We start from the raw sequence: 63,009 nt of genomic DNA on the forward strand, positions 1-63,009 counted from the left end.
AATTCTTAAAATATAAATATATAGTGAGAACAAATTCAAATTTTCTGTTAATACCTTCAAACCTTAGCAAATGTAATTCTGAAAAAAAAAACTGATGAGATAATGATTATGATGATACACTGCACTGGAAATTAATCTAGAGTTATGGTATTTTTCTCTCTTTTGTGAGATAGAAAGGTGATATTTCATTAAACATCACAGTATAAAATAAAATGAATATATAATTGTTAGAAAAAAAAGTTAGGTTTTTTTAACATCTATGTATCATTCAAGTTAATTAAGTTAAAAATTGTAACGTCTATTTATCATTCAACTCAATTAACTTGCATAAAATAATTGGTTGATTTTAATTATTAATTTAAGGAAATAAATCCTTGTTTAGTAAAATTGTAGGAAATGAAAGTTTTTTAGTTCACTACTTTTAGCAAATATATATTGGACATAAAAGTGGTGAATGGCGTATATTTTTAGTTTATTTTCAATTATTGTGTTTAAATATATTATTGTTTTTTTCTTCTCAAAATACAGTTTATGTTCATAAATTTTCTTTAGCTAATATAATGTTTTATTTTTTATATATAACTCATTGACTAACGAAATACAAGTTTTTGAAAGATTTCGAATTTACGATATTCATGTCATTATAGTTAAACTATAACCTAAAATGAACAATTGTTGTCATATATTCTTAGTTATTCCAAGAATTATAAATAAGTACTATTTTAGATCTTCAAGATGTAATATTTTTAATTTGAATAGCATATTTATCAATTCATTGAAATAATAAATAGAAAAATATCAACATCGTATATCAAAATATTTTCTTACACTCTTATATTGCTTAACTAATTAAAATCCATTCATAGCATTCTATTTACAGTCTATTATTACTTAATAAATTCAAGTTCATTCATATAATTATATTTATATTGTTCTGTCAGTTCAATTTATTACCTAATTTGATAAATCATTATTTCTAATTCTTATAATTTGTTCTGATTTATCTTTTTCCGAACAAAATGTTGATTGATATATTAGATCGTGTTATGTAGAGAGTAAAAAGTATTTTTATTATAGATTTATTTTTTTGTTATATAGAATATGGATTCACGAACGTGCTTTCATGCTAGTGAAGTATAAATGAGTACCGACTTTATTCTCCTACTTATGCCTTACACCAGCATTGTTAAGAATGAGCTCAAGAGAACAGCAGAGAACAATATTAATCACGACAAAGAAAGCATACTGGGTCATCCACAAAGCAGAAGTAGATTCAGAGAAAAGGGAAGAATGCAACTGAATGGTTTTGCAGACACGAGAAGAAATATAATATCATTAGCTGATATTTTTACATCAGAAATGCGGGATCTGTTGCAGACTGAAAAAAAACAGCAGATATAACCATGACCCAAAAAAACTTTTTAGTGTTAAAGAATATACATACAGGCTGCAAGTGGATTTAATCCTACTGGAGTTAACAAAATGGATGTGGATAAAACACACAGAGGACCTGCTCTTCCCCATGTTGACATATAGATAGGATAATAGTTTCGGATTTGTTCAGTGAGGTTTTTAAATTATATGGTCATTACTTCATATCCTTTTGCACTAACTGCACAAGTTGAATATGCATTGTCTATACACACCACCGAGCAAAACCAATTGCTGCAAAAGAAAGAAATGAATATTTAGCAAGCCAAACATTCAAAATAATTTGAGAATGACCCAAAGAGTAATATTCTGAGACGAAAAAAAGATATACACAGACAAAACTCACCACGACATTCAGTTCTCAGCATACTATGATTTGGTCTGACGATGGAAAGGAAAGAAGCAGGGTGACCACACACAATAGCAAATGAATACAGTTGTGTCAAATCCCCATCTGCTTCATCCACAAGGACCACTTTACAGCCTCTAACACCTTATCGTTCTTTCTTAATGCAGCAATCAAGTTGGTATAGGTTATCCTGTCAGGCTCTATGCCATTTTCTCTCATTTCCTTGACCAAGACCACAGCATCTTCAACCATTCCAGCAATACCATATGCTTTTATTAATGTGTTATAGCCGCACAAATCAGGCCCAATTCCACTCTCTTTCAGTTCCATTAGCACACCAGAAACTTCATCAATCCATCCATGCTCGCCATAAATGTTAATTAGGATGTTGTAAGTGTAACGGTCAGAAGCATGATTAGAATCCTTCATCCACTGTAACACATTTCTAAACTTTTCCATTTCACCTTCTTTACCATAGACATCCAACATGCAATTGTATGCTTCAAGAGAAACAGAAAAGCCATCAAATTGCATTTTCCTGACTGCAGCGGACATATTTTTCAAGTACTTATTTTTCCCATATGCAGCTATGATAGTATTGTAAGATACAACATCAATTAAGCCCCGTTTCTTAGCCATCCAAAATACCTTTCTAGCCTTTTCAAATAGCCTAGATTTTCCATAAGCATTGAGCATTACATTAAAGGTAACAGTGTTTGGCGCAAATCCTCGCTGAAGCATCTCATCAAAAAGCCGTGAAAGTTCATCAACTTGAAGTGCATTGGCACAGCAGTTTATAACACAATTATACATTTCCTCATCCCAAATTTTGCCATTTTTCAACCCTTTATAATACAGATCAGCTAACTTGTCATTCATTCCACAACGCTGATAAATGCGGAGCATATCTCGTAGAAGATAAACATCAGGCACGATATTATTCTGTTCCTTCATCTCATCCAAAACTGCACAGGCGTCTTTCAAAGATCCATATTTTGCATACATTCTTATTATAATGCTGAAGGCGATCATGTCCAATTGAACTCCTGAAGTCTTCAACTCAGCATACAGCTTGTCAGCTTCAGAAAACATGCTCATACTACTGTATATGTCAATCATTGTGCAGAAAATATTCAAGTTGGGCACCCCAGCTTTAGGCATGCAAGTAAAAAGTTTGATGGCATTCTCAAGATGACCTATATCTTTGCAGGAACATATTAAGAGATGGTGTAAGTGGTCCTCGAATAGTGGATCCTCCCACTGCTTCTCTCTTAGAACTTTCAGTGCATCATCTATCAAGCAATTTTTCACGAAAGCCGTCACAAGTATTGCACAAGATGTCTGATTTTTAAGAACATGGTCGTACAGGGAACCTTCCAAAATATAAGACATTTTATCCAGCCTATTAGCCTTCTCATATGCCTTCATGACAACACCAAGGATGGAGGACTTTTGACAACCAATCATCATCATATCATGAATAGTTCTGATGGAACCCTCGTCATCTTCATGTTTTGCTTGTAAATTTAACAACGTGTACAAGTTTGATGAATTAGGCTTGAAACCCAACATTGTCAATTCCACATAGTTACGTTCTGCTAGCTTATAATTGCCTGCACGACCCCAACCTTCAATTAATGATCTATATGTTGTTTCATCAGGCTCCAAACCAAGTTTTCTAAGGTTTTGGAACAAGAGTTCTGCCTCATCCATTCTTGATACTTTTCCATATCCAGTGATCATGGTGTTGTATGCAATTATATTGGGCGGAAAGCCAGCTTCTGGCATTGCGGACAAGACTTTTTCAGCATCATTCAACTTGCCCTGTTGACAGTAAGCATTGAGCAGAACCAACCAATTCTCAAAATTTAAAACCAATTCATCTTCTCTCAGAAAGCCAATAACATCTTCTGCTTTGTCATACAAGCCCATACGCGTATATATTGTAATCATAGCTGAGTAAGCAGAATGGCACAAAAGTTTCAGATTCCTCATCTGAGAAAACGTAAATTCTGCCTCTTCAAGAAACCCATGCTTCTGGTAAAGGGACATCAGCATTCCAAAAGTAGCAATATTTGGTTGAACCTCATAATCCAACATCATCCGAAACCACCTCGTACTTAAATCCACAAGCCCCATCTTACAACAAGCATAAATAAGAGTATTAAAAGTCCGATAATCAAGCTCACAGTTGTATTTACTAACCATTCCCTTGATCATCGATTCTGCTCCATCCCAGTCTTCTTTTCTGCCTAAAACACGAAGAATTATATTACAAGCAATTACATTCTGCTTCAGCTTCCCATTAACTTTCATCCACTCAAAAAACCTCAAAGCTTGGTTATTATTGCTCTTCTCGAGCTGTTTTAAAATGGCATTGCAACGCTCCAAGCTTAACTCATTCCCAATATCATCAAAATCAAAATCAAAATCAACCACTGTATCACCCAAGACAAAAGCCGAATCATTTTGTTCATCTAAAACCACAGGTTTTTCTACACGTTTATAAGCATACCTGTTTCCACGCATGCCCGGCATCCGTTTGGTAGGCTTATTGACAGTCTTAGATTCCCGCAACCTTTTCCAGATATTAAATCTTCCTTTATGAATATTTCTATAAATAACTGGGCTTCCCACCCCAATATCATCATTTTCACTACATTTCTCCACGTTATCAACACCGGGATCCACTGTAGACTCGGACGCATGCGAACACTGACTTCGTAACCCAGAAACACTACGGTGCTTTAGTTTACCAAACGGATTCGCAGTTAACGTCCCATTCATATTCACATAACCCGAAAATAAAGAAATTGAAGTAAATTTCAAGGATTTCACACTTGAAGATAACTTATTGGAGTCGTAAGAGTTGTTATCAATAGTCAACGAGAGTTTCAGAGAGGCCATGGAATACCTCTACATGAATTACCTGATTGATACTGGTTTAATCCAGCTGAAACAGGAGGTAGATTAGAGGCGGGAAGCACTCAGAGAGCGTACCTTTGATCAGAGAAGTTGAGTTTGAAGAGGATGATAACTGCAAGCGCGGACACTTCTTTGGATACATATTTTTCTTCTTTTTAATTAATAGTTTTCTAATATCAGCTGTGTTTTTGCTAATATGTTAATCTACGGCTAAGAAGAATTCCCAAAAAATAAAAATTTATGGATAAGAAAAAGGTTTTCAGTCATCATACAACACATTAAATCTTCATTTTTTTAAGTAAATATTTCCTTTGAACATAAACAAATAATCATTTTACTTCAACCAATAATTTTTCAGAAGCTATGATTGTAAATCAAGATCAAATCTACGAAAAAAAGCATTGGTTTATAATTTCTTTTAATCTCGATTCTAAGAATAAATTTTTTTACTATTTTTTTTCGAGAACCATCTAAAGTTCCAACTAAAAAGTGAAACTATTTTTCAATAGGAGTTCCTTGAATGGATCTCTTAGTTGTTGAGAAGTTGCTTAAATACATATAGATATATGTATGCACATGTATATTTTCCCTATTCATCTTTCTTCATTCCAACACTTTTACATTCCATGCTTTCGTATACTTTTCGAAAAAGTTTCATGTATCAACTGGTGCGATCCGACAAAAAAGTGCGCAGCAAATAGAAAAGAATCGAAAATCTTGGAAACCAATGGCATAAAGTCATCCGATTGATTGATGTTCTTGAAATATATGTGGAACGAGCATAATTTCGGTCAAGTCATTGAAATCAACTATGATATTATCCAATCTACGAGTCACTGAATAGGTCGAGTTTTGGCATCGAATTTCCGGACAGAAAAGACTTGAAGAGTGTTAAAGCTTGTTTAGGTTTATGCAGTGCAACTTCATGCCCTGCACCTCTCACTGTAACAAATGTCAGCCCGTCGTATTCTTGCGTCCATCCTCCTACCTGTAGCACAGATTTGGTAGACAAACGATAGAGATTATTTCAATTCCTTTTTTAAAATCATTTATACGTCATAATATACAATTCAAAGTGAAAAAGTTTACATTTTGTTAAGAACCAATCTGAAAAAAATATTCTCTTGAGGCAGATTAGGAGAGCAGAACAGTGCGATTCAAGTGAAGTCATGATGAAGCAATTAGCTTACAGTTGACTAATATCCAAGGCCAGGTCGATGAGGAAGCCATGAGCAATACAACAATAATAATGGGGAAGGATCAACAACTGGTGAAACAACTCAACAGTAGCACAAAGATGATGTAGAAATCCAATACGGCAGGCTGAAGTGAGGGCAGGGCGAGTAGAATTTTTTATTTTCCATTATCATCATTCCAGAAAAGAACTTTATTCAACCATTCCAAGTATGGCACTTGATGTTGGTTATTGTAATCAGGATAACATTTAATACAGACAGAACGAAGTAAAATCTCTAGCAAATTCCCTTTGTATTATTCTATTAATCTCTTTTATTTGCCCAATGCCCTCCTTGAATTTTCCCCAATCTAATCAATAAATATGTGCTCCAGTTCTTTTATGATAAGGTGGTGAAAATATTACAAACTTTTTGAAGCGCAAAGATTTATGCTTCAGTGAGATGTTCCTTCTATCTCCGTTAAGTGTAAATTTGAATGTAAGATAAATATGCCGAGTTTGGCTTTGTAAATCGAAATTTTAAAGTGAATGCACCAAACTGACCTGGCCATCATCATACCAAGCACGCCATGGACCAACTGTTGGAAGTTTTAGAGAGTCTATACTGTATCTGGTTGATGCAACTGGAATAACAGCATCAGTATCCCCACTAAAAAGTTCAGATAAACTTGTTAAAAAAATATTGCCAAAGGAACATTTGTGAGACCATAATTAGAGGTTACCAACATATGAAACTCGAACAGAAAGAAAAAGAGTCATTCAAACTTGTAAAATATAGGATGCCACACTGAATTTTGATGCGATCATATGATGTAAAAGAAGTTTGAGATGCATAACATCCTCTAGCAATGTGTTATAAATCAATTTTCCAAAAGGGAGCTCATGGGCAGTGAGCCAACAACAGTTATGCATATTAACACATCCCTCTTAAGTTACAGACCAAGAAACATAGGTCTGGCCAATGATAATCTATACTTTTAACAGGATGTAGTAACGAACGAGTTTGAAGATGTGAGAAGGAAGACCTGAAGATCCATATGCGTAGACCAGAACGTAGAAGCTCTCTGTAGACCTTCAACACTGATCTAGGAGAATCCTTCCAATTATCAGATACCAGGTCACTACAAAGAGAATGATCAAAGAAGAAAATCCGGTAAAAAGAAAATGCATTGTATAGTTTAAGGAGAAAACAAGTAAAATATTTTTAAGGAGAAAACAAGAAAATATTACAGAATTATGATCATTTTTAATCAGTTAATAAGGCTTAGCAAGGTGTTGAGATTTTGAAAGCATCATCGTCATTCAATGGCAGAACCAGAAATATAACAAATGGGGAAAACTCGAAACCACGATATTTTTAGAATTTATGGGGTTCATTTCATTTCTATTTCTACTCTAGAAAAACATATGCATGTATGCAGAAAACTGTTAAGAGGAAAGGATCCTGTTGGCATGTTGTTCCCACCATAAAACGACATTAGTTGAAGGATAATCAACATAAAACCACATAATCCCTAGAGAATAAGTAGAGATCATAAAGCTGACATATCTGATGTATCGCTCTCTCTCATTCAAAACAAATTTGTACCTGCAGGTTTCCCATTTAAAGGAAGGACTTTTATCTTGAACATGAAGAGCTCTTTGGACCTCAGGAAGATTGAAGTAGACGGTTGAATGCTCTTCTGTGCAGGGATCATATGCTATTCTGAGAATACCAAACTTCTATCACAGGAAAACAAATTTTATTAGGAATCTTAATATATTTGAGGTAGACCAGTTCAATCGATAAAGCCTCTTCAAATAGTTCCCATGTCATGCTATCTGTTTTTAATCCCGATTTGGTACATCTTAGAGTACAAAAAATTGCATTGTGTAAAGCACTGGCCACTTGTGACAATGTACCACACAAGATTTAAAGGAACCTGCACACTGGGTACCCACAACAAATGAATATTTTTATGATGCTCGCGACCAAACATTGTCTCATCAAACTGAATGTCAATACTTAAATGCAAACTTTTTTGTCATCTCATTTCACAAAATAAGAAAAATTTTGCAGTTCAATACTCTTAGACATCATTCTCTGAAAACTAAGGAAAATTGCAATGGCTGGAAGTACACTGTTGATTAAGTAAGAATCACCCAGAGCAATACAATTGGTCTCTTTGGTGTGGTTCTTTTGGATCCCAAAGTAATTCTTTGCATAAAGTTAGTGTAATAATATCATGATTTATATTTTTTCATCTTTTTTTGTATCTCTTGTATTTTATATAAATAACGCTCCCTCTAATGATGATACAATCAAGAAAAGCACCAAGAATAGCTGCTTCTGGTCTTATCTAGAGTAGCTCTTGTCTTTTCGTTCACAACATACCCATCCTAACATTATTTACCGTATCGGTATCTTGTTTTATACAACTTTTCATCTTTTGTATATTTTTTAAAACATCACTCTCCAATGATGTAATTTTTATTTCCTACAATAATACTTAAATTTTAATATTTTCATATAATATATTAAATTTTAATATTTTTAATTTAGTTTTGACACATCCAACGCTTGTGCACTATTTTTATTATGAATGAAACAGTGCCCGAGCCAGAGGAAGACTGGTAGGAATGGTAGCTTCGTTCCACCTTAAATTGTTGTTATAGATTCTTATATTTTAAAAAATATACACACATAAATATGATCTCGTTCTCTCAAAAATTTTGAGTTTTGCTTTCACCTCTCTTCCACCCGGTCATCGAACAAGAGCATTAACATTTGGTCAACCGGGCAAGATAGCAAAGCTAAAGAGAAAAATGCCAAAAACACAAACGCATACCCTTTTTCCACTCTGTGGGTGGTTTGGTCTGCTGAAATTGGCTTTGCAGGGAGGAGTATAGATACTATAAAGATCAATGTCTCCCATTTCTTCTTCAGCAATGTCTTGAACTTTCTCACAAAGTTCCGAGGAGTGTATGAATGACTCAAAGTCGCATACAATGTTCAACCGCTTGAAGGTCTGGTCTGAAATCAAACCAACTGACCACATGAACTCAAAGCGACCCAAATGGTCATGAAAATCGTCTGTCAGAGCATTCCCGACCTGCTTAAAGGATATGGATATCTGAGAGGTTTTTTATGTTCACACAAGCATATAACTCTCATGCTAAACTTAAGAGGAAAAAACTAGTACCATGAAACCCTTCAGGTTGATGACTTTTTCTCCAGTGTTGTGGTTGTGTCGTACAATAGCTTGGCTTAGTTGAGGAACATAATGTCCTACACATGATGTAACAGTGAGAAATAATCATGACATAAGGCCACATGTAACATATTAATGCACCAAACTTGATCACTAACTCCTTTCACATTCCTTGTTAGAATGGTATGTCAATGAACTTAAGGTTATGTTTCATAAGTATATTCTGCATCACTCTAACTGCTGGGTGCATAACTGAGCCTAACTTCGCAATCGGCTCAAAAACAGTTAGAATGTAGAGGCAGAGTAACTGACGTAAACCACCGGTGCCACATGATTCGGGTTTTTTCAATTCACAAAACAAAAATTTGGCATTCCCCAGCAGCCAACAAAATCTTAATCTTTTCTGACATCACTTGTTCTCTACAGAGTGTAAGCCACACTTTTTGCGTCTTGTTAAGTCAACTAGCATGAAGTACGTGCGATGCACGTTGGCATTAATTATATATGATATAAATTATATAGAAAGTTAAAAATTCAATATTAAAAACTTATATTATTAGCAAATGATAATAAACATAACATATAGAAAACAATATGGATTGTAAAAAACTCAAAAAAATGCTTATCCATCCAAACTAAATATTAGGGAGAGCAAAAAAAAAAACAATTTAGATCAAGATGAAATGATGCAGAATATATAGATAATACATCATATGTCAAGTCAACTTTATAGTTTGACCACAATCATCTACTAGCATTGCAACATATCACTAAATGTATATCTTATAAATAAATAGCAAGTACAATAAGGAAAAAATGGATGGCACGGCACTTTGAAAATAGAAAGAAAACGACAACCAAACAAAAAAATAAAATGAATTGTTCTCTCTTTCTTTTGCACTTACTCATATGCAATTCTTTGAGAGAAATTTGATGTCAAAACTATGATACCAAATGCAATTTCAAAAAAATATCAAAATTTTCAATCTTAAGCCCTTAATAATTTACAAATACTCCAAACAACAATTGCAATAAAGTTGAGCTTTTGTGAGTTTCAAAGAAATCAAAGAGAAAAATAATGGTTATAGAATGAAATAATTTTTTTAAAAAATGAAATAGAATGAAATATGACATAATTAAATATTATAATGAAAAAGACGAGGGAACAAAGTCAAAAGCACAAAACCATAACCATAAAATGTGGTTAATTAGTATTAATTAATTGACTAAATGTGAAATCATCATATATGTTACTTGATGCGACATATGTTACTTGATAATGAAAATAAATAAACATTAAAAGGGTAATTATGTCCGTTCACAATTGAAAAATTTTCTATTATCCACACTTTTATTATGCAATTCTTTGAGAGAAACTTGATGCCAAAACTATGATACCAAATGCAATTTCAAGAAAATATCAAAATTTTCAATCATAAGCCCTTAATAATTTACAAATACTCCAAACGACAATTGTAATAAGGTGGAGTCTTTGTGAGTTTCAAAAAAATTAAAGAAAGAAATATTGGTTATAGAATGAAATAAAATTTTTAAAAAAATGAAATATGACATAATTAAATATTATAATGAAAGAAAGACAAGGGAAGAAAGTCAAAAGCACATAACCATAATCATAAAATGTGGTTAATTAGTATTAATTAATTGACTATATGTGAAATTACCACATATGTTACTTGATAATGAAAATAAGTAAAACGTGGAAGGTAATTATGTCCGTTCACAATCGGAAAAATTTTCCATTATTCTCATTTTTATAGGTATATAGATTATTTACACTTATATTATGCAATTCTTTGAGGGAAACTTGATGCCAAAACTATGATACCAAATACAATTTCAAGAACATATCAAAATTTTCAACCATAAGCCCTTAATAATTTACAAATACTCCAAACAACAATTGTAATAACGTGGAGCCTTTGTGAGTTTCAAAAAAAATTAAAGAGAGAAAAATTGGTTATAGAATGAAATAATTTAAAAAAAATTGAAATAGAATGAAATATGACATAATTAAATATTATAATGAAATAAAGAATGAAATATGACATAATTAAATATTATAATGAAATAAAGACAAGAGCAGAAAGTCAAAAGCACATAACCATAACCCTAAAATGTGGCTAATTAATATTAGTTAATTGACTAAATGTGAAATTACAACATATGTTACTTGATAATGAAAATAAGTAAATATGTGAAGGTTAATTATGTCTCTTCACAATCGGAAAACTTTTCCATAATCCACACTTTTATATATATATATATATATATATAGATTCATAGAAAACTTAGAACTGGTGATGCGAACATATATTTTAAGGTTGAAATTAAGAACCGGTAACACTGACTGGTGGGATTGATTTCACCTAAAGGACAGAACAATTATGCCTATTACCTAAAAGTTTTCCCTTTTATCCCCTACAGTTGTCTTCCTTATTTTCTTCCCCTGTTCTTACTTTCCATCTATCTTATCATTCCCTGTTTCCAACATCAAATTGTCAAATCATACTTCGAAATAGCATTGTCTTGAGAATTTCAGTTATGAAGCTACTACTATTTTTCACAAGCATGTGTTTACAACAGGATCCACGGGCAACAACAGTGATCATGATTTACTCAAGTTCATTTCACAATTTTCTTTATAGTGGCAAAAATTTTAAACCTGGTGCAAATCAATTTTTCTCGTTTTTTTTTACAAATTATGGGCAAGTAAAGCTTAATCAACACAGAAGACTTTAGCAGAAAACCACTGGATCTATCCACCACTTAAAAAACTGAAGTAGCACTTTGCCACTTGTCCCTTTTTCATTTAATAATGGAGTGTTTGCAATGTGGAGAAAATTTACTGTCAGTCCGTCCTTTTATGCTAACAAAAACCAATCTTCAAGTGCTAAGTATGCACTTTTATGCATGCGCCAAAGTACATTTGATAAGTGATTTCTACTGTAATAAAGAGCATGGATAACTAACTAATGCTGCAGTGGTTACCATCAATATCAACACTTGTTGAAGAAAACAACATACAGAAATCAATAAGACAACAAACTTTTGATGGCATGCTTAACAAATGAAGGCCACCTACATGTAATAAGAAGCTCTAAAACAACAAGACACCTATAGCTCCCCAAGGACAGCAATAAAAATAATTAAAAAATTCCACAATTTCATATCAATGTATGATGAAGTTCACTGATAAAATTAAAATGTACAATGAAGGACAAGACATTCATCTAAACCATCTTACGGAAAAAACACATAAACACCCAATTGGATGCCTAAGCTTGACATGAGCGAATTATGTAATCAATAAATTAAGCTTATATAGATTGACATCCAATTAATAAGGAAGTGAATGAGATTTCTCTGACATTTTTATCCAGCTAAGCCCAAAGTGCAACCTAATATTTGATGTTCATTTCATAACAACTTTCAACCCAAGAAATAATAATGTGATTGCAATTATTTATTATCTATTGTAGTTTCTCTAGACAAGTCACATTATGTCCTATTTACTGTTACCCAGATTTATGTTATTTCTTCTTATTACAAGCAGGAAAGCTTTCCATAGGCAATAAATTCAATTTCTGAGATAATCCAACCTGGCGATTCATAGCTTTCATAAACCAATTATATTCCATGTTGCAGGCAATAAAAGAAAATCTAATATATTCATCATCTATATAAAAAAACAAACATAAGAAGGAAACAAACTGGTAATACGAAGAAACAAACTAGTAATACGAAACTTTTCATAGTTTCAATTCCTTATACTTTACTCGTAAAAATAGCCAAATGACAGTTCATAGGATAAGTACACTTCGAGGAAATATATGGCCACTGACCAGCGTAGCTCTCTCCTGTAATGTAGAAATCGTTTTCTTTGTACTGTGGAAAACGATCAAACCACTGCAATAAAAATTCTAGGTTTTCAGCAGCTGCAATGTAAGAAATTGAAATCAAGTTTCTGGACGAATCTACATAGATTAGAACAATGAAGATAACAGAAAAAAGGCTCAAGCAGAAAAAGTTACCTGTCCTTTCATCACCATTACTCAACAAGTCAGATGAAGTGTTTGAATATGAAAAGCCCACTCCAACTGGAGAGTCCAGAAACAAAATATTTGCCACTGCAAAATCAAAAAACAAATAGGAAAAATTCTCATTATAAAACAAAATGAATGTCAAGAACAGGGTAAAGGATGCTAAAAGATAGAATTTGATAATGCAGTGAAATGCATAACAACCATTAGCAACATTAGTACTTCTAGGTTCTGAAACTCGAAGGTATAAAATGATTATCATTCCATGAAGGAAGAAATTACCAACTAACCAAGGCATTAACAGGGTGATCATAAAATTTCAACTCTAAAAAATAATAATAACATAGAGAAGCCAGACCAGTTGTTGATAGCATTCAATTTGCCATCTGCTCAAAATTATGCAGTCTGTGGTTAAATAGCCCTCAACACCTATTTTTTCTCAAGAAAATGAGTGAATCCATTAATCATTTTCAGAGATATTTAGTTTTCGTTTTTTGTAGGGGTTATGAAGTGTGGACGTTTTAAGTTCATTTTCAGACTAGAAAGCAGCTGTCTACCAACAGGAACCTGCAGATGCAATTACTAGTATTTTCAAAGGTGCGATGCCAAAAATATACCTTCATTCCAAGAATAAGGGTTCAAATAAAGGCTCTTTCCATCTTTCTCTATGTGGAAAGGTCCAATCTCCTCGGCCAGTCCAAATGCAACTGATGAACATCCAGGACCTAAAATCTCCAACAGGATAACAAAGATATATGATTTTCACAAAACCATATTTATATTATGAACTTAACAGCCAAACAAATGAGCAATAAAAACAATTTAAATTTCATTTCAGAAGAAAAACAAGCTCCAACCAAAACACAGAGCATCACTCCTCCCTTTGACTAATCGGCAGAGATGGCCCTTAAGTCATCGTCTCTTTTTACTCATAAATGAGCCACGACCAAAATTCTTCATATCCATCCCCTCAAAAACAACACATTAAAATCAAACAGCACCTTCTTTGAGGGTAACACAAGAAAATAGAGAGATTTTGACCTCCATTAAGCCAAAGAACAAGCGGCTTCGAAGAAGGGTCCACCACAGACTCGAAGAACCAATAAAAGAGCGCTCGTCCAGACTCCTTGTTGGTAGTCACGTACCCTGAATAGCTTGCAAAACTAACATTGAAACTCTGTCCCGGAAGATCCAATACCTTATCCAGCTGCTGCTGATTAGATGGGTCGGAAGAAAAACTACCCCTGCAACTTACCAAACTGGAGCTTGGCTACGAATATTAGGAATAAAATATAGACAACCAAATCGAAAGTTGACATCTTTTTAGGGTTCTTCGTAGAAAAGGTTGGTTCGCGAGGAAATGTCAGTGGCACGCCCCCAGAAAGCAGGGAGCGTCATACATTTTAAGGGTAACCGACCAATCACTCCATCTTCTTTATGGTTTTTGTTTGTTGCGAAAACGCACGTGCGTAATAATAATAATTTCAGACTTAAAAGGAAATATATCATTTCTCAACCAAAAATCAAAAGCACCATAAAAATTTACGGAAAAAAATGATAATATATAACCTTGTTTTTTTTTATTTTAAACAAAAATAAAGAACATTCTTTTTTTTTATTATTATTTATATCCAGATTTTATTTTCCTTCAAAAAAAATCCAGATTTTATTTTAAAATAATATTGTTTAATTTAATTAAAAATTAAATAATAAATTTATATTTTTGAGTCAATAAAAAATTCAAAATAAATTATATTTTCAATTATTCATCTTTGTTATTTTTAAAAAAAATAAATTGTGGTAATTATTCTTATTGTAGTTTATTTTTTATGTCCGAAAATGTTCAAATTAGATAAATGACATGAGGAGATTTTCTATTATAAATTTTTTATTTATTAGTTTCTATTACTAATAATAATAATTTTATTGATATAAATTTAGTTTTATTATTTTCTGATTTTTATTGTTATTATTATCATTATCATTGTTATTTTTATTATTATTATTTTACTATTTGTTGTTGATTTTATTTAAAAAATATTTATTGTTATTTTATATCACTATTATTATTATTTTTATTATTATTATTTATATAAATTATTAATATTATCATTATCGTCATTGGCATACGCAATGCGTGTTGTGTAATTTTTGTTTTTGAAAAAATGTTTTTTGAAACTTACAAATTGGTTTTTCACACAAATTGGTGGAAGAAGTATGTTTTCCCCTTCTTTAGGATTGTTGGTTTCCAGATTTTTTGTTTAATATTTGTATTAATGCAAAAATTTGTGTGAGACGGTCTCACGGGTCGTATTTTGTGAATATTAATAGAGTTGACACGTCTCACAGATAAAGATTCGTGAGACTGTCTCACGAGATACCTACTCTTGTATTAGTTAGTTAAAATAAGAGGGTTATAAATGTAAATTTAATTTAATGTCATATTGGTTTAGTTAAAGTAATATATGGCGTGACTACTAAATTTATATATATAACTATCATTATAAATATATTTTTCATAAAAACTCTCGTAACATCATCTTATAGGTAAAGTTTTTTAGACAGATCTTCAACCTGACTTAATTCACGAAAAATATTAATTTTTATGTCAAAAATATCAATTCGTATCATGGATATAATTTTGTGAGACCGTCCATAAGAGACTTACTCATCACCCATGTGTTAAATCAATTTGTTGTGATTATGCGACACCAAACTAATTTTACACATCTAACTTCTCTTAGACAACAACCTAAAAACAAAGGGAATAACTAAATTATTTTTTAACTCATCTATAATTCTCATATCTTGTGACTTTTTAAATCTTGAAAATTCTGATATCATTTTATCTTTATCCGAATTTTGAATATTTCCCCTGTTGGTGAGGATTAGAGTAAGAACTATTTATCCGCCAATCAGTGTGGTTAATTTTAATAAACTAATCCCTCTAGGTTATATTAGGTTATATTAGTCGGTAAAATAAACTCACCCCTAGGATTATTATCTCTTATATTTTCGATTTTCCATTCTCTAAATTCAAATCACTACCATTCCCGCCACGCAACACAGACGACGCGACCCGCGAGAGGGCCACCGCACGAACTGCCACACGCGAACACCGGCGACACGGTTAGCGACGGTTTGCAAAAAAACTCGCTAGTAGAAAGGTTGTCAAAACACGTCTATTAGCGACGGTTTGTTATAACGTCGCAATTGCGACTTGTTTAAAAACGTTAAATGTCTAATTTTTAGTAATTTAATCAAAACCGATCGGCGACGGTTTCTCAAACGTCGCATAACGATTGGTTCTCAAAAACCGTCCTAGTTGCCCTGACCTTTCCGATCGACATTTCCTCGCGCCACTGTCCGCGCGAGTTCGCTTCATCAAAAAATCAAATATCTAACTAAAATTTACAACATAATATTATTTTACATCATATATTACAATTCTCACATCATTTTCTTTAATTAATACTAATATTAGTTACTATCCTTCACAAACGGCTTAGGATTATATCACTCAAGATAATGTGGTACAGAAGTCATAGATTTTATAATAAAAATATTATTTATAATTAAATTTATGATTATGTCTCATATGAAACGGTCTCACATATCAATATTCGTGAAACAGGTCGACTCAATCTATATTCAGAGTGAAAGATAATATTTTCGATATAAAAAAAATATTTTCACATGGGTCGAGCTGAATAAGAATCTGTCTCACAAAATTAACACATGAAACGATCATATAAGAGTTTTTGTATTCGTGCAAAGAACACTGGTTTTTGTTGTTTTCAAGCGTGGCCAAGATTGAGGAAAAGAACGAAACTTAATTGTTCTCGAAGTATAAAAACACGTGAGAAACATATAATATAAATTAATTATAATAAAATAAATAACATTGAAATCAATCGTTAAAGAAAAACTCATAGAAAAAAATCGATGTAGCCCAGTAAAATGTTAGAAGTTTCAGGCAAACGTCGAACACGTGAATTCAGGTGTGCAATTGTCATTCACTAACTCTAAAAATTATTGGCGCAAAAACTTGTGTGAGACGGTCTCACGGGTATTATTTGTGAGACGTATATCTTATTTGGGTAATCCACGAAAAATTATTACTTTTTATGCTAAGAGTATTACTTTTTATTGTGAATATGGTTAGGGTTGACCCATCTCACATATTAAGATCCGTGAGACGGTCTCTCATGAGACTCATTCAAAATTATTTTATTGGATCATTATCTACAAGGCTACATCATGAACAAACGTAAAAAATAAAGAGTGGATATCATGTGAGACCGTCTCACGGATCTTAATCTGTGAGACGGATCAACTCTACCCATATTGACAATAAAAATTAATATTTTTTCATGGATGACTCAAATAAGAGATCCGTCTCACAAATACGACCCGTGAAACCATCTCACAGAAATTTTTATCGAAAAAAAAATATTGAATCATCATGATACTCAAATTATTGACTGCATAAAGGCGGGTGCTCATCTTTAGACGAGTATTGCTGTGAAATGATACAACATTATACAAAGTTTAAGTGGGATGGGAAATAAATATTCATATTAAAATTATTATTTGTAATTATTTAATTTTCATTGTCATTTTTTTAGTACCGTTTTCTCGTACTCAATATGTAAATGAAGTTTAAAAACTTTAAGTTTTGATAATCAAAACTTTCTTTGGTGTCGTAAGATATGAAATTTAGAAGATTTACCTTTAACGTTTAATATTCGGCTTTAACTATCCCGATGTTTAGGTGGTAATAGTTTTCGTCGTAAATTCTTACGAACGAATTATTGGATTCACATATCTTCAAATCTTCGAATCAAGTACGTTCTTCGTCTAAATCGTAAAAAAAAAACTAGACGAAATTTTGTGTTGAGATCAATCACCAAAAGACGACGAAATCCGATGACAGTGTCGCGGCAGGACAACAGCGACTCATGGCGGTTGAGGGTAGTGATCAGCCGTGTGCTCTCTGACAAGGATGGTGGTCGAGCACTTGAGAGGGGAGAGAGAAGAGATAATCAAGACTGTATTTTCTTGTGATCTTTTTTGTGTTGTGTGTTATCAATTTTTTATGACTATTAATTTTTATTTTTATTTTTTATAAAATGACTATTATTTATTATATCTCCATTATTGTATCTTCAATTCTTCTAGGTTTGAGTGTTTATCATCGTCAAATCTTTCATTAAATATTTCAATTTTTAACATACATGATATAATTATTATTTAATTAAATTTTAATGCTTCTAGATATGGCTAGTAATCAAAACTACTAATTACTAGTATATTTTAAATGTATAATCAAATAATTATAACTTCATCCCATCTTGATTATGATTCGGTATCGTGAATATAACAATGATACAATCTCGTTAGTATTGATGTAAAGTGACAATTTCGAAGATCAAAATTTTTCACGTGATATTTTTTGACAATACATGATATAATTTTATTTAATTAACTTTAGATGCTTGTATGCTTAGTAACAAACTACATTATAGTTTTTAATTTATATCAAATAAGTTACTCATCCAATTTGTTATGAAGGATCTGAATATAACATGATACAAATCTCGTTATTATGATGTAAAGTGACAATTTCGAAGATCAAAATTTTTCACTGATTCATTTTTTTGTAGCTGCCTATTTTTAACTCCTTCACCTCTTCACAAAATTGCCAGTCAAACTAACCTCCACAACTTCTAGATATGGAAGTTACTCATAAACTTTTTTTATAAGCAATATGTTTGATATCTATCAAACTTAATAATCAAATTTAACTCCTTGAAACTGGCTATATCAACGAGAACAATAATCCACCACTTGTGTGACCTCAATGATTATGGAATACGGCTAGCCTGGGTTCACAACTCATGTAACCCAAAACAACATTTGTTTATTATATGAGTTTACCTTTGTTAACTTCATTATATGCATAGTCTCCTTGATCACAAGAACGCAGAACTCAATTCTGATGGCACCACCGGATCATGGTAAAAACATCTAGTATCATCGTCCTATGATCTCCTAGGTATAACTGGTAGTACATGCAAGAACCAATAAGTTATAGTTAGCGTATAATATAGTCCCTTCAATACATATATCTCGATCAAATCTACAACCACTGATATATCTAGAGTTGCATATGAATTCAATAACTATGTGATTTATCTTTGAGTAATTACAGCGACATTGTATGTGCCATTAATAAAACACATTTTTATAAATCACATGTCTTACTCTAGCCAGAAATTTATTGCATTATTAACTAATGAGATCACATATGATATTTATACCCATATGTGAGTGTTGAATCACCAACTACAAAGTATCAGATCCTACGTATATTGGAACTACGTCCAAACTTGTCACCTAATGACCTTCTTGGAGTTGATAAACGAATCAAAGTGCGCTGATATTACGTAGAGCCTCCATGTTGTCCCGTGTTAAAAGACTATAACCATAATCGCAGATTTATCCACTCGATAAGTAATAACAACTTGGAAAGTACGATATAGAGTTGTTCAGCGATTCATCATATGATAACTCATTTTTATATTTTGACATCTCCATGTTCCTACCAATGAAACAATGTACACTATATCACATATGTTATTCTCAAGCTCGAACGACATTTATCCTTATTTTATACATTTGAATCGACTAAGAACACATTTAGAAATATACAATAACTTATAAATGAATTTCATGATACATTCATATGTACGACTTCATAGTACCATAACATATTCAAGGTCTTTATTTATGTAGCTTTCATATGTATACAGATAAAGTAAAAACCACAATTGGTTAAAATCGTAAAATATTATTAAAACAAATAATATTTTTACACAAAAATCAATAAAGCTCAAATTAAAAGTTGACAAACTCAACACATACTCTAATAATTTTAAGTGAATTTATCATTCACTTGTAACTTACAGCTGTACAACTTGTATTAACTAAGTTATATAAATTTAATTTCAAGTGAAATCACTTTATATTTTAGAAATTAATATAACGATGTAGTCAAAAAAAAATATTATCTAAATTAGAAAGGTTCAAGCAGTCGTCGAACAAATGAATTCTATAGTTCAACGAACTCTATAAGTTATCTTATTGTGTAAATGTAAGATGTGCCAAGGATCATCCATCGACGCTCAAGTTAGCAACTACCAAAATTAAAATATCTTGCAAGAGTAGGAAGTTGATCGATCCATTAATGAATTTTCAAGTTTTGGTAGGCTTGGAAAGTTATTGGACTTGATGATCGTACCTAGGTTCTTTTAACACAATAGTCAAGCCAAAATTTAATGCCCGGTATACTTTTTACCCATCACAAATTATATAATTCATACCTTAAAATTAATAAAACTTTATTTACAAAATGAGATGCTATAATTGTCTGATGGTGGATCCATTCTTACATTAACATTAAAAATATTTGAATTATATCATTATCATCTATTATAATTTTTTATTTGAATTATATCGTTATCATCAACTATAGTTTTATAGAATGACAAACGTGAAACGTTCAGTCATATATATATATATATATATATATCAATTTAATAATAATTTTTTGAATTCTATTCCATCGTTCATTCTTTTTTCGGGAAATTAGTCTTCACTCCCCAGCCGTCGATTTTTTTTTGTCTTCAATCCCTAAGTATTTTTTTAGTACGACATTTCCACATGAAATATACCACATTTCCACATGAAAAGTACCACATTTTGTATGACATAGTACCACAATTTTGTGAATAGAGAGTGAACCCAAAAAAATATTTTGATCGGTGATTTTTCAATAACTTTCTCTTCTTTTTTTGTAAAAAATAAAATAATATGAAATTATGAAATATATATATATATACATATATATATATATCTTTGGAAACCCTTGCTTTTCATGCATCAATTACAAAATTATTTATTGTCATGGTGTTGTAAAATCATGAAGATTTAATATATTATCCTCATATATTCATAACACATGCAGCGCGTGTGCCTCGGTGGCTAGTATATAATTATAGCTCCAATCTCATCCCCTCTTCCTCACCCAGAGTCTTCCAATTCCGTGCGACATTACAAATTCATTTCTCCTGCTGCCCGCTGCTCCTTGGCTTCCGTCTGAAGGTTCTCCCACGTCTCTCTACGTACGGACAGTAATCGTATATTAAAAGTTGGAAAAGAAAGAGAGAAAAAAAGAGTGTCGCAATAAACTTTTTTCAATCATTTGTCGTCGAACAACACTCAACACCGTTTGTCCAAGAAAACCACGAAGCCACCTGTTTAGAGAGAACAAAATCGTTTGAGTTTCTTGCTAAAATTTGTTTGTTCACGACCATGTGAAATATCTACTCTTGTCTTATCGTTGTCCGTTGCTTTTTTGCTTTAAATTAGTTATTGAAGTACAGTATTCTACGTGGCCTTTTTCTAATTGCTATTGTTTCCTCTGTTGATTCATTGCAGGGTTCTTTGAAATTGTGAAAAAGGTTTGGTGTCGTTGGTAAAATATTCGGTGGATGTCTTGAGATTTGTGCCTTTCCATATTAGAAGATTCTGCTGTTAGTCGGAGGCGATTGGAGTTTTGTTTTGTTTTCTTTGCTTTTCTTTTTTCTTTTTTTTTTGGTTTCGTTTTAGGCAACGGTTCGAGGAAACTGGGTCAAATTTGTAGATCTTTGAGGTGGGTTTTTGAATTTTGGGCTTAGTGACGTACTTGCTGGTGAGATTCCTGTTCACTTGGTGAAATCGTTGGTGGGTTTAGGGTAATTTGAGTTGGGGTTCTATTGCTTGCTACAATCGCATCGCCGATAGAATCTTCCTGGGTTCTGCTGATTCTGGAATTTCAGTTGGTTTTAAGCATAATATTTGGTGAATCTTTGTATGAAGGGTTAAACACGTGTTTAGCTGACTCTTTTACCTTGAGTCAAATTTGATTATTTGGTTATTGTAGCTGAAGTTATTAATTATTTTTGGTGGGTCAAGGAAATGTCTACACATACTCCAGAAGGTGTAGTTGAAGTCGGAAAACTTTTGATTCATATTGCAGAGAATGGGCACTCTTATGCGCTTGATTGTGATAAGTACACTATTGTTGAGACCGTGCAGAAGTTCCTCGAATCAGTTTGTGGGATAATGTTCAATGATCAGCTTCTTTTGTGCTTGGACATGAAATTGGAATCGCAGCGCCCTCTCTCCAGCTACAACCTCCCATCTGATGATCGAGAAGTATTTTTGTTTAATAAGGCAAGGATGCGGAGTAATTCACCGCCCCCTTTACCAGAGCAAGTTGAAATTGTTGATATTCCTGATCCCCTGTTACCATCCTCATCTCACGGCGATCATCCTTTGGATAATGCCTCGGATCCTGCATTAAAGGCTCTGCCTTCCTACGAGAGACAGTTTAGGTATCATTTTCACTGTGGACATGCTATTTTCAGTCGAACTTTAGCTAAGATGGAGACGTGTAAGAGATTGTTGCAAGAGCAGAAGGTGCAAGAAAGGGCATTGGAAATTGCCCGGGGTAATTTAGATCATTTCTATAAGATTGTACTTCAAAACTACAACGATTTCCTGAAATGTTACTCACAGCAGCACCGTAGCCATGCTAGCCTTCTTGCCAACTTCGGGAGGGATATCGAGAAATTGAGATCTGTTAGACTTTTGCCTGCCTTGATGACTGCTAATAGAAAATGCTTACTGGATTTTGTGAAGGAAGATAACTTGAGGAAAACGGTGGAAGACTGCAGCATTTCCCACAGACAGTTTGAGAACAAAGTGTCAGAATTTAAACAAGAGTTTGGAGACCTAAAGCGCAATACAGAAATGTTATTTTCTGGCAAAGCTTCAGTTCTTGTTGAAGATTTGGATTCGACTATAAAAGACCACCAGCAATTTATAAATGAGCAGAAGAGCATAATGCAGACTCTAAGGTATCTCTTTCCCCTGTCTCATATTAACTGGCCGCACCTTTTTCTACTTATTTGCAAATGCTGATTTTCAGAGGTTTTAAGTTTGAGTTTATCTGAGTGCAAAAGTGTGAATTTACGGGAAAACTTCTTGTTAACTGGCAAAGAAGCTTTCCTTTTGTATGATCATTTACAACATTGTGGACATTATCTGTGCCTAGCACGAAGTATTGCATTGGTTTAGTTGTTTTATACTTGCTCCATTTGTCTGCTTTAACACTTATATTACATGAGACATTTTATACACTTTCTGTCTCATTAAGCACAAATGAGAATATGTCTAGAAGATGTTCAAAATGCATCATCTTTATTTATTACCACCCAGGACTGTTTGGTATTATTGTTACTCGTATCCTTGTTGGCAGCCTTCAAAATCATGCCATGGCTTTTCAATTCTGCTTAAAGTAAGAAAATTTGGAATGCCATTGACTGCACATGTCATCAAGCATTATTAAGTGTTGCTTGACTTAGTTCCTTCTTTCGTAATAGAAAATTGAACGAATGCTTGAAAGCAGAAGCAAAGTTCCTGTCAATTTAAATTTTCACCTTTAATCATCTTACTGTACTCCTTTTTTGAAATGGAGATATTGTATTTCACCTTCAGGTTTTGAAGTTCGTGTTTACTTGGTGGCCAAAGTTGCCTAGGTTCATGGGCAAGAAAAAGTTTATATAGGAAACCAAACTCCATATGTTACGAAGAGTACGTTTGGATTCAAATTGTATTAAGAAAAAAGTTTTAGAAATGAACTTTTGAATAGTTTATGATGCTTGTTTAAGATTTTGCTGTTTTTTGAGTGCTTGGAAAAAATGAATTTACGATTTGGAAAAAGCCAGAAGTTGTATCATTTGGAGATTTTGTTTCAATTTCCTTTCAAGTTTTTTTTAAAAGGTGCTTTTGTACTAGTATATTCAAACACGAAGACTTATTTGTTAATGTTTTCCTGGAACAGTTTTCCATCATCTGACAATAAACACTATCAGTTATTGTTTTCTTTCTCGAAAACACATATTTGTTCCATTTCAACATATTAATTATTTTTAACTATTTTCTCGTTACTTCCAAAAAGTATCGTATAATTTGTTTATATTATAAACCAAATATCATTATCATAGCATATTCTCGCTAGTTGCAGGGTCGGCTACATGGATAGTACTTATCCAAACTAAGCGATTATCCCACATGTCTTCTCTTAAACAAAGATATAATATATCATTCTTAACAATTTTTATCCAAGTTTTCAATAGCCTACCCCTCCTTCCATTGACCTACCAATCTAAGATGTGTCGGATTGGGGTCGTGTTTGGTCCCCTTTTCACATGACTTAGCTATGTTAGACGTCTCTCCCTAATCTTATCTTCTATAAAGCTTATACCTAAATAGCTCATAATCTTTTCATTCCTAATTCTATCCTTGCGCGTTTTGCCACAAATCCATCTTAACATACGCATTTCTGCAATCGCCATTTTATGCATATGTAGTCTTGTAGTCGTCCTGCACTCCGAGCCATAAAGCATAGTTGGTTGAACAATAGTCTTATAACATTTTTCTTTCAATCTCACGGACATCCTTCTATCGCATCGCATAAGATTCCTAATGTCATCTTTCATTTCGTCCACTCCACTTGAATCCTATGGTCTGTATGCTTTTTAATTTCCCTAGTTTTTTGGATAATAGATCCTAAATAGCGAAATGATTCATACTATGAGACATCTCGACCGTCAATCTCAATTGGACTACTCATTCGTCTAGATTCAGGACCGAAGTTAAGAGCTAAATATTCCATTTTTGAGGAATTAATCCTAAAACCTTTACTCTCAAGAGCTTTACGCCATCAATTTAATTTTTGATTTACATCTTCTTTAGTTCCGTGTATTAGGACAATATCATTTACAGACAACATATACCAAGGTACCTCATCCTGAAATGTCCCGCCAGCTCATCCATAACCAAATCAAAGAGATTAGGGTTTAAAGGCCCTCTTGATGAAGTTCTACTGCGACATGAAATTCACCTGACATCTCTCCAACAGATCTAACACTAGTTACGACACCTTCATACATATCTTTAATGATCTCGAGTAGCATTGAGGCACATGCTGCTTTCTAATTACCCACCAGATTAATTCTATATGCATTTTATCATAAGCTTTCCCTAAGTCAATAAATACTGTATGCAAGCTCTTCTGTTGTTATCTATGTTTCTCTATCATTTGTCTCATCAAGAAAATAGCTTCCATTGTAGACCTACCCGGCATAAAACCAAATTGGTTAAATGATATATTAGTGACATTTATAAGTCTCCGCTCTATTACTCGCTCCCATAACTTCAACGTATGGCTCAAAAGTTTAAACTCTCTATAGTTTGAACAGTATATCTCCTTTATTTTTATAAATTGGTACTTCAATACTAGATTATGATATTTCCTAATATCTAGAATCCTATTAAATAGCTAGTCAGTCATTGGATCTCAACTTCCCGAAGACACTTCCATACCTCAACCTCCGCCGGTTTCATAATCTTCAGTGTCTCTGTTATTTCCTTAGCACTAACTCTACAATGGAACACAAGATGCCTTACTTCCTACATCTCATATCTACTCACGCCTAACTCATCCGTACTTGTTTCATTGATTTAGTTCTTAAAGTAATCCTTCGACGTATCTAAGATGGCTTTATCTTGCATTAAAACTTTATCATCTTAATGCTTGATACACCTGACATGGCTCAAGTTTTTAGTGTTCCTATCTCCGGCTTTCGCTATCTTAAAAATATCTCTCTCCTCCTTTTGTACCTAGCCTATCGTACAAATTATTGTAAGCTCTTTTCTTAGCATCTTCTACTGCTATACTACCGAGTCTCTTGGCTTGTTTATACAGCTCACACGATCCTTGGTCTTTAGCTTTTTGTCAGTTCTTGAACCTTATTTTCTTTTCCTTAATGGCTTGTTGCACCTCATTGTTCCACCACCATGTATTCTTGTCATGTCGTCCTTTCCCTTAGCCTTTCCCAAGGACTCCCCTCGCCTCCTAATATGGTTTGCCATGAGCTCAAATAACTAATAGGTATCGGTCTTATTTTTACGCTTTACGTCTCACATCCTTTGAGGACTAACTAACTATCTAGAATCTTATTCCTAAGAGTTTGACATACATCTCCCTTCATAGTCCACCATTTGATTCTCGGCCTAATCTGACCTTTGTTTACTCTGGCAAAGCTCTAAGATTAATAGTCTATGTTGGGTTGCCAAACATTCTCCTGATTTGACCTTAAAATTTTTACTACCTAGTCTTCTCTCCTTACAAGAAATTAATCAATTTGACTTTTATTATGCCCACTCCTAAAGGTTACTAAATTCTCTCCCTTTTCTTAAAGAAAATGTTTACTACCCCAAGATCACTAGCTAAAACAAATGTCTAGAATAGAAACCCCCGTATTATTTTGAACCCCAAAGCCTTGACCTCCGTGGACCCTCTCATATTCAACTCTATCCTTACCAACATGACCATTTAAATCTTCGCCTAAGAAGATCTTTTCCTCACGGGGATTATACTAGCTACATCTTCTACGGTCCAAAAATTCCTTCTTTGTCTCGGCATCTAATCCCACTTGTGGTGCATATGCACTAATGATATTATAAACCTAATATGCTATTATAAAATTTTCAAATATTTATATCCAGCAATTTCTGACATGATTCAACTTCTATGTTAGTAATTTTATTTATCCAAGACAGAAATGAACATATTATTTATTTCCGAAAGTATTTTGACAAAACTCTTCCCCCAAAACAATTGAAGCATGACGAAATTGCTTTAACGTTTTAAACAAATAGCTTCAAAATGCAGTATTAAACTAAACTATGTCATAAGCTATGTTCGTCTGATCAAACCTATCATATTAAATAGAGACATTAATATTGCATCAACATTCTGGAACTCAGAAGTATTTCTTCCACGGTATTGGAAATGGAATGAACTGGAAATTTGACCCGAGAGAAATCTGAATGACCATTTATTTAAAAGTTTTCAAGGATGTAAGTCATTAGTATGGATTGTCTTGGGCAGAGATAAGAGTATAAGACTTTTGGTTATTTCAGTGACTTACTGCAGTGATGTGGTAATAAGTTGTGTCAAGAAGCTATGAGGTCATATACAGTGGATTCTACGTATTCTAAAGCAACAGAATTTGCATTCTTTGTTATTCTTAGAATTTTCAGGCCCCATTATGTTCGTTTAAAGTATTTTCATGGTATAGAAGTCAACCAAGGTATGATAGCATATACAGTGGATTCTAGCTATTCTAAAGCATCTAAATTTGAATTTTTGTGATTCTTAGAACTTTCAGACCCCATTATGTTAGTTTAAATATTTTCATGGTATAACTTTGAAATCTTTTCATGTTTTCTGGCACACGCATCGAATTTGGTTCCTTAATTTTGAAAGCAAGCTGTTGCATCGGAAACCTGAACTTGTTAGGTTGGAAGATACCCGAACATGCAAAAATTAGAAAATGCTATTGGTTGCATTTTGATACTATTTTATTTTTAAAAAAATGTGCAACATTGCATCCTCGAGCAAAATCAATTAAGAATATACACTTCAAGAAATGGTAGGATAAATTTTAGCCCATATTTCGAGGAGCAGCAAACATGGTGGTTACTGGTTAGGACGCCAGGCTTTAAAAGATTTGAATTGTGTTATGTTGCTACTTAGTATGGCTGATAAATCGACAATCATTTGGTCCTATAATTGGTATTAAAGCCAATAATATCGAATATGCATTCAATTACTGTGAGCCATGAGTTGGTGCATTTTTATGAAGGTGTTGATCACTGTATATACTTATAAATATACTTATAGATATTTGAGTACACAGTAATCACCAATTATAAATTTTGGTTGCTTGATCCTTTGCTATGGGGTCCTAAATGAATTGCCTTCTTTGAAGTAACCTTTTTATGTTGGATGATGAATGTCACGTTCTTATGGATAACATTTGGTAATTTCATTGCAGTATCTATACTTTATAAGGATTTGGATGTTGAAAAGAATAGGGGTGGTAGCTTCTTTGAGCATCTTATTTTACTTAAACTCTGATTCGATATCCAACCTGCTTGGACAGCATCTAATCCATCGAATCATGGTAACATTCAATGTGGCGGGGGTTGTGTTGCCAGTGTTAAAAATGAGATTACAGCGCCAAGCCTGTTTTAATTGCTGCCAGAGAGTTTAAATGCAGCCTTATATCTTACCGTTGTCCCATAATATATTTTTATGCTATTGGAATTATGTCCCTCAATGTTTTTTTTAATCCTTCGCTGAATGTTATTTCTCATGCATTGTATGTAATGCATATGTGCTTCTCCTTTCCATTATAGCCTGTTTGAGAAGTGATCATTTTGTGAAAGTATCATGTCTGTTGGTGCAGTAAAGATGTAAAAACGGTGAAGAAACTCGTGGATGATTCTCTTTCTGGCCAATTTACCTCTTCACTGCGTCCTCATGATGCTGTTTCAGCCTTAGGTCCTATGTATGATTGCCATGATAATAATTACCTTCCAAAGATGAAAGAATGTGATCATGCAATTTCGAGTTTGCTTAGTTTCTGCAGGGATAGAAAAATTGAGATGAATATCTTTGTGCACAATTATATGCAAAAGATTGCATATATACAATACACCATCAAAGATGTGCGCTACAAATTTTCTGTATTCCAGGAAGCTTTGAAGCGTCAGAATGATCAATTTGAGCCCTTAAAAGTGGTGCGTGGAATTGGTCCTGCTTATAGGGCTTGCCTTGCAGAAGTAGTGAGAAGAAAAGCAGAGATGAAGATCTACATGGGCAAGGCTGGGCAAATGGCAGAAAAATTTGCAACTGAGAGGGAATCCGAGGTTAGGAGACGCGATGAATTTCTGAAAGTACATAGTACCTATATTCCCCGAGATATTTTAGGAACCATGGGATTGTACGACATTCCTAATCCATGTGATGTCAATGTAGCTCCTTTTGACTCTGATTTGCTTGATATAGAGCTTTCAGATGTTGATCGTTATGCGCCAGAGTCACTGTTAGGACTCTCTTCAAAGAGTGAAAAGCATGGGACTTCAAGGAGTTCATTATTGATGTCTGATGATGGTTCTCCTGCTGAAGATGAAGGAAATGTAGCGAACTTCCAAGAGAAGTATGGTTCACAGGAGTTACTTAAGGAGACAGAGCTGGTGGAAATTGCGGGGACCAGCAAGATGGAAGTTGAGAATGCAAAACTTAAAGCTGAACTTGCTTCTAAAATTGCCTTCTTGTGCTCCATATGTACTGATTTCGATTATGAATCACTTGGTGATAGTAAAATAGAGAATTTATTGAAAAATGCTGCAGATAAGACTTCTGAAGCTTTGCATTTGAAAGATGAGTATGGAAAACACCTGCAAACATTGCTAAAAATGAAGAAGATACAGTGTGAATCTTATGAGAAACGGATTCAGGAGTTGGAGCAAACGTTGTCTGACCAGTATCTGGGGAGAGATAAGCTTTCTGCTGATGACAATGGTTCTAACTTCGCAGTTTCAAATGCAAAGATTGAAGATAACAAGTCAGAAATATCAGGACTTGAAGGAATTCACATGCCTTGTTCAATGGAAGAAGTGTCTTGTGTATCATCCATCCCGTTAAAACCTGGGCTTCTCCCTGCAGAAGATAAAGCACAAGAAAGGATTGATGATAGTATGACAGATTCCTCTAGCACAATTAATCCAAATCCTCTGTTGGATTCATCAATGCTCGATCTACACAGTGATAAAGGGCATCCATGTGATAAAAACGAGAAGGGAAAGCTCTTGTCGGATGTGGGCATGACACTTACCTCTAGTAATATGGCAGTTAGCATGTCACAGCCAACAGGTGTTCTATCCCGTGAAACAGTTATTAAACCAGGTGTGGATGCTACAGAAAGTGATAACTTTGCGATGGAATTACAAAATGCCTTAGCAGGGAAAGCAAATCAATTAGATGATGCAGAAACCAAAATTCAAGCATTAATGAATGAGGTTTCCAAGCTTGGAAGGGAGTTGGAGATCAGTCAGAAGCTACTTGATGAATCTCAGGTACTACCAACTTAAAAGCGTTTCATTTTCTGAGCACAGGGCTAGGGTTTCTGTCAGGTAGAATGCTATTTGATGTATGTTATAGGTACATGACTTTTCCTCCCTCGCAGTTTGTCTTCAAGATGTCATTGGTTTGTTCTAATGGGAAGGTGGCATGTTTCTGTTGAAGCTCACATCACTACATTCTTTCAAAGCTAAAACAAAAGTAATGAAATTGCATTTTCTACATTTTGGTTTGTTTTTCTTTTGGGTGCTCTGAGAAAATAACAACCCTTCCAAAAAGTAGTGTAAAAAAGTGGCATATGCTATTTGATCGCTGCAAACTGATAGTATTATTTCGTAGATAGCGAAAAGATGTTAGCTCTGTGAACTTCGGGAGTAAACATCATAATGCATTATGAAAAGAAGATTTTTTTATGGAGAAAGATCCTTCTATCCCCTCTGCCCCCCTTTGCAATTCTTCGTCTTCGTATTGTTTATTGAAATAAAGAGTGGTGTAGGACAATTACCACAAGTCTTTAAATGGAAAAAGACACATAATTTTATTAGCATGTTATCATTTTGCATTATTTGGAAACTATGAAAGTTATATTTAATATCACATATTAATGTATATACTAATTTAGTCATTTAGAGTCCATAGGGCTCTTTCATTAAATTATTCTTTCTTTACATTTGGTAAATGAGATGTGAATAACCAACTTCCTTGTGCTTTTGTTCTTATATATGAACTGTAATTTTTTTTTTTTGAGAAAGTAAAGTGTACTTTGATTGAGATAGCTCTTCATTCTTTTAAAAATCCTCATACTGCGATATAAAATATCTCCAAGGAGTAGAATTTGTTACTGGTATATAATTTATAGAAAAAATACAAGAGTTATCTATCACGAACTTGGTAGTTTTGTTGTATTTTTCTTCAATGAACTTCAGAGTTCAATATTTCTAGTGTCTCCAGAAAGGGCCCCATCTGACAATATCATGATGTATTTTAGCTATTGTTGATGTGTTGTGATGGGTTATTCTTTGTACCCTTCTTCTCTGTAAAAACTTCTTTTTGGTATATTTTGATTTAAATTTTTTTTAATAATTTTGTTTGACTTTTGTTATCTTTGGTGTCAATAGTTTAAGAGAACCTTTTTTTTTAACTCAGAACCATAGGAAGCAGTGAAATTTCTTAAGCTCAATAGATTAGTAGGTCTTTCTTTTGCTTTCTGGCCGTTTGCTCCTGGTTGAAATGGTTCGAGAGGCTGCCTGGCACACTAAATGGCTCTCTAACTGAGATTTGAATTAGAGTTTTTCTGCAATGAGGAAAATTAGAAAGATTTCAGGGAAAAATTCAACCCCCAACTTTTTGGAGTTTTGGCTGGAAGCAATTATGTAAGAGTATGTAAACAAATGTAGGTTGTATACTGTGTCGGTAAGTAATTGTATTATTTGGATTCTCCAGCCACCATAAAATTTCTTTACGCGGTGATTGAATCCATTGTTGCTCAGACTTCCTTTTTAGGTTTATCTAGGTTTTAATATGTATTCCTGTCAATTCTTCTTGCCTGAATACAGAAAAAGGAGCTTGTTTCACAAATTTGGATGATACTGTGTACTGCTATTCATCATCCAATGCTCGTTTTTTGCTGCAAACATCAAATATAGTGCAATAACTAATTTCAGTTCTTATTTATCTAATTGCAGATGAATTGTGCCCACTTAGAGAACTGTCTACATGAGGCAAGAGAGGAAGCTCAAACCCATCTATGTGCAGCTGATCGTAGGGCCTCAGAGTACAGCGCATTACGTGTCTCTGCTGTCAAAATGCGTGGTCTTTTTGAAAGACTGAGAAGCTGCGTTTTGTCTGCTGGGGTGGCTGATTTTGTTGACTCATTACGTTCTTTAGCTCAGTCTTTATCCAGGTATGCACAACTGTTTTTTCTTTGTTGCACTTGATCCTTTTTTTTACGTAGGTTGCATTTATCATGTCAATCAGTACTCATTACTGACACTTTTTCTGCATTTGCTATGAAGATGAATGATCCTTTGTTACATATTTGGAGTTTCTTTTGACACGCCTCTTAAAATAGCATGTTAATGTTCTGCAAAATTTATGGATGAAATTTAGTAAGATAATTCGGTAATTCAACTCAGAACCACCAAAAAAGAACCCAAATTATCTTGTAACGGTTCTAAAACTGTATCTTTATGTCTCAAAGCCCGAATCTTTGGTTTCAATTTTAATGGTTGTCGGAGATGCATCGGAGGTTGTTACATTGCTTATGAAAGTAGTTGATGTTTGATTAAATTCGTCCCAAATTTTCAGTCCAGCAAACAAAAGCGATGATGATAGTACTGCTGAGTTCCGGGAATGTATAAGGGTACTGGCTGATAAAGTTGGTGTTTTGTCAAGACAACGGGCGGAATTGCTCGACAGATACTCAAAAACCGAAACAGCAAATGAGCAGCTTAACAAGGAGTTGGAAGAAAAGCAAGAGTTGGTCAACACGCTTTACACAAAACATCAACTTGAAAAGCAGGTATTTTACATCACAACTCATACCCGATCCACTGTTTTTGGTGCGCACCACCTTTTTCTTCGCATTTCATTACCTAGTGACCAAGATTGAAAGAATCACTCCCCTCTTTATAGGCAAACAAAGAGAAGATATCGTTTAATCGGTTAGAAGTCCATGAAATTGCTGCATTTGTTCTCAACTCTTCCGGGTGCTATGAGGCCATCATTCGTAACTCCCCTCATTATTATCTCTCAGCTGAATCAGTAGATTTATTTTCTGATCATCTTACGAGCCGGACAAGCTATATAGTAGGACAGGTTGTACATATTGAACGACAGACAGTGAAACCACTACCTCAATCTACATCAGTTCAAGCTGATAGTGCTAGAGATCGGGTAGATATACTGACCCCTGAAACTGGAACTAACCGTTTGACATTTAATTCAGGTTCGACTTCAAATCCTTATGGTCTTCCTGTTGGATGTGAATACTTCGTAGTGACCATAGCCATGTTACCTGATACCACTATTCATCCAACCAATCCTTCCTGATCTTGGTTGCAAATGGCAGATAGATGTGATGGAAGAAACTCGATGTGAATGTGTGTGTGTGTATATATATATATATATATAAGTACTGCATACTCAGCTGTACTGCTAAAGATGAATGATCTTTAGTGAGGATTTAACTTGGTCTTTCCAGTATATATGAAACTCAATTTAATCTCATCTCTTTGTACATATGATCTAAGATGCTATAAAAAATTTGCGTATTTGTTTCTTTGGATGAATTTTTTTACAGACTGTTTCTATCTTTCCCATCATCGCGAGTATTCATTCAATGCATGCAACGCTGTATTTCCCTGTCTCAACTATTGTCATACTGCTGCCTCTGTATAAAAACACCTTATTTTTATTCCACGCCATCCCTTAGAACCGGTGAAAGTAGAATTCATAAAAAATCTTTAGCAGATTATATTTGGTTATATTATATTTGGATACGGAATTTTTACAACAAGAGTGTTTCTTATTATTTTATGATTTTAGAAAATATGCTTTTGTTAAAAGGAGTTGCCAAAATTAATTTTTATTACTCTATAATGTAACCTAACATTGGCGCAGATCATATTGGAAGGGGAATACACCTGGGAGTGATACATGTACCTACAAAAATTGGTGCATCATCCCTTCCTATTTATCTATAAATCTATGTAAATAAAGAACAAATCGATGATCTCTTCTTAATGCTTCTTGGAAAAAACTTGTGTGAGACGATATCACGGGTCGTATTTTGTGAGACAAATATGTTATTTGAGTTATCTATAAAAAATATAATTTTTTATGTTAAGAGTATTGCTTTTTATTGTGAATATCGGTAGTGTTGATCCGTCTCACAGATAAAGATTCGTGAGACCGTGTCACAAGAGACTTACTCAAGCTTTTTTAACTTTTATAACTATTCTTGCTTTCAATTTTTTTTATACTAACTTAAGATTAGGATTTTAATTTTTATTTCATTCAATATCTAGAGTTATTAATATGAATTTGGCAAGTCAGGTTGACCTTTTAAAAATGACTGATCGAGTTAGTATTTAGTTTTATTTGTAGAGTATTTTTTTTAATAATATTTTTAAATGATCATTAATAAATCGAGTACGTACTTGATTTTTTTTAGTTGTGTATGGTCCACTTTCATCAAATATTGATGAATGGTTTTATCAAACATCGCTATTCTTCACGAATTGATAATCTTAAATATTATATCAATATTTTTCAGAAATATTGATAGATCGATATGAGATCTTAAAATTCTATATTTAATATTCTTCAAGAACATAGACATTATTTATATCATAAATAATGGATCTGGCTATATTTCTAACTTTCAAATCATTATTCTTCAAGAATATTGGTAACTTGATCTTAGACCTTTTTAAATATCAACGTAAAATCGTGTTGTTTCACTTCAAGAGCATAAGAAAAATTATAAAATTGTGATATATCAAGAGCATCAATTGATATAATATTAAAAATATTTAATAATAAGTTATGCTCTCCAGGAGAACTCAAAAGAAAAGTACTCATATTGATAACGTGATATTAATTTAATTAAAAAAAAAGAAGAAATGAGAGAAATGTGAGTTCAGATAATGACTCCGAACTATTTTATTCATAATTGAGATATATGATACAATTGTAGAATACAAATATGTAGATAGAAAAATTTATATATCAATCTTGACAGAAAATTCATCTACATAATAATCTAATATACACTTAATTATAACCTTTTATAATTTTTATCTAAATGTGTATTATACAATTTTCTGATAAATCTAATAAATCTAACTCGTTATACTTCTGATAACATATCGAGAATAATTTGGGTTTACACTTTTAAACGAGTACTTCTGTATCTGAAGAGATTGATTGATTTTTTTAGTGCAAAAAGGTTGATTCTTAGAGAAGTTGGGGAAAATCCCCAATCAAAATATTTCTTTGGATTCACTCTCTATCCACAAAATTGTGGTACTATATCATACAAAATGTGGTATACTTCAAGTGGAAATATGGTACTAAAAAAATATTCAGGAACTCAACATAAAAAAATCGACGATTGGAAACTGAAAACCAATTTCCCGTTCATTCTTAGTTGCTACCAAACTCTACCAAAACCTGACCTATTGCCATCATGTCATCCTTATATTTGAATAGACTTAAGTTCAAACATTTTTTAAAAATAAAACCAATTAATTGACCAAATCTGACACAAGTAAACTATGAAAACTTTAGTAAAACATCAAAGCTAATAAACACACAGTAATAAATTTATTTCATCCATATTTTTTATTAAAGTAATTTTTTACGAATTGGTGCAGTTGTGCAAGTCGTTTTCTTTATGTAAAGGAGAAAAGAAAAGTGGGAACTAAAAAAATAATTGGGTCATTTCTCAAATTTTTGAAAGAAAAAACCGTTTATAATGTATTGATATTTTTTTTTAAAAAAATTAATTTACTTTGTTTAAACAAGTAAAGTGTGTTTCGAAATAAAATGTAGGAGTACGCTGATGAAATACTAATATGGTATGTACTGTTTATTACAAGACAAAAAGACGGTTTCACATGTCGTATTTTATGAGACGGATATTTTATTTGGGTCATCCATAAAAAAATATTACTTTTTATTGTAAGAGTATTACTTTTTATTGTGAATATCGTTAGGGTTGTCCTGTCACATAGATAAAGATTTGTGAGACCGTCTCACAAGAAACCTACTCTTATTATAATTCTAAAAAGAAAAAGACGTGTTAAGATTTAGAAAAAACCGTAAATGTATAAATTATTTTGAAACTTTATTCAGATTTTTATCTTTTAAAAAAAATTTGATGACGCAATATTTGAAATATTAAATAAATCATTATTATATAAATTAAAAAACAAATTTCAAACATATAATTCGCCCCATCGAATTAATATACCATCCATTAATCAACAAATTATTGAAGAAAAAACAGGAAGAAGGAAAAAAACCATTCACTCATTAGATTAAATAATACATAATAATTAAAAAAACAAAATTAAAAATATACTGATACGTACACATATTTTTTTTAATAAATTTTTTGAAACAATACCCCATCATCATATTTGATCGTAGAAGCATTTCTTGAATTCTTGCATGTGTTCTTCTTGCAGCCATATGGCGATATTGAATGAACCATCTCCATTATGGCTAGGAATTATGAACGTTTTCCCGTCGAAACCCATTGGTCCGGGACCCATATGGATCTCCTTCCCCCACCCAAAATCTGTGCCGTAGAGCGGCAGTGCCGTCCAGCTAATGATCGCCAGATTCGGGTTTCCGTAGAAATCTCCCTTCGGCCGGCCGTTGTTATCCAAGGATCTGAACCGGCCTACGTCTGGTAGATTCTTCAAGAAATTCAAGTACGATATCACTGTGTTTTCGGTGACCTTTTCAACTGCTTCACGGATTTTCTTGGAAGCTGCGCCGAGGGAGTTTGATAGCAGGTTTCCTGAAGTATCCGTGGCTTCAACACGAATCAGGGCGTTTCCTAAGTAGTTTCTCGGAAGAGGTGGATTCATTTTGTTGCGGAAATCTGCGGGGAAGTGTAGGCTTGTTTGCTGCTCGGAGACGTGGCCGCGTGCTCTGCTTGTGCAGCGCCAGATGTGAGCTGCGACGGCCTCGAATCGGCTGTACCCGCGGCTGGCTGTGTTGTTTTCTTGGTGGAAATCCAGGTTCGCTTTGTTGCGGAGTTTCTCGATTTGTAGTTTGCTGAGGTTGAGAAAAGCGACGGTGATGGGCTTCTTTCTTTGTTCCATGTTATCTTCTTGGCCGATTAGCGTCGGCGGAGGCCGCAGAACCGAGGGGTCGAAGGTGGAATCCAGTTGCTTGTCTGTTTCCAGCACTTTCCGGTCGAGGTACGGCGGAGAAATAGTTTCACCGCCGCGTGCAATTTTCGCCCACTGATCAACGAAATGGAGAGCGCTCGGCCCATCCGCCATCACATGTGAGATCCCAAGGCCGATGCTAACTCCACCGCAACGGAAACGCGTCAGTTGCACTATAACCATCGGGACTTCCTCAATCGGGGTAGTGTAATCTACCGACGGAATCAAAGCCTGAATAGATAAGGTCGGAGTGAAGTCTCCAAAGTCCTCCACGACCGCCTCCGACTCCGCCTCAAAAATGGGGACACCTTTCCCATTACAGTGAAGCTCCACCCTGCTGCCACCTTCCGCCGACCAGGTCAGCCGCCCTGCCAGAGGATAAAACAATACCAACACTTTACTTAGCGAATCCTTGAGAATCGAAATAGCATCCAAGGCAGCAGTGTTTTTGTAGAAGTAAATAGTCGGAGTGTGTGAGATGTCTTTGATCTGATCAGAAGCGTTCAAGTACATGGTTTCATCTGGGGTCGGCTCCGCTGGCCGGACAATATGTGTAGCTTTCAGATTCACCATTATCGGGCGTTGAATTGCTGTGGTGGAAGAAGAAAACATGGATCTTGTATACTAATTACTATATATATGGCTCAAGCCATCTTTGTTGTAGATGGATGGGTGGTAGGTGGCAACTACTCATTTGCAGCCGAGTTCTCCATATTTTCTTCCTTCAATTTTAAAGTACGTCTTTAATTAGACTATCCAACTAATCTTTATTTGTGAGACGGGTTAATCTTACCGATATTCACAATAAAAATAATATTCTTAACATAAAAAATAAACATTTTCATGGATGACCCAAATAAAAAATCCGTCTTATAAAATACGACCCGTGAGATCGTCTCATATAAATTTTTGTATTCTATTCCTTGAAATTTATTCCTCTAGCTAGTTCCATCTTTCCGTAATTATTATAGGAGTGAGTATCATGTGAGACCGTCTTACGGATCTTGATATGTGAGACGGGTTAACCTTACCAATATTCACAATAAAAAGTAATACTCTTAGCATAAAAAGTAATAATTTTTCATGGATGACCTCAAATAAAGATCATCTCACAAAATACGATCCACGAGACTATTTCACATAAATATTTGCCATATTATAAATCCAAAATTATTATTTATCAAAAAATACCCTCTATAATATCTCACGACTACCTAGAAGTATCATGTCCACGAAATTCTTCGAAGATGAGGCTGTTGTTATCAGTTACCACAGTCAATTAATTGTACAATGATAGTTTAGTTTTGTTTTATTTTGTTTTGTTTTATTAGGAAAAAGAAACTATCATTCATGCACATTAGCAGTCCTTCAATTATTAATTAATTATTTAAATAAATATACGTATTACTTATTTGAATGTGCATCAGAAAAGTTATTGTGACTTTTATTAATATTTATATCTTAATCAAGAGAAAACAAAACCATTATCACTCTAATAAATACGGTTTGGAATAGTTTGTTATAATTAATACTAATCGTTCGTGGCACATTCGATTTGGGCGATTTTTTAAAAAACTAATTTGAAATGTTTTTTTAAAATTTTAAAATTCAAATTATTGATTTTTGAAATTGACGTGACAGAATAAAATGAATATGATATCTTTTCAAACAAAATTCGACGGGACCATTGATAAATCGAGAGGCAATTTCAAACGGAGCCTTCACACACATGTGTGTAAATTAATAGAATCGAGTAGAGTATTAGTAAAAGTTTGAGGTTTGAAATCGGCTCAAATTTAGTATATTCGAGTTCAAGATCGATTCACAAATTTAGTATATTCGAGTTCAAGATCGATTCAAAACTCAAAAGTTTTTAATTCTTTTGTTCGAATTCGATTCGAAATCTTTGAACCTATTCACGAGCTATCCAAATTATTGTTCAGGTTCGAAAGGTCGAAATGTATATATGTTTAATATATAATTATATTGCATCAATAAAATATTAAAGCTCGCAAAACTCTCGAACGATTATTTTGGCTTGAATTCGGGTCAGAAAAAGTTTGAACATATTCGAGTTCGATAAATTCAAATACGAATCAAATATTTATCAAACCGGTTCGAAAAATTCACGGACCGAATCGATTCATTCACATCCTTACTCAGATGCACATTTGAAGATAACAAACTAAATGTATTACACACATTAAATTGGAAAATGCACGTTATTATAAATGAATTTTTACGGGAAAATTTCATTTGCACTAATATAAATTTGATTTTTTGTGAATTTTTTTATTTCTATGGTCAGATTTATGTGTTAATACGTTATTTATATCTTGGGACAATTTTATTCATTTTTCTAATATAATGCTAATGAAATACCGACGTGCGTATTGTCGTATCAAAACTCCCAATAAAAAAATAATTAAAATTATAAAAAAAAAATCCAAACATACAAAACTATGACTGAAATATGATACTCTACATAATTAAAAATTATATAAAAAAAACCAAGCATATCGGACCAATGATACAATTTTCCCAAATTTTAATTTGTATCAATAATTACGAAGAAGGAAAAGTTTTTTTTCACTTCAAATTTCGCTTTCAATATGCCAAACAGATATTTTCAAATCATAACCGCAACATTTACATTGCATTTAATAACATTAACATTTGATTCTACTCGAAAAATATATATATAAACAAGCTCTATTAATTTATATTCTTTATGTGGCAATTCGTCTGCTAATCTCTTAGGAAGTTTTCAAATGTTATGCAGTCGGGATTCGATGCTCACCTAGAAGATATCTTAGTGATATGCTAAATTAATAGTACAAAGAATATTAAGACAGAATAAGACATGTGTATTATGAAAATGTGTTTTTAGTTACACATATCATGTCATTACAGTTACTCAAAGATGCATCACATCATTATCAAAATCATTTGTAACTCTCGATGTATCAGTGATTGTAGATTCGATCGGGTTATATGATTTGAAAGGATCGTACTATAAGTTAACCATAAATTGTTGGCACTTTTAGGACCTATCTTTGATACCTAGGAGAACATATGACGATGCTACTAAACATTCTTACCATCACTTGATGAGTACAATCATACTTGAGTTCTAATGTTTTTGATCAATTGGTTAATGAAAAGAATTAGACTAATTAGTGTAAGCTCGAATAAGAACAAATGTTGTTTTGGATCACAAGAAGTTGTAAACCCACAGTTAGTTGTATCCGTGGACCATTGAGATCCACACAAGTATCGAATTATGTGTTCTCAATGGTTTTCATATTTGAAAGTTGTAGAAGTTAGCATGATCGTTAATTTGTGAGTACATTGCAACTGCCTGGTTTAGTGAATGAGTTCCAAAAAATACAGCTGCCAAAAATGATTAAGTAAAAAATTTTGATATTCGAAATTTTCACTTTACTACATAATAACAAGTTTTATACACTTGACATTTTGACGCTGATAGATCGTCGATCGAGATTATGATGAAACAACAAATAAATAATTAATTAATTTACAATTTGCTAATTAAACAATAAAGAGTAGTATTTGACTACTAATCCAAGACCCTCAAGGAATATTCCAGATGCTCTATGATACATGCGTTAATAATTAATTAAATACTCATGCTATATGTACAACGAGATTTGTACAAGACTTATTATAACGCAAAAATTTCAACACAAAAAATCAATTTATCACTATATCATATTCAATGCAAAATCTTATGTGATAATAACAAAATCTCACAATATAATTATTGTAAATATCGATGTACAATATATTTGTTGTACTTTTTGTATTATCTTAAATTAATTATCATATCATGTATTGTTTTTTGAAAGATTTTGATATGGGCAAAATACATGATAAAAGAAAAGTCCCGATATCATTGTGATTCATTAGCTGAAATAATATAAATATTGGCTAGTAAGAGTTAATAACACAAACATAAAAAATAAAATAAAATAAATAAAGTCTAGATTTTCTCTCAATCTTCTCTCTCCCTCACTTAAGAAATCGGCCATCTTCTCTTTGAACCCTCTTCCGGCAATTGAATCTCAACGTAGGATTTCTTTTAGATTCCTGGTGCGATCTATACAAATAATGTAATATTCGATCGTAAATTGGATTAGACGATTGAATAATAGAGGACGATTCAGTTGATTGGTAGTAAAGATATACAAGAAAACTTATTACCGTTTAAACATCAAAATAATTGGAGTCAGTATTAAAAACGCATAAAATAATCTAAACACTATGAATGAGATTTCTATAACACGACGTTCAAGAACGTTTTGAAAACGACACTTATTTTTTCCAATTACTTCTTTTTCATTCTGGAAGATTGCCATGTCATATTGTAGAAATGTGCCATCGTAATGTGGCCACGATGACTCTGATGTGTAATATCAACAAAGAAAAATAGCAATAATCGACGAAAATACCCACATCGTGCATTTTGAAAATATCAAGTGGAATTTTGACACGATAATTATTCGATAACATGTGTTTCAATTTTTTTAGAAAAAAATATATTTTATGCAAAATTAGAAGATCTGTGTTAGAATAATAATATTTTATGTATCGATAGCTTTGTTTTAGGTACTAATGATTTGCAAAAATGATTATTATATTATTAATCTATTGAACGGAAGGACTTCAAATCCAAGATTCAAAATTTTAGGTAAATCCCACTTGTTTTGAAACTCTTTGAAATCTAAAATCATTAATCTTTACATTTCTAACTTTTTTCTTTATTAACTAATACAACGACTTCCAACATATTTGAAAACTACCCCTCAAAATTTGTGATTTACCTTCTCTCTTGTAAGAAACACAAGATTCTAGATTTATGAGTAAGTCTATCGTGAGATGGTCTCACGAATTTTTATCCGTGACATAAAAAATAATCTTTTCTCATGGATGACTCAAATAAAATATTCGACCCATGAAATTGATCCGTAAGACCGTCTTACAAGGCTATTTATGTATAATAAAAGAAGCCAGAGTTCGAACATAAAAAGTATGAAGTTAAAGAGACTCACGTTATAACAGCAGTAGTAATAGAGTTGTGTGTATTCTATACTTCCGTTGAATCTCATATAAAATGTTCGTGCAAACATCGGTTAATCTCACGTTTTTAGCTTAAATTCAGATTTTTGTTTGGACATTTTATATAAAAATATACGAGAATAACACAACATAGGATGAGATCAACATCAACAACAAAGGATAAAATTGAATTATTTATGGTGTGGGACCGATTATATAAAAAAGTTATATCAACTAGCTGTAAAGAGTGGCAGTACCGTGTGATTTTACAAGTTAATTTTATGAGATGAATTTTTATTTATGTCACGTACGAAAAATTTTATTTTTGTATCAAAAGAATCACTTGTTATTATAAATATAGAGATGATTGACTCGTTTCACAGTACCATCTCACTAGAAATTTATTAATTTTATTCATGTGATATACGTGAACCTTTTATATATGATTTCTCATCCTCCGTTAGCCGCCGGGTATCGCCGGGAATTACGTGACGTTGGTCCATGGTTGTATTTTTATTTTTCCATCTTTCTATTTGTTTTTTTTTTAATAAAAAAAGAAATGATCTATTAATCGTGAGCATTGTTGTGAAAAAGTAAAAATTTATGGTAAAAAGTAAAAATCTCAAACTCTCAAAATTTACCAACCAACACAATTTATAATATTTTTCTCTCTACTCAATTGTGTTTTTCTTCACAAATGAGAGATATATTTATAGAGTTTCATTACACATAATCCAAAAATAAAATACATCATTACCTACATCATCACACACAAATTTCTAACTTTACAACTCTTATTTTCAACATTCAAATATTCAACTATTACTTTTTCAATATTCAAATATATTATTTCAACACTCCCCCTTGTGATGATGATCATGATACGATGATGTCTTCATTACGTGTTTTGTACTGCCTCGTTAAAAACCTTACTTGGAAAAACCCATTGGGATAAAAACCATAGTAAGGGAAAAAGAGTGCAGTCACGTAAACTCCCCCTGATGTTGACATTAACAATTCTTCACAAATTTCGTAGATTGCGCATCCCAATATTATATATGTGCTTTCTGAATATTGACGTAGGAAGTGCCTTTGTGAAGAGATCTGATGAGTTTTCACTTGATTGAATGTGACGAACATCAATACATTTATTCTTCTCTAGCTCCTTGGTGAATGCGAAGAACTTAGGAGGAATATGTTTAGTTCTGTCGCTTTTTATGTATCCCTCTTTCATTTGAGCAACACATGCAGCATTATCTTCATATAGTATCACAGGCTTCTCGTCGAATGATAATCCGCATGAGATTTGGATATGTTGGGTCATTGATTTTAACCACACACATTCACGACTTGCTTCATGTAGTGCAATAATCTCGGCATGATTTGATGAAGTTGTTACAAGCGTTTGTTTTTGTGAACGCCAAGATATTGCAGCGCCTCCACGAGTAAATACATATCCAGTTTGGGAACGTGCCTTGTGTGGATCAGATAAGTATCCATCATCAGCATAACCAATTATACTTGGATTAGCATCTTTTGAATACAAAAGTCCCAAGTCTGTCGTTCCTCGTAGATAACGGAATATATGTTTAATTCCGTTCCAGTGTCTCTTTGTTGGATATGAGCTAAATCTTGCCAACAGATTCACGGCAAAAGATATATCAGGCCTTGTACAATTTGTAAGGTACATAAGGGCACCAATGGCACTTAGATATGGTACTTCTGGACCAAGAATATCTTCATCATCTTCACATGGACGGAATGGATCCTTTTCTATGTTTAATTATCTAACAACCATTGGAGTATTTAAAGGATTTGCTTTATCCATATTAAAACGTTTAAGGATCTTTTCTGTATAATTTGTCTGGTGAACAAACATTCCACATTCTTTTTGTTCAATTTGTAAACCCAGACAATACTTGGTTTTTCCAAGATTTTTCATTTCAAATTCTTCCTTCAAGTATGACACAACTTCTTGAATTTCCTTATTCGTTCCAATGATGTTTAAATCATCAACATATACAGCAATAATTACGCATCCGGATGTTGTTTTCTTAATGAAAACACAAGGACATATTGAATTATTTACATATCCCTTTTTCATCAAGTGATCACTTAGTCGATTATACCACATTCGACCTGATTGCTTTAACCCATATAATGATCTTTGTAATTTCACAGAATAACATTCCCTGGGTTTTGAACTTTGTGCTTCAGGCATCTTAAATCCTTCAGGGATTTTCATATATATATTACTATCAAGTGATCCATATAAGTAAGCTGTAAAAACATCCATAAGACGCATTTCTAAATTTTCAGATACCGCCAAGCTAATCAAATACCGAAACGTAATTGCATCCATCACAGGAGAATACGTTTCTTCATAATCAATTCCAGGCATTTGAGAAAAACCTTGTGCAACAAGTCGAGCTTTATATCTTACTATTTCATTTTTCTCATTTCGCTTTCGAATAAAAACCCATTTGTATCCAACAGGTTTTACACCTTCAGGTGTAAGGACTATAGGTCCAAAAACATTACGTTTATTTAGCGAATCTAATTCAACATGGATGGCATCTTTCCATTTTATCCAATCCTGCCGATTTTTACATTCACCAAAAGATTTTGGTTCATGATCTTCGTTATCATTTATGATGTCGATTGTCACATTATAAGAAAATATATCATCAATTTCATCTATATCTTTTCGGTTCCATATTTTTCCAGTATTAATGTAATTGATAGAGATTTCATGATTCTCGTCAGTTTGTGGTTCTGACAGAACATTTTCATCATCATGTGTTTCTTCAGGAACACCATTCTCTATTTTGTGATCATCATGTGTTTCTTCAGAAACATCATTCTTTATTTTGTGATCATCGTGTTTCTCTATGGATTTTCTTTTTCGAGGATTTTTATCCTTGGAACCGACTGGCTTTCCACGCTTCAGGCGTTTAATGACATCATGAGTATCTTCCATTTGTTTCTTTGGAATTTCAATTCGAGCAGGGGCATTTGCAGCATGTATATATGATTTAGTTACACCTTTTGTGTCTGCAAATGCATCTGGTATTTGATTTGCTATTCTTTGCAAGTGTACAATTTGTTTTACATCTTTTTTACATTGTTTTGTTCTTGGATCCAGATGTAACAATGATGATACATACCATGTAATTTCCTTTTCGGTATGTTTCTGTTCTCCCCTTAACATTGGGAAGATTTCCCCATTAAAATGACAATCAGCAAAACGTGCTGTGAACACGTCGCCTGTCTGAGGTTCAAGATATCGAATGATTGATGGACTATCATAACCGATATAAATTCCAACCTTTCTTTGAGGTCCCATTTTCTTTCGTTGTGGTGGTGCAATAGGCACATACACCATACATTCAAAAATTCTCAAATGAGAAATGTCTAGTTCTTTACCAAATGCAAGCTGCAATGGGGAGTATTTATGATATGCACTTGGTCTGATGCGAATTAATGAAGCAGCATGTAAAATTGCATGTCCCCATATAGAAATATGGAGCTTTGTTTTCATAATCATTGGTCTAGCAATCATTTGCAGACGTTTAATCAATGATTCAGCCAATCCATTCTGTGTATGTACATGAGCAACAGGATGATCAACAATGATTCCCATAGACATACAATAATCATTGAAAGTCTGGGAAGTAAATTCACCAGCATTATCCAGTCTAATTTTCTTGATTGTATAATCGGGAAATTGATTCTTCAATCTTATTATTTGAGCAAGTAATCTTGCAAATGCAACATTTCGAGTTGACAATAAACATACATGTGACCATCTACTGGAGGCATCAATCAATACCATAAAGTATCTGAATGGTCCACATGGTGGATGGATTGGTCCACAAATATCACCCTGAATACGTTCAAGAAACATTGGTGATTCAGTTTGGATTTTGACTGGTGATGGTCTTATAATAAGTTTTCCAAGAGAACATGCTTTGCATTGAAACTTATTATTCTGAAATATATTCTGGTCTTTCAGTGGATGACCATGTGTATTTTCTATAATTCTTCGCATCATTGTTAAACCAGGATGTCCCAATCGATCATGCCAATTGGTTAATATCGAAGAATTATCAACTACCATGTTTGATTCAATGAGACTTATATGTGTATAATGCAATCCAGTAGGGAGCATTGGTAGTTTTTCAATCACATATTTCTTTCCTGATTTATATGTGATAAGGCACATATATTTCTCATTCCCTTCATTCATTGTTTGAGTATCATACCCATGGGAATATATATCATTAAAACTCAACAAATTTCTTTTCGATTGTGGTGAATATAAAGCATCATTGATAAAAAATTTTGTACCATTAGGTAACAAAAATTGTGCTTTACCACATCCTTTAATCAAGTCTACAGGACCTGATATTGTATTCACCGTTGTTTTTGTTGGTTTTAGTTCCAAGAAATATCTTTTATCTCGGAGGATAGTGTGCGTTGTACCACTATCGGGTATGCAAACTTCAGCTTTGCTCATAGCATTTTTCATATTTGAACTTCAAAAAAATATGCAATGAAATAAAATTACTGAAAATACATATGTAAATATAACACATATCATAATTGTACAATAAAACATTATTACATGAATACATGAAAAATAAATTATTGTACATTTATATTCTACCATTAAATTGTTCATTTTCAGAGAAATCATTGAGAAAATCTGTAGCATCAAAATTGTTCATTTCTATCCCACCAACATGTTGATCATTTCCAGAGAAATCATTCATAAAATCACCAGCATCAAAATGAGTTGAATCACTCAAATGGTCACTGCGTTCAGTGAAGTTGGTCTCCTTTTCTTTCCCCTTTAATGATTCTTTATAAAGTTTACAAAGGTGCTCAGGGGCTCGACAAACTTTGGACCAATGTCCTGGAGTACCACATCTGTAACAAGAACTTTCATATCTTTTTGAGTGATTCTCATTAACACTTGTATTCTCATGATGCTTTTTCTGTGGATGGTTTGGGACGCTATTTTGAGATGAGTTATAAAAATAACTATCTCTATTATTTTCAAAACCACGGCCTCGACCACGACCACGGCCAATTCCACGTCCACGTCCACGTCCACGACCTCGACCAAAATCTTGCCTATGAATTTGATTTTGGTTCCGAGGTTTAAATTCATTTTTACTTACAGCATTTATTTCGGGAAATGCTGTTGATCCAGTGGGTCGGGACTGATGATTTCTCATTAATAACTCATTGTTCTTTTCCGCCACAAGAATACAGGCGATGAGCTCAGAATATCTCGCAAATCCACGTACTCTATATTGTTGCTGTAGAGTAATATTTGATGCATGAAATGTTGAAAATGTTTTTTCAAGCATCTCAGATTCTGTGACCTCATGTCTACAAAATTTTAATTGCGAGATTATTCTATACATCGCCGAATTGTAATCACTGACTTTTTTAAAATCTTGGAATCTCAGTGTATTCCATTCATCCCGGGCGGTCGGAAGTATAACTTCCCTTATATGTTCAAATCTTTCTTTTAATCCCTTCCACAAAACCATGGGATTTTTTTCAGTCAGATATTCACATTTCAATCCATCGTTGAGATGTCGACGCAAAAATATCATGGCTCTTGCCTTTTCTTGTGACGTGCATATGCCATTTTCTTTAATGGTCTCGCTTAGACCCAATGACTCAAGATGCATTTCTACATCCAGAGTCCATGGCATATAATTCTTTCCCGTGATGTCGAGCGCAATAAATTCGAGCTTTGTTAAATTTGACATGGTGGTACTAAAAAAAATTACGATGCATTTTATTAGTTAATAAATATTGTAATACAAAGTAACGGATAAACAACAATTACAAGTATTTGTAAAAATAAAGAAAACGCACGAGGAGGATATTCTCCGATAAATACAAGACTCGTGAGTATGATAACCAAAATAATTAAAAATATCCTTGAGAAAGCCATCTTCTTTTTTTTTCGAAAAATTTGATGATGAATAATTTTTAGAGAAGAAGAGAAAGTTGGAGTGATTGAATGTGTTTGTGAGATCATATTTATAGGGCAAAAACTAGCCGTTTTTTACCATTTATGACCGTTGGTGTACAAAAAAATAAAGGTATGTATTTTTATAATTTTATGGTAATAATATGGTATATATAATATTAGACATGTTTAAATAATTATGTATATCATATCATAATATTATAATGAGGGTCATAATTTATTTTGTTTAAAACCTTATAGGCTTTTATACTTGTCGTATCCCTTACCGGGAGTGTGGGATGTCGTCTTGACTTCCTCCCAGAATTTATAACAAGTTTATGAAAAATTTATTTTTATTATTTCTAATAATAACATTATATTGTATATTAAATAAATACACAATAAATAAATAACAGTAAAATAAATATTATTACTTTTGTTACCTTTTTCTTCTGTTTGGAGCTTGGAAAAGTATGTAGGACTTTTAGAGCTTCGTGCTGATAACGTGTTGTGAAAAAGTAAAAATTTATGGTAAAAAGTAAAAATCTCAAACTCTCAAAATTTACCAACCAACACACTTTATAATATTTTTCTCTCTACTCAATTGTGTTTTTCTTCACAAAGGAGAGATCTATTTATAGAGTTTCATTACACATAATCCAAAAATAAAATACATCATTACCTACATCATCACACACAAATTTCTAACTTTACAACTCTTATTTTCAACATTCAAATATTCAACTATTACTTTTTCAATATTCAAATATATTATTTCAACAAGCATGATGTATCCCTATAACAACAACAACAACAGCAACAACAATAATAATAAATAAATAAACGTCAATTAAATGTTCCACCTAATTTTTATTTTGTACATCTATTTGGATTATTTGTAATTAATAAATGGGTGAATTCAATTTAAAAAATATATCAAATGACGCACGTGATCGAGCAATGCTGTATAATTGAAATATATTGATAAATGAATCAGATTGAATATATTCTTGATTTATTCGCACCACCAAATTTATTATGTATAGATACATGCCGTGATAGCCAATTCTTTTAAAAAATGAACATGACATTTTTTTTAATGAAATTTCACAACTTTGTAAAAGAAACTTCTATTATTTTTTTTAAATATTTTTAAACATTATTATAATATTGTTTAATTTTTATTGACGTATCAATATTAGGATCTTCATTGACACGTGATGTACGCATATATAATTTTAGGTATAAAATATATAATATTTGCTACTTTTTTAAGTATGTAAGTATATATACGGGATTTATATGTTGCATTTGGATTGATGTATTATAAATATATTAAGAGTATGTCTCTTGTGAGACAGTATCACGAATATTTATCTGTGAGATGGGTCAACTCTATCGATATTCACAATAAAAAGTAATATTTTTAGCATATAAAAAATAAATTTTTTTTATGGATGACTCAAATAAGAGATCCATATAATAAAATACGACCCGTGAGAACGTCTTACACAAGTTTTTGCCATATATTAATTTCAAATGTATTTTTTAGTTTTAGAAAATCAATATCATAAAACTTCAAATTAAACTCTTGTACGTTTATATAGTGTTTCATTTTAATTATAAATGATTTCAAGTTCACCAAATCATTGAGACATTTGAAACTCATTTTACTTTGTGTACATAATGTATAAATAAATAAACTCTAGATTTAAGAATTTATCTATTATTTTATCTTTAACAATAAAAACTATAATTGAAATTAATGGATTTCAAATCCATATTATACCCAAATAAAACCATATTTATTTTTTTGTTTTTTTTATTTTATATGTATTTTTTGTTATATGTTTTTACTATAAATTAAAAAATTAAATCCATGTGCAATATTGTGTTTTATGGAATTGACGTCTGTGTAGAATATCTGAATGTGTTATGGTGGGAAGATTTCATCCTACCTTGTGGGGCACTGCTTTCATGAAAAGATCAAATGCCCAGATTTATACACAAATACATGAGGTCCATCAATTTCTTTAAAATCAATAGATTAAATCATGTAGCGACACTGCCCCCACAAGTAGTGTCGAACATTCCGTTATGGCGTAGGTGGAACTGAAATGTTCTCAGAAGCACGTGCATGCTCTTTCCTAAGTTCAGGTATGTAACAAAATATTTTTATAAAATATATATAGTCACACTGATACAATATACATGATTATAATGTGTTGCATATATACCATACTTTTATTTTTAGAATACTGAAGCTAATTTAATGACAAAAGATTGAATAATGATGATATTTCATCATTATAAAATAAATATTATATCTAATGGTTGAAAGTTTATAATTGATAAAAAGAGATGAAATTAATATAGACAAAAAAAAAATTGAGATGATTTCACGAGTCAATTTTGTGAGACATAGCTCCTATTTGAGTAATCCATAAAAAAATATTATTATTTTTATGTCAAAAATGTTATATATTATTGTAACTCGTCTCATAAAGATATATATGTGATATCGTTTCACAAGAGACCTACTAAAAAATTGTGATACGAATAATAATAATAATAATAATACAAACTTAGCATAGAGATCCACAAAAGCAACCATGTTTTATTTAAAGAAATCTACAAGAATAATTACAAATGAGTGAAACAAAATTGCAATTGAACAAGTCTTTGTCAAGATGCAACTTAAATTAAATCAACAGAATAAATTATGTCCTCGAAAGAACCTTTAATCATGTAGATTAACGTGTAGGATTTGCAAAGAAAAAGTTAGTCTGTGAATTAAATTAAATTAAATAATGCCAATCAGTGAGATTTTGAAATGGAAAACAACAGTACTAATAGCAATACAAAGAATTGGTACAGAAAATCAGAAAATTGATTTGAATAATTTTTTATTTTAATTGATTAATAATAATAATAAATTATTTTTATAATTAGAAATAAAGAAAATAATAATTACATAATTAGTGTAGAGGTAATTTGTATAATTAGAAATAAAGATTAATTTGTTTAAATCAGATTTCATCGGTTATCTTGGGCCACTATTAACCTGGTTTTCTGTCGGGCTCCGTTGCTTCTTCAATGTGACTTTTTTTTCTTTTTCTTTTTTTTGTTGAGTCGTCGATCAAACAATTTGAATCTGATATCTCGTCTCAAACTCTGACGTCAGATGTACTACAAGTTATCGACATAATTCGAGAAATTTTTTCGTCCTGTCAACAATCAAGTAAACATATATAATCGTTGGATATAGACAACATTTATTTTTTAATATACGTGTGACGTATTTATAATTGATTAGAAGCTGATACGTTTCTTTCAAAAATAAAATATATATTTTTTGTAATTGATTAGAAGCTGCTACGTTTCTTTCAAAAATAAAAAATAAAAAATATATTTTTTTAATCACCTTGAACTTCTTTGAAGTTTCGAACATAAGCTAAAAAGGATGGACTACTGGACCGAAAATTACGTTTAATATTCAATTTATTCCGTTGGAATAATCATAATTGCACTTAAAGCTTGTGAAACCATCATGTTTTGGGGAGCAAACACAGAAGGAATCATAATCAGGACAGATCGAAGTAAGTAATATAGTCGAGGGGACGAAAGTTAATGATATATAATTCTTAAAAAGTCAATACATATCGAATCGAACTAAGCATTAAGTCAATCGCCATCCATTCTGTTGCGCAGTCGATTTTTTTATCAACTGTCGAGGTTAATGCTAAGGTAATAAACATATAAACCAAAGGATAGACTACGTGTCTTTTCTTGTTTTTTACCATTTTCGCGACAAGATGACATGCGATCAAATCAACTATTGAAAACTCATCGCTTGTATGAACATTGACGATATAATTCTCAACTTGATTATCAAGTTACATAAGATTGTATGCAGAAAAATATTTAGGGCCCGTTGGAAGGTTTTCAAAATCAATGAACATATTTGATTAGGAGGTGTGAATATTTAATCGTTGTAGATTTTCTTTGAAAAAATTTCTCCATATACACTAATCTCCAACTCACTAATAATAAGCCTGAATGTACATTACAAATTATTAATGTAAATGGATAGTGAATTCAATATAATTCATAAGGTTCAAGTAATTTTTTTTTTAAAAAATCTTGATGGAGAATTGGAAGAACAACTTCACAATCAAGTATTCACAACCAAATAAAGACAAGAGACTGAGAAACAATAATTTTCTCCATTGAGACAACAATTGTGATATCCTTGTCCCACATCGAAGAAAATCAAACATTTAAAATGAGTTTATAATGGCTTACAATGGACTTCTATAACAATTTGGATTAATCATTTTTGTAAAGCGACGACGAATACATATAGTTGCTATAGGGGCCCATTGTGTAGTCACGCAGGCGCGGGCCCGGGCTCATGATGAGATTTAGATTGTTGAATAATATAAAAAAAATTGAAGTTGTATCGAAATATGAGATTTAGATTGTTAGATACAATTTCATATTGCGATTTTGTTTCAAGCGTGATTTCATTCTTTGAGGAAATTTTACCGACAATATATCGCTGTTAGATTTAATGGCAGATTCCCTTCATGATACTCGAAAACAAATTGAATTTATAAACAATAAATCTATAAATTCACCAAAACAAAGTTAGAGAACAGAGTTGATTTATGAATAGAAAGAAAAACGAAAATTGGTATATCATTATTACATAAACAGATTTATATTTATAATGCACAAATAACTTTTAGGAAAATGTGAGGTTTCTTCAATAGAATGACATCTTTTATGAATGTGCACTTGTTGAATTCGAAAACCTGCACTGGTTCATTCAAACGGTTATCACTCGATTTATTATTCTAGGAAAAAAAGAATACGAAAATAAGAAACATAAATTTTATATAGAATGAAAGTCGAGAAATTTTGATGTTAGCAGGAAGTTACAACCGTTGGTGGATTAAAATTTGAAAGAAGATATATTTTCGACATTTATTTTCCGTAAATTGTTAGTTTTCGATAATTATTTTTATAGTTGTATATGAAATTCGACAATGGTTTAATCAAGTCGGACCAAAACAATTTCTATAACACGACTTTATAACGCAGTAAATATATTCAAATTTAGAGATTTTGCTACATTAGACACTAGCTCTACCAAAATTCAACTTGCTTGATGCACATTTTGTTAGAACTTATAAGCCTTTTTTACTTTCTTTTTTTTTTCTTTCATCGCAGATAATCATATAGTCATCCATCATCACTACCATGATAATTCATGTATATGTATGTTCACAGAAGTCAAAAGACAAAGGACAAACTGCAATTTCAATGCATGAAATTATAATTACCTAATCTGCCTGCAGAAGAATGTCATGATTAAACCTGCCAAAAGTGACCAGTAGGTCACCAAATCTCTTGTCTTAAAGGGAAGAAAAATGAATAAAACAACACAATTTAGGCAAGAACAAGGATAGTTAATGATTTTGTCCTCAAATATTGGTGGATGCTAACACATATTAGTATATGAATAGAATTTTTTCATTTACTCAATACATGATATGTATGTCGAGTGATAAATCATGATCACTCGTCTATATATTATTATTGAATGAGTTATCATGATTTGTTCACTCAGTACATACGTCATGTGTTGAGTAGATAAAAATACTGTCCATGTTGGTAACATGAACAAAACCATTTATATTTGGCACATGAGCCCCAATCATTTGCCCTAATTTGGCCCTCCCTTCATTACTAGTATTCATCTTCTAGCTTTCAACTATTTGCTTCACGATGCGATATTAATTATTGGAAGCATGGAGATAAAAATTATTACTATTAGATCGAATGAATGTGAAAAATAAAATGATAAATTGAAGGCGAATTTTATTAAAATATTTTTCCCAAAGTCGATTTATAAAAGTCATTAAAATTTCGTACACTAGTTTTAAATAAATACATCGAAATTATTTCAAGTGTTATCAGTTGTAGGATCAAACGTTTGTCGTCTTATCAAAAGTCATGTCTAGTGATAAATACATAACTCCGATCTTTATAATTGCGTGACACCACATAAATCATATTACGATTGCTCTAGCTAGCCAAAATAATTCTTGCTCTCCAACACCCATGGATGTCATTCATTTTCAAAAAGAAAGAAAAAATCATTTATTATTTGTGTTGCAATATACATACATGATTTTTGTAATGCCCGAGATTTTATGTCATGTTAAATTACGATTATTGATTTTTAATCGAGACGATTATGAAAGGGCTAACCGAGACATGAAATGAGATCACGTGTGAAATTGATGTGTGAGAACAGTAGCATCGGCGCACATGCGCGACTATATGCGCGCATATGCGCGAGGGTTCCAGAAAGATTGGCGCATATGCGCCAATGGATTCGCGCACACGCGCGAGGGTACCCGAGACTTGGTAAATTTGAGATATGGCCTCGCGCACATGCGCCGAATAAGGCGCGCATATGCGCGAGTGTAGGTGGGCTCGAGACAGTAGTTCTCGCGCATATGCGCGGCGATGGGGCGCGCATATGCGCGAGTTGTCGAGAGCTTCAACGCGGAGACCCGAAGGTCTCGCGCATATGCGCCGAGTAAGTCGCGCATATGCGCGAGACGTGTTGAGCCAAGATCGAGCCACTCGTCCTGATGCATGTTGCGGATATATATATATATATATATATATATATATATATATATATATATATATATATATATATATATATATACACATGCAAAACTTCCTTAGAATCTTAGAGGAAAAGAACGAGAGCTTCCGGGGAGAAATCACGTTTAATTCGATTTTACGATCAATCCGTCCGTTAGATTTTAAATCCGACTTCGGTACTGTGTTCATATCAACGCAGGCTACTACAGGACGTAAGTTTTATTACGTTTTGACATGTTTTGGAATTATGATGTTGTTAGAATTGAATACACGTCATATTTGTTGTTCTTGACATGTTAGACAGCGTAGAATCGAAGTCAGATTAAGAAACGGACGGAATATGGAATTGTTATGAATTTCAGAAGGAAATTGACTAGAATTGATATCAGATTTGTACAGTGGTTGATTATAAATTATTGGAATTGGTATAGACGGATATAGTATTACCAGTATCGTAAGATTGTACTGTTGTACCGTCAGAATATGATAAAACAGAGATGTTGTGATTTGATTAGAATATTGAGACAGAATATTGGCATTGTCATTGCCAGATTGAACAGTGACAGACGTTGAATCAAGACTTTGATTGTATCAGATCGACAGCAAGAAAGGTATAGATAAATGTTGATTCGGGATTGCACAACTCGAGTTAGGTTTGACTTGAGTTTCCCTAAATCACATACTTTATTTTATTGCATTGATATTTGCAGATTATCAGATTGATATGTTAATGTATTGACTTAGAACAGAGTCAGAGTCCGAGTCTAGGGCAGATCAGCCTAGCTAGGGCAGAACCGCCGAGTCTTTCTCAGAACCGATAAGACTCTAGACTTACGGTATATCGAAGAGCTTTAGATGTAGATCGACGTCTATCTCAGACACTCGATACAACATACCAAAGTCTAAATTAGATTGGGATCCCTAGATTTGAGATAAGAATAAGATTAGATCACGAGTCATTGATTCATGTAGTCAGATTAGATACATGTTTTGATGTTTGTTTATGCTTTTATATATGTTTTATATGATTGCATTTAATACATTGTTTATACTGGGATATTTATATCTCACCGGAGTTATCCGGTTGTTGTCTTGTTTGTATGTGTGCATGACAACAGGTGGGACAGGTACATGGTCACAGAGATGAGGACAGATCGAGATTAGAGTGGTGATTCCGGACTTGGACTAGAGATAGGGTTTAAACACTTGATAGTAGTTGTTGAACCTGAGTATGTATGATTGTATATTTTATCAGATTTATACTTTTATATTGATATGCATAGGAGTTTGATTCCATTATCTTCCGCATTTTTTTTTAAAAAAAATTAGACCCTATTTACTATAATTGTTTAATTAGTCCCAATCATGATTAAAAAGATGATTAGCGTCCTGGTCCCCACAACAGGTGGTATCAGAGCGATAGATCCTTTAGATTGAGATAGAAGAGGCTAGTGAGCGTGGTAGGTTGAGGTTTTCTTTCCTGCTTTTGAATGCTAGCATGTCTTACTGCTTTATTACATGTTACTTGTTTATCTGATTTGATATAGTAATATGTTTTATTGAGATTGGATCGGTACTGATTCTAGATCAGCAGTAAGATGATCAGAGGAGGATTGAAACAAAATTGTTGCACTTGTTACTAATCTATTTGATTATTAGATATGCCTCCGAGACAAGTACCAGAACAGGGAAGTACATCGAATCCTCCAATGGATGTCACACCGACTCCAATGGAAACGTTACTGAAACGATTTCAGTCCTTTCATCCGCCAACCTAGAAAGGCACAGAGAATGCTGTGGAATGCGAGAGTTGGCTCGATGATATAGAGATGTTGTTCGAATCCTTGGAGTATACAGACGAGAAGAGAGTGAAATTAATTGGACACCAGTTACACGACGTTGCCAAGGACTGATGGATTACAAGAAAGAGAGCCATGGAGCATAGAGGTACGATTATTACCTGAAATATATTTAGAACTTAATTTTATCAACGATTCTTTCCAGTGTCGTACCTGAAGGATAAGGGGGTGGAGTTTGCCAACCTCAAGCAGGGACAGATGAATATAGAGGAGTACGTGTCAAAGTTCTCCTCCTTACTGAAATTTGCTCCACATGTGGCTGACAGCGAAGAAGCTACTGCTGACCAGTTCATCAATGGCCTGAACCCTGACATTTTCACATTGGTGAACACAGGGCGACCAGATAATTTTACTGATGCCCTGAACAGAGCCAAGGGAGCAGAAGCCGGTCTGATGAGACAGAAAGGGGCTTCATTTGTGCCTCCAGCACCAAGAGCACAGCAACCACCTCCCAGATTTGAGAGTGGCAGCAGTAGTGGAGGAAAGAAATAATTTTTGAAAGCCAGGGGAAAGCAATTCAAGAAATCTGGCAGTAGTTCTTCCAGCTCCGGTGGTTCCAGACCGAGCCAGAGTTACACTGGAGTTTATTGCAAGACTTGCGGAGGAAGACATGCTACCGAGCAATGCCAGGGAGTGACTGGTAGTTGCAATTTCTGTAAACAGCCGGGATACTTTGCTAAAGTGTGTCCACAGAAAGGTTTGCAGAGAGCTCAGGGGGGCCGAGTCATCGAGATCAGCAGCACAGACTGAGAGACGATCAGCTGTTGTTCATATATTTCAGCCAGCGCCAGCTCAGTCACAGCAGAGGCCAGGAGGAAGCCAGACAGTTGGTCAGCCTCCGAGACAGCAGGCCTGTAAGGACCGTGTATCGTATTATCGTAAATCTCATATGATTATCGATAATTAATGAACTTTTCATGTGATTATACATTTGATGTATATTATGACAATGAAATTGGAAAATGAATATTGAATATGAATTGATGTTGTACGAATTGATTTGAGAGGCCGGACGCCAATTTAGTACAAACATTTAAAATTTGTACAGTACGAGTGGCGCCCGGGCGGTAGAAAATGACCGCCCGAGCGCCAAGGTGAGAATTGCGAGCATTCGGGCAGAACATGCCGCGCCCGAGCGGTAGTTTTTGACCGCCCGAGCGCGGTGCATTTGAGACTCGGGGCAGAATGTCTCGCGCTCGGGCGCGAGAATTCTATCGCCCGAGCGCCGAGACGGTGGAGATAAGAATGAATTCTTTCATTCGATTTCTTCATTTTCATTTCAGAGAGTTCGAGAAGGAACGAGGGAAATCGATTTTCTTTCTTCCAAATCGACTTTGAAACGCCGTCTAAACGCGAAACAAATTATATATTTGTAATCTGCGCGTCGAGGGCTTCAGACTGAGGTAATTTTCTTCTAGTTCCAGCAGCTTGAAATATTAAAGTGCTGGAATAGCATGTATTTGAAGTTGAATTTCTGATATGTAGTAGAATATCCGACAATAAACTCGTATTCGAAGTCGGAATTGAATTATGATATGATTTGGATTTGATATGAATTTTTGAAGTTTCAAATGATATTTGAAACTCATGTTAATGATTTTGGAGTATGTTATTGATTGGAATGAATATGCTATTGATGTAGATAAAGTGTTATATCAATATCTTCAGGCTACATCAATTGGAACGAAGAATTGAGGTATGTTGCGACCGGGTAACATACGACAGGTATCTGTATTATATGATATATGATTGGATTGATTTGTTTGGAATTGGATTGGAATACGTGTCTATGTGCCTATTTGATGATTTGATGTGGCATACATGACATTGAGATTTGAGTATCGATGTACAAAATAAATGTTTTGTTAACACACATCATTTTATGCATACATCGATACATGACATGCACGTTGAGCTATGATCCTTGGATACCCTGATATGATTTGATTGGATTCCGGGGTTTGTGAACACAATCGCTATGCCGGTATTATATGACCCGTAAAGCATAGACAATTGTGGCCCCATATGATTGGATATGAGATGTGGGATTGACGACGCTTTGTCGACATTGTCATATGTTTATTCCCATATCGGCCGGTGTGCCAGCTCGAGCATTGATTTGATTTGATAGCGATTCGATTGATTCTGACATGTGCTCAGTGGATGGGCATTTGACCTGATACCTCCACGACATACATGCATTGCATACCATATATCATTGTTTAGATATCTGTGGTATATATGATTGGTTGTTCCATACGGAGCTTTGCTCACCCCCAAGGGGGGCTGTTGTTGTCTTTGTGTGTGGACAATGGCAGGTACTCCAGGATATCAGGAGACCGGAGAGGGTACTTCTGGTGGGAGCCACAGCTTGGGATGAGGTTTATGTTTATGTCTTATTCCCAGTATATATATATATATATATATATATATATATATATATATATATATATATATATATATATATATATGTATCTATATACCGGGGCATGTCCCGAGGATATGATATGTTTGTATGTGATTGGTTTTGATTTCGTGTGGGCGTGTTTTATGATTTGAGATTAAATACTATTTTTAGTATTATAAATCTAGAAGAGATGTTTTGTGCTCGTCGTAAAAGAAATTTTAAACCCGTTTTCCGCTGTGATTAATTAAATCCTAATCTGATTGCATTGTAATAACGATTAGGAGCTAAGGACCCCACACTAGATGGTATCAGAGCATAGCTGGGAATGATCTGTTGAGTCTTGTGTACACTTGAATAGGCACAAATGAATTGTGCGTATGTGTTTGACTTATTTGTATTACTTGCTCTTATGTGATTTGATTTGAGTAAGTATCTGATGAGATTGATGATATGAGATGATGAGATTATGAAATTGATATGAAATTGTGATATTCATCTTTTGATTTGTAGATGGATCACACAAATGAAACTGCGAGTAGCAGTACTGAGAGGATTGTTGGGCAATTTGAAGGATTGTCCATGGATGTTGTGATGGCTCGATTCCAGGATCTCAAACCACCGAAGTTCTTTGGCACTGAGAGTGCTGAAAGAGCTGAGGCCTGGCTGAAGGATATCGAGCACTTGTTTAATATTGTTGAGTATTCCAAGGCTCGGAGACTGAAACTTTCTCTCTATCAGTTGAAAGACCGAGCTAAATCTTGGTGGGAAGCCGCTGAGATTGGATTGAAAGAGGCCGGGACTGAAGTCACATGGGATGTCTTCAAGGCCCAGTTTTTGGAGCAGTATTCCCCTCCTTCTTATTATACTGCTCAGGAGAATGAATTTAATAATCTGCAGCAGGGAACGATGTCTGTTGCAGAGTATGCTTCAAAGTTTTCTACTTTGTTGAAGTATGCACCTCACGTAGCTGGGAATGCGAGGGCAAAATATAACAGGTTTGTAAATGGTTTACATCCTGTCTTGTATACATATGTTGTTTCTGGATTGCCTACCAGCTACGTAGAGGCAGTTGAACGAGCCAAGGCAGCCGAGGCTGGACTGAGGCGGGGAGGTCCACAGTATACTCCTCCACCACCGGTGTCAGCTCAGCAGCCTACTTTGCGACCGAGGGGTAAGAAGTTCAAGAAGACTGGATCTGCTTCTTCGTCTTCTTCGAGCTCTAGTGGATCACAGCGAGGGAGTCCTGTGATAGCTCCCTACTGTAGTCATTGTGGAGGCAAACATACTATCGAGCAGTGTCGAGGTATGTTTGGTACTTGTTATCAATGTGGGCAGGAAGGCCATTTCTCTCGAGTATGTCCGAACAGGGGTACGACTTCTGCTCAACCCCAGTCAGGATTTAGAGGTGGCCCTAGTATGACGAGACCTGCTGTTCCTGTTCCATCTTTTCAGCAGTCGAATGTCCCACGATATCGAGGACCGGTTGGTCAGAGTGCCCCAGTTCCTCCTCAAGTGAGAGTGTATGCCATGACTGAGGATCAGGCGAGAGAAGCTCCTGGAGGTGTGATTGCAGGTATTTGCACGCTTTGCGATTATCCTGCACGTGTTTTATTTGATACAGGAGCATCTCATTCATTCATATCTCATGCATTTGTTGCATCTCACGATATTGAGTGTACCCCGTTGTATGATATTTTGTCGATAGCCACGCCAGCAGGGAAGATTATTTTGTCTGAGAAAGTTGTGCATAATTGTGTATTGATATACGAGGATAATGTGGTATTTCTGAATTTGATTGTCCTCCCAATGCACGATTTTGATTGTATTGTTGGCATGGATATTTTGACGACGAATCGAGCTACTGTTGATTGTTGTCACGGAGTGGTTCGATTTCGACCGATTGATGGACCTAAGTGGAATTTTTATGGCAAGGGTTCCCAAGCCAAAATTCCATTGGTTTCCTCCTTGGAGATGTCTCGATTGTTGAATAGCGGAGATGAGGGTTATCTTATCTACGCTATTGATATTTCGAAGAAGGAGTCTTCCTTATCTGAGATTCCTGTTGCGAAAGAATTTCCGGATGTATTTCCCGATGAGATTCCTGATTTTCCTCCTCATCGAGAAGTTGAGTTTAGTATTGATCTTGTGCCGGGGACTGCACCTATATCTAAAGCTCCCTATCGCATGGCACCATTGGAATTGAAAGAATTGAAAGAACAATTACAGGATCTTCTCGATAAGGGATATATTCGACCGAGTGTATCACCTTGGGGAGCTCCAGTTTTATTTGTTCGAAAGAAAGATGGTACGATGCGAATGTGTATCGACTATAGACAACTGAATCGGGCTACTGTGAAAAATAAGTACCCACTTCCTCGTATTGATGACTTGTTTGATCAGCTTCAGGGTACTTCTGTATACTCGAAGATTGATCTTCGTTCTGGGTATCATCAAGTACGAGTTCGAGACGAAGATGTGCCCAAAACTGCTTTTCATACGAGGTATGGCCACTATGAATTCTTGGTTATGCCTTTTGGTCTTACGAATGCTCCTGCTATTTTTATGGATTTAATGAATCGGGTCTTCCGAGATTATCTGGACCGATTCGTTATTGTGTTTATCGATGATATTCTTGTGTATTCGAAATCGAGAAAGGAGCATGCTGAACATCTGAGACTGGTACTTCAAACTCTTCGTACTAGTCATTTATATGCTAAATTGTCCAAATGCGAATTCTGGATGGACAAAGTGGTATTTTTGGGCCACGTCATTTCGAGACATGGCATATCTGTTGATCCTTCGAAGGTCGAAGCTGTATTGAATTGGCCAAGACCTACGAATGTTCCTGAGATCCGTAGCTTCATGGGTTTAGCTGGATATTATCGTCGTTTTATTGAAGGATTTTTGAAGATAGCTAAACCTATTACTCAACTGACACAGAAGAATCAGAGATTCATTTGGTCAGATGAATGTGAAGCTAGTTTTCTTGAATTGAAGACGAGATTGACCACAGCACCTGTGCTTACTATTCCCTCAGGTACCGGAGGATTTGTGGTGTGTACAGATGCGTCTGGTAAAGGTTTGGGCTGTGTTCTGATGCAACATGGCAAAGTGGTTGCTTATGCTTCTCGTCAATTGAAATCTCATGAAACACGTTATCCTGTTCATGATCTCGAATTGGCTGCCATTGTGTTTGCTTTGAAGATTTGGCGCCATTATTTGTACGGAGAAAAGTTTGTTATCTATTCGAACCATAAGAGTCTGAAGTATCTCTTTTCTCAATCTGATTTGAATATGAGGTAACGCAGGTGGATGGATCTCCTGAAAGATTTTGATTGTGAGATTCAATATCACCCTGGATCGGTGAATGTTACTGTGGATGCCTTGAGTCGTAAAGTTCATGATTCTGTTCTAGCTTCTGTCAGTGTCGCCAAGGTACATGAGGATATATGTACTTCTGGTTGGACTTTTCACTCGAATTGGAATTCTGTCACTGTTTCAGCATTGCAAATTGAGCCAAATTTGATATCGAAGATACGAAAGGCCCAACGAAGCGATGCTCAGATTCAAAAGTCGAAAGAACTTATATCTGCTGGACATCAGTCTGGATTTCAGATTTCTTCTGATGGTTCTTTACGACTTAATGGTCGGCTGGTAGTTCCTGATGACTCTGATTTGAGATCTACCCTTCTTCGAGAAGCACATTGTAGCAAATACAGTATTCACCCTGGAGGTCGGAAGATGTATTTGACATTGAGACCTCAATTCTGGTGGAGACGTATGAAGAAGGACATTGCTGAGTTTATTTCAAAATTTCT

The 63,009-nt window shown here is 33.7% G+C and overlaps 4 protein-coding genes across 7 annotated transcripts; 1 reads left to right on the forward strand and 3 right to left on the reverse strand.

Moving 5' to 3' along the window:
* Positions 1-1,304: 1,304 nt before the first annotated feature.
* On the reverse strand, positions 1,305-4,864 carry LOC140839575 (pentatricopeptide repeat-containing protein At4g30825, chloroplastic). Of its 3 annotated transcripts, XM_073206390.1 has the most exons (4): positions 4,710-4,860; positions 4,296-4,525; positions 1,778-4,032; positions 1,305-1,665 (listed from the first exon to the last, which is right to left on the reverse strand). In XM_073206390.1, exons 2-3 carry the CDS (start codon positions 4,486-4,488, stop codon positions 1,874-1,876), a joined length of 2,352 nt encoding a protein of 783 aa, XP_073062491.1. In that variant the 5' UTR covers positions 4,489-4,525; positions 4,710-4,860; the 3' UTR covers positions 1,305-1,665; positions 1,778-1,873. The 3 variants fall into 3 exon arrangements, with proteins under 3 accessions (XP_073062491.1, XP_073062490.1, XP_073062489.1); XM_073206389.1 differs by having other exon boundaries at positions 1,778-4,525; positions 4,710-4,859; XM_073206388.1 differs by having other exon boundaries at positions 1,778-4,864.
* A 556-nt stretch (positions 4,865-5,420) lies between these two features.
* Positions 5,421-14,597, reverse strand: LOC140839576 (serine carboxypeptidase II-2). Its single transcript, XM_073206391.1, is given in 11 exon segments — positions 5,421-5,693; positions 6,444-6,549; positions 6,926-7,021; positions 7,489-7,622; positions 8,729-8,992; positions 9,083-9,168; positions 12,955-13,047; positions 13,144-13,239; positions 13,770-13,877; positions 14,194-14,407; positions 14,409-14,597. Coding segments are annotated over 11 exon segments (1,422 nt in total). The 5' UTR covers positions 14,472-14,597; the 3' UTR covers positions 5,421-5,531.
* Positions 14,598-21,228: 6,631 nt separating this feature from the next.
* On the forward strand, positions 21,229-33,554 carry LOC140839577 (autophagy-related protein 11-like). 2 transcript variants are annotated; one of them, XM_073206392.1, is made up of 6 exons: positions 21,229-21,318; positions 21,655-23,117; positions 28,581-30,252; positions 31,942-32,159; positions 32,564-32,777; positions 32,891-33,554. In XM_073206392.1, exons 2-6 carry the CDS (start codon positions 22,174-22,176, stop codon positions 33,305-33,307), a joined length of 3,465 nt encoding a protein of 1,154 aa, XP_073062493.1. In that variant the 5' UTR covers positions 21,229-21,318; positions 21,655-22,173; the 3' UTR covers positions 33,308-33,554. The 2 variants fall into 2 exon arrangements, with proteins under 2 accessions (XP_073062493.1, XP_073062495.1); XM_073206394.1 differs by having other exon boundaries at positions 21,247-21,338.
* A 2,656-nt stretch (positions 33,555-36,210) lies between these two features.
* Positions 36,211-37,911, reverse strand: LOC140839578 (spermidine hydroxycinnamoyl transferase-like). The gene has a single exon (XM_073206395.1). It carries the CDS (start codon positions 37,774-37,776, stop codon positions 36,397-36,399), a length of 1,380 nt encoding a protein of 459 aa, XP_073062496.1. The 5' UTR covers positions 37,777-37,911; the 3' UTR covers positions 36,211-36,396.
* Between the last annotated feature and the right edge of the window lie 25,098 nt (positions 37,912-63,009).

The sequence above is a fragment of the Primulina eburnea genome, chromosome 8 (assembly GCF_022965805.1).
Source record: "Primulina eburnea isolate SZY01 chromosome 8, ASM2296580v1, whole genome shotgun sequence".
Lineage (NCBI taxonomy): Eukaryota > Viridiplantae > Streptophyta > Magnoliopsida > Lamiales > Gesneriaceae > Primulina > Primulina eburnea.

What these genes read in the sequence shown, in the direction of transcription:
- LOC140839578 (XM_073206395.1), bottom strand. Translation starts at nt 37,776, where the DNA reads ATGTTTTCTTCTTCCACCACAGCAATTCAACGCCCGATAATGGTGAAT.
- LOC140839577 (XM_073206392.1), top strand. Translation starts at nt 22,174, where the DNA reads ATGTCTACACATACTCCAGAAGGTGTAGTTGAAGTCGGAAAACTTTTG. An exon ending in AGCATAATGCAGACTCTAAG is followed by an intron (nt 23,118 to 28,580) that starts GTATCTCTTTCC and finishes CTGTTGGTGCAG; the next exon opens with TAAAGATGTAAAAACGGTGA. An exon ending in AACATCAACTTGAAAAGCAG is followed by an intron (nt 32,778 to 32,890) that starts GTATTTTACATC and finishes CCCTCTTTATAG; the next exon opens with GCAAACAAAGAGAAGATATC.
- LOC140839575 (XM_073206388.1), bottom strand. Translation starts at nt 4,687, where the DNA reads ATGGCCTCTCTGAAACTCTCGTTGACTATTGATAACAACTCTTACGAC.